Genomic DNA, 72,089 nt, shown 5'->3' on the forward strand with positions numbered 1-72,089 from the left:
AAAGGGCCCTTTAAATACATTAGGTATGTTATTTGCTAAACTTGGGTTTACTTTACTCATAAAAAGTAATATCCCAATTTACCCAAACGAGTGAGTACAAATATTGATTTGAAATATTAATTAATGTTAATATTAAAAATTAATTAATATTAATATTGAAATATTGATTTGAGTAAATCTTATAGGATAGTACTGTGACAGTGGGTAGACTATAGCTTTATTTATTTAAAATGTTTCTTAGAATTGGGTATAAAGTCAACCCAAAAAAGTGAGTGCAAATTGTTACATCATTCAATCTGAGTAAATTCTACAGTTTATTTTTTTCCAGTTCATGTACAGAATTACAGTACATTACAGTATTTTATCGACAAGGTTCTCATAAATATTGCCCAGAAAGCATTTTTTCTACAGTATTGTACTATTTTAAACAGTATGTTACTGTAAAAATGTCACTGTTTATTACAGCAGGGGTGCAGATTGAACCCATGACCCTGGAGGCGTGAGGCTATAGTAGGAGCAACGGACCACTATTCATACTGTGAGAAATGATGTATTTTTAATCATACATTGTAACTGATATGTCGTTACACTGCTTGTGTATGCTTTGCACCTTGCCTTTCTCCCTTACTTGTGTTTCTTGTTCTCCACACCTTGTGAGCTTCAACATGAATTGATTGATTGTTTTTTTTAATAAGGCCCCAGGTTAGTTAGGTCCAGTCTCCTGGAAAATCACTAGAATGTGTCCTTGCCTTTGGAAGCTAAGAGCGTCTTATTTTCAGGGAGAGCCCTGTAATATTTAGTTTAATAAATTATTTTTATTGATAAACCTTCATACTGATAATCCTCTTGTAGTGGTCCTAAAAGAAAACATGACTGAAGATATTATCCATTTTAGTACAGACACATTTCACGATTCAGTAACCTGACTTGTCCAATAGATGGCAGTGTAGTACTTCGACTAAGACGTGCTATGGAAATTGCCGGTAAAAACGGAAAGCTGGTTTTCCATTTTAAACGTTTGTCTGACTGAAATGACCACGTGTTGTACATATGTAATCGTACTATACATCTAACCTTCAGCATTGTATTACCTACCTTAATTATCTGCAGCAATAAAATATGTACGCGTAATTGGACAGCAGCAAGTTAAGCAATCTGTCTGATTTTACATTAAAGTAGGCATGGACGGACGGTAAGATGAATGCAGGAGAGACCTGTGAATAAGCTTAAAGTATACATAAAATATGATAAAATAATACATATTTTTAAACATTTAACTGGATAAGGGTGAGGGTAAAATGCGGACCGTTTACAAACAGCGGATTCAGTGTTTATAAACAGACGTGTCGCAAAAGACGCACGCCGCGTAGACAGATCACGTGGCATAGAAAGAAACCCATACGACGTTACCTAATCACGGGGTGCGTTCGAGGTGTGTCTGCAGCTGACGTGACGTGGAGCGTGATCTGCCGTCGGCTGCAGGGGTGGAGTATACGCTGGATGTAAACATAGGGGTATTCGAGGAGCTCAGCAAGGCGCAGCAGCTGCGCGTTCAGCCAGTGCAATTTTGTCATCCATATTACAGAGTACAATACGATTGTCCGAAATCCTTATTGTTGTTAATGTTTAACAATTATTTTATTGTTGGTTTTTTTGAAAAAAAAAAATTTGAAAATGTTCTATATATCATTTGTTGAGCGTTCTCTAGTCGCGTATAATTTGCATTTGGACGTCCAGCTACTGTACCATGAACGTCACAGTTTGTTGGTGCCTGTTCTGGATGAGTAAAATAAATTGTAATAAATCAATAAATAAAAATGTTTCTTTCACCAAAAAAGTGTATTCTTAAGTATTTTTGTAGATCTCATATCGAAACACTATCAAACTATATATTCATGTTGTCTGGTTTTATTTCTCGTATAAGTAAGGCTACTGTACACCTTGCAAACACTCATGTGAAATATCTACACAATTACAGAAACGTCACATTGGTTGACACTGTACAAGTCATTATATCAGAATTAATACAAGGAAGAAAAATAAAATTGCAAAGCAGATCTGTTACATTTAAACATGGAAGTAGCATGTAGAAATAAGTCCCTCAGGCTTGGCATATAGTAGTGGAAAAGGCTAAATTTGTATTTCACGAAAACATTTAAAAGAGTTTGGGGCAGCATTTGTAATTATCCATTTTGTCCTATACACTGTAACAATAGGGAAGCTGCCCTGCATAATCTATAAGTCCACAGAAGTGGCATGTAGAAATGAGGCCCCAGAACATGTGATATATTGCCAGGAAGGTCGGAATTTGTACTTTACAAAAATTTTAGATTGAAGATTCAAAAGGTTTATTCGTCATGTACACAGTTGTACACACACAACATGTAGTGGAATGTAACCCTGGTCACTCTGAGCAGCTGTGCATGATAAGAGAGTAACAAAATATAGAAAAAATAAGAAAAATAATAAGATAAAAAATATATGAAATGTTCAGCTGTACATAATCTATACATAAGTTATAGGTAAGAGGTATATAAGTGCAATGTGCAAGAGGCCTGAGGTATGTGCCAATGATTTGGACAGTGTGAAGCAGCACCTAGAGGCATTGAGTATTGTCCTGATTTAGGAGCATTATGACCTGGGGGAAAAAGCTCCTCTTTAACCTTTCCGTTCTAGGATGCATTTCCCAAGACCATAGTGGAGCAACACTGTTGCAAAATTGCGTAGTTCGAACTACAGTTCTTGAGCTGTAGTTAGAAGCTTAGTCCCAGGTAAATACATCAGCGATGGTGGAAAATGCAGTCTAATAAGGGTATAGTCACCGTGTAAGTAAGAAATTTAATAATCTTTCATAACTAATAAGGAATAATTTAGTTCTATGATCACATATAATGTGATGTTGTCTAAAAATGTAGTTTGAAATGTAATTGTTGTGTGGGTCTCTGGTCATAAGTACGGTAACTGTCGGTAGTGAGCAATAGGGACACCTTGCTGGGTGATGTGGGAAGAATCCTCTGTGTGACCCGTCTGTACGTTGACGTCAAACTTCAACTCACCAGTGGCACTTGCACTCTCATCTAGCACATATTGTATGTTCTAGTCACTCTTTGCCTTCTTCTCATGTTTAGAAACATGTGTGAACAGTTTTGAGTCATTGTGTTTAAATGATGACTGGTGGCTGTGCTGAACTTCTGCAGCCTGTGTTTTCTATTTTGCATCAAAGTTCACCACAGTGCAAAATGTGTTTTGATGAATGGGAATGTGTTTAGAGTTTTGCTCAAATCTGCAAATTGTGTTTAAAGTTTCACCAAAAGAGTGATTGATTCAATAAATGAGTTTTGGCAATTGGAAGTTTTGTTCCAAGAATGAGGTTTAGTCTTTTAGCAATTCAGAAAAACTGTAACAGAAACATAAGGCAAGGTAAACTTTAACTTACCAAAGCTCCTTGGGGCGGTCAAACCAGATGTGTCCAGTTTGTACAGATACTGCACAGTTAGGGGTAAAAGGCTGTTATGGGCAGGGTTAATCAATTGTACAGTTGTGCTTAAAATGGGGTATAAAATCCTTCAAATACTACAAAAGTTATGTAAGAGAACTTTTGTTTTTTGTTTTGTAAACAAGTACACCTACTCTTACAGTTTTAGACTTAACAGTTTTTAAAGAATTTTGTATTATATTATATTACATTATACTATATTATATTATATTATATTATATTAACATGACTATAGTGAATGTCTGTCAGCCCCTTTTGACAGAAGGGCCTTTTAGCTATGTTTTCACAGAATCTGAGCCGGAAAAGTCAGGGGTAGAACTAATTTGCGATAATGCAAAAAACAGTGTGAGAGGAATGGATGTGTGGTTGCAATGACATATAACATCACACGGTATGTGTAAAAGTCATTTGAAGACTGAATTGTGTTACAGTGAAAAAAAACCCACAACAGCACAATAAAGGGCAAGTGACTCAGGCAAAGTCAGTCAGAAGGGTGTGTGAACATGCTTGGCAAACTGGGTGATAAGTATAATGATGAATGCCTGCTCACCAATAAGTTCATGCTTATTTCCTTACAGTATCTCTTGAGGAGGCCTGCCAATGGTGTGGACAGTTTCAAAATAAAGATGGTGACTGGGTGAGGGAAATTACTGTAGTCATTTGATAGATGGGAAAATATGGCTACTTGTCCTATACTGTATGTTGTTAATCCCACTGTAGATACTCTGTAATGGATGCCAGAGGTGGCAACAACGTGTCTGTACTGGCATGACCAAGAGCCAATTCAAACACATAACAAATGTTAAATGGTATTGCACAGCTTGTGAAGAGGAGTCTTCTTTATAAAAACGCAGCCACACTACAGTGGTATGCAAAAGTCTGCAACCACTTGTTAATTTAGCATTTTTTCCAACTTTTGACCTTTTACTTTTAACTCCTTCATTGAGCCAATATATTTATTTGAAAACAGTGTTACAGGGGACACAGTAATAAAAATCAAGTTTTTATTCTAGCTTGGATTTACTAAACTGAGTTTGTTTGTTAAAGCTCCCATGTCAGTTGTCTTATTGAGTAATATGCGTAATGTACTTCTCTGGCCAAAGGTGCAAAATAAATGACTATACTTCATATATAGTAGAACAGACATGCGTCAAGCTTTCTTCATGTTCGTGTAGGTGGCCTTGAAAAAGGACTTTTTGTGTCTCAGTGATGGCTCAGTATCTGGTGGGCCACACTTTGTTCTTCATCACCTGCCTGCACCATGTTGGCATTGAGTGAACCAGTTTGATGAGGTGATCATGGCTGATAACATGATTCCAGGCTGCAATGAGTGACTCAGTCAACTCATGTTCTGATTTTGGATGTCTCTTGGATATCTCCAAAGCCACCTTGTGCCACAAGTTCTCAATTGGATTCAGATCGGGAGATTGGGCAAGCCACTCAATTGATCGATGTTGTTCTGATGCTTCCAGTTGATCACCTGTTTGGTGCAATGGCACGGTGCATTGTCAGCTTGGAACAGGAACCGGCCTTTAAACAGCTGCTGCACTGATGGCACCATACACTTTTGCAGTACTGTGATGTACTTGGTCCCACTGACCATGCCGTCAAAGATGTGCAGACGTCCGACGCCACTGGCAGCCATGCAGCCCCAGACCATGACCTTCAAAGGATGCTTCACAATGAGATTGAGTCACTCAGGCTTGAACTCCTCTCCAGGAAACCTCCTCACCTAGGTGTCTGCCTGGCTACCAAAGAGGCAGAAAGTGCTTTCATCGCTGAAAAGCACCTTTTCCCACCGTTTCACATGCCTAGCGTGAGTTCTTCCGTGTCCAGTCAATCCGGTTGCACCTTTGGACATCAGTCATCAGTGGCTTGTTGCGTGCCTTGCAACTCTGCAGACCAAACTGCGGGAACCGGCAACAAACTGTTGATGAGGTGACACTGACATGACAGCTGTCTGACCACTCACGCAGTAGCTGAGGTGAGGTGATTGCTCAATGGAATGCGTCAAAGTGCGTGATCCTAGCATGATTTTGATGCATGTGGATGACCAGACCGAGGCATGTCTGCCACCAAACTCGCTTTCTTCTCATGTACAATCTGTGACTGCAGCCGACTTTGCTAGTAATCTGGCAGCATGAAAATCCATGAAAATTTGTTGTTCCAAGGAATATTTCTTAAATAATAGTTTATTTTCATTTTTAATTCTTCATTCTGCAAATGCAGATTTGTTTGTTTAATAAATGGTGTTGTTCACAAATCTACTAAAAGTCATTTGAGAACATGGCAATTCACTACTTTTCATGGTTCAAGGGCCCATAAACATGCACTTATCTAGTTGAAGCTGGATTTGAACCAGCAACCTCTGGATTACAAACCCACATACTTAGACTACTGAGCTATACACTTACACTGAACTAGTCTAAGTTGTAACTTTTCAAGTGGAATGAATTGCAATGTACCTGACTATTATACTCATTAAGGTCAGTTCATTTACAGTTCCTACTTTCAAGAGCCAGCCACCAATCTAATTAATTTTTAAGTACACCTCCTGTAATATGTAATACACGTTTAAGTTCATTTCCAGGTAAGCATTTCAGGCAAGGCAGTGCTCATTGACACAGATTATAAAGTTTGTTTCACTCTGCAGCTCCTGGACCTGCCCACTCTCCTGAAGACCAATAGCTCTGATGTATATTTGCATAGCATGACAGGGTACTGCCTTTGTTTTAACCTTTCACCATGATGGTGTTGAATAGGGCAACAGTATAAATACCCAAGAAACTTTAAGTAGTGACTGCATTTCCAATAGTGGATCCTAGTAGGATCTATTGGTTTATGTTTTGTTGTGGGTATTTGGGTGGTATCTTGAAAGATGTATGTCCATGGAAAAATGAAAAAAAAAGGTGTTTGCTCAATGCTTGTTTTCCTGCTGCATCCTCATAACAAGCCATCTCAGGCACGAGAACTATGCACAGTTAATTTCTAGCAGCTGGAGTGATAATTTAGCCACTAACCACCCAATTTCCCTGTATATTAAACCTCCTTACCAGGCTAGATGAAAATTAACATCACACCCAAAATAAAGCAACTGCTCAAGTACCTAATAGAGTAGGACTTGTCATGGCATTCACATAATTAAAACCAGCAATAATTCCAATTGCTGACACAGATCCCTAGCTGAAAAGCTATTACTCTGGGCCAACAAATAAGTACTTCTACATGGAAGAGACTTATATCTGTGGCATTCCATTTTCAGTTGCGGTGGGTTTCTAAATTTGGGCTTCCAAAAATCAAGCCTAATAAAAAAATTTAAATATTAAATGAGCAAATTGATTTGATTTGTCCTTCTATCCCACCTTGTGATCTAAAAAGCAATGAGGCTGCCACACATAATATCAGCTCTATGGAAATACAGTCCCATAGCCACTACGGGAGCTCTCACCTTCTTTCACAATTGTGTTGTGCAGTCTAACAAATGGCCCTTAAGCCATGAACAGTAGTGAATGTAGTGAATTACTATGTTCTCACATTACTTTTTGTAGTTTTGTGAACAACACCATTTATTAAACAAATAAATATGCATTGGCAGAATGAAGAATTACAAATGAAAATAAACTATTATTTAAGAAATATTCCTTGGAACAACAAATTTTCATGGATTTTCATGCTGCCAGATTACTAACAAAGTCGGCTGCAGTCACAGAGCAGTTGTAAAGATTCTACAAAAGAAGAAAGCGAGTTTGGTGGCAGACACGCCTCGGTCTGGTCATCCACATGCATCAACATCATGCTAGGATCATGCACTTTGACGCATTCCATTGAGCAATCGCAAGTTGACCTCACCTCAGCTACTGCGTGAGTGGTCAGACAGCTGCCATGTCAGTGTCACCTCATCAACAGTTTTGTCTGCGGGGTTGCAAGGCACGCAACAAGCCACTGATGACTGATGTCCAAAGGTGCAACCGGATTGACTGGACACGGAAGAAGTCACGCTGGACATGTGAAACGTGGGAAAAGGTGCTTTCCGGCGATGAAAGCACTTTCTGCCTGTTTGGTAGCCAGGCAGACACCTATGTGAGGAGGTTTCCTGGAGAGGAGTTCAAGCCTGAGTGGCTGAACCTCACTGTGAAGCATCCTTTGAAGGTCATGGTCTGGGGCTGCATGGCTGCCAGTGGCATCGGACGTCTGCACATCGTTGACGGCATGGTCAGTGGGACCAAGTACATCACAGTACTGCAAAAGTGTATGGTGTCGTCAGTGCAGCAGCTGTTTACAAGCTGGTTCCTGTTCCAAGATGACAATGCACCGTGCCATTGCTCCAAACAGGTGATCAACTGGAAGCGTCAGAACAACATCGATCAATTGACTGGCTTGCCCAATCTCCCGATCTGAATCCGATTGAGAACTTGTGGCACAAGGTGGCTTTGGAGATATCCAAGAGACATCCAAAATCAAAACATGAGTTGATTGAGTCACACTGTAAAAAATGTCCGTAGATTTAACAGTAAAATACCGTATAAATGCTACCGGATAAAACCATATTCCACAAAACATGCGATAACCTTAGAATTTACAGTGAAAAACCGTAATAAGTTTTACAGAGTAAGACGTTACATTTCACAGTTAAAAACATATGAAAATATGGTTTATTGCAGTAAAATTAACAATATACTGCACTGTAATCCCGAATAAGTTGGCAAAACTCAAAAAATTTGAGGTAATCAGTTACATCAAATTTTTTAAGTTATGAAATTTCCAGTTTTAAGTAAACAGAAAAATCTAGTTTTGAGTTTGTTGTACTCATGCAAAATAATTTGTTCTTACTTAAAATACCCAAGTTACCCTGTTTATACATTTTGAGATCAATTAACATTTTTTTTAATATCTCCCAACATTCACTTGTTCACTTTTTTTAAGTGTACTTATATATTTAAGTTAACTCAACATGAAAATGTAACTTAAAGCTGTTTAACAATGTTCTTATATTTGACTGCAAGTCCCCATGGGGAAACTGCCTTTTAGGTCTCCCTCAACTTGCTCTTTGTAAGTAAGTTGTCCATGAAGGGCAGCCACTCATGGCTGTGCCCAGGAAGCTGGGGGTTAAGGGCCTTGCTCAAGGACCCACAGACATGCTGAAACTGGATTTGAACCGGTGACCTTGTGATTATTGGCACACAGGCTTAGCCCACTGAGCCATACAGAACACATGGACCCTGTTGCTTGAGTACAAGAACTTTTATAAATAAATTACAAATATCAACTCTAAACACAGAAAGCATACAATAGGTATTTTAGACATCCAGAAATTGTGCAAATGTTGCAAAAGTAGTCAAGTAGAAAACAATTTGAATAGTGGAATATAATCGTGTGCATTATATGTGTGTATGATCAGCAGGGTTTAAATATGAGTACAGTCAATCAATTTCAATACATCTATATTGTACAGCACAATACTATATACAGTACTATACGCTATATACAATATCTATACAGTATCTAAGTAGTATTGCATTTGTAAAATGCAACTAGAAAACCGCTTGTCTCATGCTGTCTTGCCATGCTTCCCCGAAGATAATACTTGTTACAGTTCGCATCAGTTAGCATAGCACTGCGCTAGCAGACCATAGCTGCTCTGGGTAAAGTTGTTCTAAAATACGTTACACAGCAAATGTGCAAGTGTTAAATTAACACTGCATACTGTTTATATTGGCCCACAGCATTCAGTGTTACCTATAATATTTTACAGTGTGCAGTAAGTTTTGTTTTTACAGTGTTAATATTTATTAATTCATATAGTGTTCAATTGACAACCTAGACTGTTAAGTCATCAGCTCCACATATTAGCCCCATTTCAATATGCACACAAGAAGTCATAAGGATCAGAAGAGCCACCCCAGATTCACCCACCATAATGAGAAAGACTCTGACCAAAAAAGACCAGCTTTTTCTTGTCTTATGTTAAAGTGTTGTTGGCTAAGTTCTGTCTGATCTTGAAGATTAAAGAGCTGTGGTTCTGGTGGTTTTCTCCTGATTTGTGGTTTTATATATGTTGGTGTCTGGTCAAAGAAAGTTTTGTGGAGACGTACAGGACATGTCTCTAGAGTGATATGTATTTTAATGGAGTGGGGGTGCATTTGATTGCTAGTCTGGCCCTTGGATGATTAATATATGCGGAAAGGTGGTAGGACAGTTGTGATACCCTTTTCTTTGTAGCTCCTGGTACCGCCCACTCCACTGTAGACCAATGGTACTGGATGTATATTTGCATAGCATGACACGGTACTGTTTTTGACTTAATAGATTTTTTTTTTCAATCCACCGCGATTGTGATGAATAGGGCAAGAGAATAAAAACCACAGAAATGCCACTTGTGTGCTTGCCAATGACTAAATGAGATTAATTAGCCTATAGGGTTTTACTAAAGGCAGCACTAGGTGGGAAAGAAAAGGCAATGGAAAATCAATATATATTTTTTTCCTCCTTTTCTAAGCCTGGGCTCTCTAGGTAAAGTATTCAGATCACATGCAACACTACACTTAAGATTGCAGCACAAATACACCGCTCAGACCAACTAGCATACACAAGTAGCAAAATGTGGTGAAGACTAATATCAGTGCCATACCATCCTCAGTCGTGGTGGGTTTCAAAAATTAAGCTTAATTAAAATCTGAATATTAAATGAGCAAAATGATTTTATTTGTTCTTCCATCACAAGTTGTGGTCTAAAAGCAATAAGGCCACCACCCATTCTGGCTGCTTTAGCTGAAACACACTCCAACCATTACCAGAGCTCTCACCTTTTCGCAGCCCTGTTAAATAATTGTTATGCAGTTGAACACAGGCAAGTTTTATAATCTGTGTTTGGTGGCTGGTGTTATACATTTCACACACATTAATACCACAAGCAGTTCATAGATGAACTTAACTGGTTCTTTCTTATACAAATACAAAAAACCTATTAGTCATGCTTAAATGAGAAAAGGCAATGTTGGTCTAAGTCTTTCTTATTATGGTGGGTTAGTAAAACACAGCAGCTGAATGCCCAAATGAGTTCAAATGAGTGCATATTAAAATGGGGCAGACATGGGCCACCCATTTTGTACTTGTGTGCCACCCATATTGGCTTGCAATCCAGGAAGAGGTGGCGACTTACTGACTTAACAGTCTATGTTGTCAACTGAACACTATAAGAGTTTTAAGAAATATTAACACTGTAAAAACAACACTCACTGCACACTGTAAAGTATTATAGGTAACACTGAATGCTGTGGGCCAATATAAACAGTATGCAGTGTTAATTTAACACTGGCACATTTGCTGTGTAACGTATTTTAGAACAATTTTACCCAGAGCAGCTATGGTCTGCTAGCGCAGTGCTATGCTAACTGATGTGAACTGTAACAAGTATTATCTTTGGGGAAGCATGGCAAGACAGCATGAGACAAGGGGTTTTCTAGTTGCATTTTACAAATGCAATACTACTTAGATACTGTATAGATATTGTATATAGTGTATAGTACTGTATATAGTATTGTGCTGTACAATATAGATGTATTGAAATTGATTGACTGTACTCATATTTAAACCCTGCTGATCATACACACATATAATGCACACGATTATATTCCACTATTCAAATTGTTTTCTACTTGACTACTTTTGCAACATTTGCACAATTTCTGGATGTCTAAAATACCTATTGTATGCTTTCTGTGTTTAGAGTTGATATTTGTAATTTATTTATAAAAGTTCTTGTACTCAAGCAACAGGGTCCATGTGTTCTGTATGGCTCAGTGGGCTAAGCCTGTGTGCCAATAATCACAAGGTCACCGGTTCAAATCCAGTTTCAGCATGTCTGTGGGTCCTTGAGCAAGGCCCTTAACCCCCAGCTTCCTGGGCACAGCCATGAGTGGCTGCCCTTCATGGACAACTTACTTACAAAGAGCAAGTTGAGGGAGACATAAAAGGCAGAATATTACAATGTAAACCCTGGAATTTGACAGGTATAAACTGTTTTTATAGCAACATAAATATGTTAATTAGACAGTTATAAACCGTAAAAAAAACAATTAAAATCTGTAAAATATACAGTACAGTGGGTGCAGACCTGTAAAACCAATAACGTTGCTACCGTATTTTTGACGGTAAAGTTCTGGCAACCACAGCTGCCAGTTTTTTACCGTAAAATTTACGGTTTATTTTTTACAGTGCACTCATTACAGCCTGGAATCATGTTATCACCCATGATCACCTTATCAAACTGGTTCACTCAATGCCAATATGGTGCAGGCAGGTGATCAAGAACAAAGTGTGGCCCACCAGATACTGAGCCATCACTGAGACACAAAAAGTCCTTTTTCAAGGCCACCTACACAAACATGAAGAAAGCTTGACGCATGTCTGTTCTACTATATATGAAGTATACACATTTATTTTGCACCTTTGGCCAGAGAAATACATTACGCATATTACTCAATAAGACAATTGACATGGGAGCTTTAACAAACAAACTCAGAAAAGTAAATCCAAGCTAGAATAAAAACTTGATTTTTATTACTGTGTCCCCTGTAACACTGTTTTCAAATAAATATATTGGCTCAACGAAGGAGTTAAAAGTAAAAGGTCAAAAGTTGGAAAAAATTCTAAATTAACAAGCGGTTGCAGACTTTTGCATACTACTGTAGTGTGGCTGCGTTTTTATAAAGAAGACTCCTCTTCACAAGCTGTGCAATACCATTTAACATTTGTTATGTGTTTGAATTGGCTCTTGGTCATGCCAGTACAGACACGGTGTTGCCACCTCTGGCATCCATCACAGAGTATCTACAGTGGGATTAACAACATACAGTATAGGACAAGTAGCCATATTTTCACATCTATCAAATGACTACAGTAATTTTCCTCACCCAGTCACCATCTTTATTTTGAAACTGTCCACACCATTGGCAGGCCTCCTCAAGAGATACTGTAAGGAAATAAGCATAAACTTACTGGTGAGCAGGCATTCATCATTATACTTATCACCCAGTTTGCCAATCATGTTCACACACCCTTCTGACTGACTTTGCCTGAGTCACTTGCCCTTTATTGTGCTGTTGTGTTTTTTTTCCACTGTAACACAATTCAGTCTTCAAATGACTTCACTAACACTGTTTTCAAATTAGTTGTACTCTTGGCATAGCAATCTGACTTTTCCGGCTCAGATTCTATGAAAACATAGCTATAAGGCCATTCTGTCAAAAGGGGCTGACAGACATTCGCTATAGTCATGTTATTTTAATATAATATAATATAATATAATACAAAATTCTTTAAAACCTGTTAAGTCTAAAACTGTAAGAGTAGGTGTACTTGTTTACAAAACAAAAAACAAAAGTTCTCTTACATAACTTTTGTAGTATTTGAAGGATTTTATACCCCCATTTTAAGCACAACTGTACAATTGATTAACCCTGCCCATAACAGCATTTTACCCCTAACTAGCACCGGATCCCCACAGGGCTGTGTGCTGAGCCCCCTCCTATACTGCCTCTACACCCACGACTGTAGTCCGACCCACAACAACAATCTCATCGTCAAGTTTGCCGACGACACTACGGTGGTCGGACTCATCTCTAAGGGAGACGAGGCAGCCTATAGGGATGAGGTCCTGAAGCTGGAGGCCTGGTGTTCAGAGAACAATCTGACTTTGAACACCAAGAAAACTAAAGAGATCGTTGTTGACCTCAGGAGGCACGGCACCGACCTAACCCCCCTATACATCAACGGTGAACGCGTGGAGAGGGTCCATACTTTCCGGTACCTAGGGGTCCTCATCTCGGACAATATCTCATGGACCGAGAACATCACAGAGGTCGTCAAGAAGGCACAGCAGCGGCTCCACTTCCTGAGAGTCCTCAGGAAGCTGAATCTCAACCAGGATCTGTTTCTGACCTTCTATCGCTCGTCCATTGAGAGCCTCCTGACGTATTGCATCACAGTGTGGTACGGCAGCTGCACCATGGCAGATAAGGAGAGGCTTCATAAAGTTGTCAAAGCTGCCCAGAAGATCATCGGCTGCCCTCTCCCCTCTCTTATGGACATATACACCTCCCGCTGCCTCAGCAGAGCAAGGAACATTATCAAGGACACATCCCACCCTGGCTCTGATCTATTCAACCTGTTGCCCTCAGGAAGACGCTACAGGTGCATCAGGACTAGGACAGACAGACTCCGGAACAGTTTTTTCCCTAGAGCCATACTCACACTGAACACACACTGAACACACACTGTACACACACTGAATACACACAGAAAACAATCACTCCCCCTACTATGGTCTTCCTCCCCTTTCCCCCTTTCTCCCTTTCACACACACACTAAAAAATCTTACCACATCTATTTATTATATATTATCACTGTGTAATAATCCGGTCAATGTGAAATTGTGCATTCGTTCACTTTATATACATATGCTAGTGCAATAAGATATATTACACTGTCACTTTAATACTTTCTATTTGTTTACATTGCTTATTTTTATACATATTTTATACATACTTTAGATACTACTTCTCTTTTTATATTTTATATGTATATGTTTGAGCACTGACCCAAGGAGATGCTTTTCATCTCATTGTATATGTAAAAAATGTATAATGACAATAAAAGGCATTCTATTCTATTCTATTCTAACTGTGCAGTATCTGTACAAACTGGACACATCTGGTTTGACCGCCCCAAAGAGCTTTGGTAAGTTAAAGTTTACCTTGCCTTATGTTTCTATTACAGTTTTTCTGAATTGCTAAAAGACTAAACCTCATTCTTGGAACAAAACTTCCAATTGCCAAAACTAATTTATTGAATCAATCACTCTTTTGGTGAAACTTTAAACACAATTTGCAGATTTGAGCAAAACTCTAAACACATTCCCATTCATCAAAACACATTTTGCACTGTGGTGAACTTTGATGCAAAATAGAAAACACAGGCTGCAGAAGTTCAGCACAGCCACCAGTCATCATTTAAACACAATGACTCAAAACTGTTCACACATGTTTCTAAACATGAGAAGAAGGCAAAGAGTGACTAGAACATACAATATGTGCTAGATGAGAGTGCAAGTGCCACTGGTGAGTTGAAGTTTGACGTCAACGTACAGATGGGTCACACAGAGGATTCTTCCCGCATCACCCAGCAAGGTGTCCCTATTGCTCACTACCGACAGTTACCGTACTTATGACCAGAGACCCACACAACAATTACGTTTCAAACATTTTCAGACAACTTCACATTATATGTGATCGTAGAGCTAAATTATTCCCTATTAGTTATGAAAGATTATACAATTTTTTACTTACACGGTGACTATACCCTTATTAGACTGCATTTTCCACCATCGCTGACGTATTTACCCGGGACTAAGCTTCTAACTACAGCTCGTGAGTTGTTTGAAATACGCAACTTAAGGACAGTGTTTGCGAACGTTCCTTCGAATTATGGTTTTGGGAAACGCACCACAGAACGGAAAGGTTAAGGAAGAGCTTTTTCCCCCAGGTCATAATGCTCCTAAATCAGGACAAATCATTGGCACATTCCTCAGGCCTCTTGCACATTTCACTTATGTATAGATTATGTACAGCTGAACATTTCATTTTTTATCTTATTATTTTTCTTATTTTTTCTATATTTTGTTACTCTCTTATCATGCACAGCTGCTCAGAGTGACCAGGGTTACATTCCACTGCATGTTGTATGTGTACAACTGTGTACGTGACGAATAAACCTTTTGAATCTTGAATCTTCAATCTTGAATTTTCGTAAAGTACAAATTCCGACCTTCCTGGCAATATATCACATGTGCTGGGGCCTCACTTCTACGTGCCACTTCCGTGGACTTTTAGTTTAAGATTATAGATAGCAGCTTTCACATGGTTACAGTGTACAGGGCGAAATGCACATTTAGAATTCCTGCCCCGGGCACTTTCATGCATTTCCGTATAGTACAAATTGCCAGCTTTCCGGCAATATATCACATGTCCCAGGGCAGGATTTCTACGTGCCACTTCCGTGGACTTTTAGTTGAAGATTATTTATGGCAGCTTCCCCATGGTTACAGTGTACAGGGCGAAATGCACATTTAGAAATCCTGCCCTGGGAAGTTCCATGCATTTCCGTATAGTACAAATTGCCAGCTTTCCGGCAGTATATCACATGTCCCAGGGCAGGATTTCTACGTGCCACTTCCGTGGACTTTTAGTTGAAGATTATTTATGCCAGCTTCCCCATGGTTACAGTGTACAGGGCGAAGTGCACATTTAGAAATCCTGCCCTGGGAAGTTCCATGCATTTCCGTATAGTACAAATTGCCAGCTTTCCGGCAATATATCACATGTCCCAGGGCAGGATTTCTACGTGCCACTTCCGTGGACTTTTAGTTTAAGATTATAGATAGCAGCTTTCACATGGTTACAGTGTACAGGGCGAAATGCACATTTAGAAATCCTGCCCTGGGAACTTCCATGCATTTCCGTATAGTACAAATTGCCAGCTTTCCGGCAATATATCACATGTCCCAGGGCAGGATTTCTACGTGCCACTTCCGTGGACTTTTAGTTGAAGATTATTTATGCAAGCTTCCCCATGGTTACAGTGTACAGGGCGAAGTGCACATTTAGAAATCCTGCCCTGGGAACTTCCATGCATTTCCGTATAGTACAAATTGCCAGCTTTCCGGCAGTATATCACATGTCCCAGGGCAGGATTTCTACGTGCCACTTCCGTGGACTTTTAGTTGAAGATTATTTATGCCAGCTTCCCCATGGTTACAGTGTACAGGGCGAAGTGCACATTTAGAAATCCTGCCCTGGGAAGTTCCATGCATTTCCGTATGGTACAAATTGCCAGCTTTCCGGCAGTATATCACATGTCCCAGGGCAGGATTTCTACGTGCCACTTCCGTGGACTTTTAGTTTAAGATTATGGATGGCAGCTTCCCCACGGTTACAGTGTACAGGGCGAAGTGCACATTTAGAAATCCTGCCCTGGGAACTTCCATGCATTTTCGTATAGTACAAATTGCCAGCTTTCTGGCAATATATCACATGTCTCAGGGCAGGATTTCTACGTGCCACTTCCGTGGACTTTTAGTTGAAGATTATTTATGGCAGCTTCCCCATTGTTACAGTGTACAGGGCGAAGTGCACATTTAGAAATCCTGCCCTGGGAACTTCCATGCATTTTCGTATAGTACAAATTGCCAGCTTTCCGGCAATATATCACATGTCCCAGGGCAGGATTTCTACGTGCCACTTCCATGTTTCAATATAACAGATGCTTTAATTGCAATATCCTTTTTATTTTATTTATTTCGTGTATTAATTCTGATAAAATGGCTTGTAGAGTGGCAACCACGTTTCTAGGTAGATATTTCACAGGAGTGCTTTCAAGCTGTACAGTATAGCTGTACTTATATGAGAAAATTTAATCAGATAACACCAAAACAGTTCAATAGTGCTTGGATGTGAGATCTACAGAAATACAGAATTACAATAAAATACTGACATGTTTGGTGAAAGACATATTTATTTACTATGATTTATTTTATTCGTCAGGAACAGGCATCCATGAACAGTGACGTTGGTAGCCATGGACATCCACATCTGTCTGACGGGACAAGAGAGGGGAAAAATGCAGATTATCCTCGACCAGAGAACGCTCAACAGATAATATATAGAACATTTTCACATGTTTAACAAATTAACAATGAAATTAATGTTAACATTAAGAACAATACGATTTCGGACATCCGTATTGTACTGACTGCGCAGTTGCACCGCAATGCTGAGCTCCTCCTTTTGTTTACGTTCGGCGGAATCCGGCGGAATCCGCATTTTACCCTCACCCGCATGAAAACAACAGCGAATCCGTGTACTAATCAGCGCGCGACAGGGGAAACTGAATTGCCCAGAACACCGGCGCTGGACCTTCTTCCCAGCACAGCTTCCAGGGGTGACCATGCCCAGCGACTCCCACAGCCAGGCTCCCTTCTCCGGGGACACACAGCGCATGGGGCTGCTGGAGACTTCCGGCAGTGCGGCCTCCTCCTAGCCCCGTAATGCCGCCTCCGCTGCCTCGGCTAGCCACCCCTGGCGGTCGCGCTACTTCTCCCAGTTGGTCAACTCACCGCTGAGCTGCTCCAGCTCCTGCTCCTCCGCAGGTTTCAGCAGCCGCTCACGGTCACGATGGTCCCGCTCCTGCTGCTTGTCAAGTCCGCGGCGCTCTGCAGCCAGCCGGGCCTCCCAGCTGCAGCACGTCTCCTCCCGCTCCAACAGAGCAGCCCCCGCCCGCTGCGGATTCTCCTCACTGACGAGCAGGGAGCTCTTGACGGCCGGTGAGTGGCAGGAGCGTCTTCAGGGCGCGCTGCGCGGGTCCGGTGCATCCTGGATCAGGGTTCCCACAATTCTGGCACAACCGACTGGCTAAGCAGTTTCTAGCGCCGAGGTGGTTAAAATGGTACGGTCCACATTAGCGGTGTCTGAAATTGTTTTACATAGAAATTTTCCTACAAGGTGAAGTTAGCTTTTGTTTTTTTCTTTACAGCAAAAGAAAAGTTTTAAGACCCCCCAAACTGCTATTTTTGTCTCTTTGGGGGAGTCTGGGTCTTGGCGGGGGTTACTGTACCCCCCAGTTCCCCCCGTAATTCGAACCATGTGTCTATGCTGCTGAAATGAGCCTTGCATATTGCGAGTTGGACCGAAATCATCTTAGTGAAGTTTAGTTTGGTATTTGTAAAGCTGGCCTATCCAGTCATGCAAAAGGTTAAACTTAATTAACTATATGCAGTGGTGTAAAATTCAGCTTTCTTACTTTTGACATGAATGAACTTACTTTAATTAATTAAGCTACATATCACCCATCCATGTTTCCTAGCATTTCCAGCACTGGAATGAAAATGATGCAGAGCTTAATTAAAGCACTGAACAGCTGTTGCCATCCCACCAGCAGGGGGCAGGGCTGCCCTTCATCATATCAAGCAACGCAGTGTGAGGCTTCCTATGCATCTTGCTCCCTCCCTCTCCGCCTTGGCTTTGTTCAGTCATCTTACTTTGTGTTTCTGTGCCTATGTGCTTTGCTTGTTTCAACTGGTTTTAGGATCTAAACTGGTTAAAGACCATGGAGTGGCTGGTTAAGGAGGCTCACCAAAGCCTACACTGTCTGTAGTCTACACTGCCTACCCCTCACCCAACACATCGTCAGTCTCATGACACCAGGCAGATAACATAAGAACATAAGAACTATACAAACGAGAGGAGGCCATTCGGCCCATCGAGCTCGCTTGGGGAGAACTTAACTAATAGCTCAGAGTTGTTAAAATCTTATCTAGCTCTGATTTAAAGGAACCCAAGGATTCAGCTTGCACTACGTTATCAGGAAGACTATTCCATACTCTGACTACACGCTGTGTAAAGAAGTGCTTCCTTAAATCCAGTTTGAAATGTTCTCCCGCTAATTTCCACCTATGGTACTGGAGTGTTAATACCAGAACATCCCGACTCCGGAACAGTCTGTACCCCCAGGCCAACAGAAGGATCAACTACTGCCACCCTCTGCCAGCTGTGCCCCCACCCCAGGCACTATGGTAATGGTCACCCAGCTCACTGCACTCTGCACCTTACATGCAGTTGCACCTGCTTTTTATACTGGACTGATAAGCACCAGTCACTTCATGCTGCAGTTTCTTCTTCCCTACGGTCCTCATATGCATGTATATTGTCATGTATAGGTTATGTAAGTTTTCTGGACTGATAAGCAGCAGCCACTTTGCACTGCACATTCCGATTCCATACCCATATCTATAGTTTACATTGTTATGTATAGTTCCTGTACTGTATGTATGCATGTCTGTTTTACATTGGTAACTACATATATTTCTTTATTCCATAAATTCTACAGATTAGTGGAATACCTGCATGGATTTAAATTCCCCGCTGCATTCCACTGTGCGTTTCTGTTTATCAGTGCCGTCCTTCCACGCACACGGACTCTGCCACGGGCATGTGCACACGTACGCCACACACTCACACACATCACGTACTTCACATACTCGCGTATCACATCTGCCATTTCCTACCTGCTTCACACCCCCATCAAGATTATCCATTGTTTGTTGCAGTTTCTGTTAAGCAAATAAATGCTTTTTTATTAAACCAATCGCTGTTTTGTGTTCATTTGGGTAGGACAGAAGCCAGCATACTATCCAAAGAAGCCCCACAGCCTTCAGGTATATTTATGTTCATTGTTGAACTACTTATCTGATGGGATTTGGTGGGATATGAGACTGATTAAATTACCAGTATCACCCAGCATCAACACATCCCAGTTTGCTGTTTTGACCACTTTAAATCATGCATAAGATGTTGCTTGTTGGCCATAACTGATTACAGAAGCATCATATACTTTGATGTGAACTAATGTGTAGCCAAACTGTTTTCCAGCAAGCTCACAGAATACTTTTTATTGCATAATTATTTTTATATTTGTTTTGAAGAATAAAATATAGTTATTAAGGAACTGTGTGTGGTTTATCTGTTAAACTGACCACTGAACTTTAACATAAACAGAGGAAACATCACATAATGCTATAATCACAATTAACACAAATGCTTCGTCAAGAACCCCTGGGTTACATCACAAGCGACTGTCTCTGTGAGTGAGTGGAGTCTTTGGCTCTGTAGCCCTTCGTGATGGTGTCTGTATCTCATGGCCTGCTGTTCCCTTGCACACTACTCTTCCAGTGTAGGTATTGAGGCACTGAGGTTGTCTGTCAGGTGGCTGAGGTGAGTAGAGTTGCACCACCTCTTCCAGTAGCTGCACCAGGACCCTCCCCGGTAGAGCTCAGCCTGGCAAATGGTCAGTATTAGGGTGTACTCACACTTGGCCCGGTTGCCTTATATAATGCCTGAGCATGATATAAGGCTTCAGGTGTTTCATTCAGACCCATTGCCAAAAGTGTATAAAATCAAGCACCTAGCCATGCAGTTGGGTTTACAATCATTTGTAAAAGAATGGGTCGTTCTGAAGATCTCAGTGAATTCTAGCCTGGTATTGTCATTGGATACCATCTTTGTAACATGTCAGTTTGTGAAATTCCTTTCCTGCTATATATTCCACAGCCAACTGTACGTGGTATTATTGCAAAGTGAAAGTGTTTAGGAACAGAATCCCAGCGACAAAGTGTCAGGCCACGTGAAGTAACAGAGTGCTAAGGTGCATAGTGCATACAAATTGCTAATGGTTTGTCGACTCAATAACTTTCTCTGGCATTAACTCCTGCACAAAAACTGTGTACTGGGAGATTCTTGGAATGGGCTTCCATGGCCTTGCAAGCTTCACATCACCAGACACAATGCCAAGCATCGGATGGTGTGGCGTAAAGCACACCACCACTGGCCTCTGGAGCAGTGGAAATGTGTTCTGCGGAGTGACCAAATCGTGCTTCTCTGTCTGGCAGTCAGATGGACAAGTCTGGGTTTGGCAGATGCCATGAGAACGTTACCTGCCTGATTGCATTGTGTCACCTGTAAAGTTTGGTGGACGAAGGATAATGGTATGGTTAGGGTACCATATTTGGTGAGATGAAAAAGAGGACGTGTCCGGGGATGTTTTTCACGTTCACTGGCCAATCAGACAACACTTCTTTTATAATAAGTGTTCCCTAATCATCTTGTAAAACGAAAATTCACGTCCGGTGAAGGCAGACTGTTGGGTTGAGATTGTGTATATATTATCACTCATGTGTATTCTTATGAATGTATAGCTTGTTTTATATGGCAACTGTGTAAGTGCTTAACAGTAATTTTCTATCACGTGCAGCAGACGAGCCCACCTCTGCTGTACGTTCTGTTGTTCCTATTTCCACTCCCACTTCCACATCCCATTCTATCCCACTCGAAATGTTGTTCACACCCACAATGTAACCTGATCACCTTAAAGTATAAATAAACCCTCTCATGGTGCCACACCCTTGTAGCTACACTGCGGTGTGCACCCTTGCAAGTAAAACAGCGCGTGTCTCATACTCTGTGGGCCAGCGGCCGGGGGGGGGGGCTGATCACTCTCTCCGACACAGACACAGAAAATATGAGTATATGTATATGGAAAGTATGTCTTTTTCAACAAAAGTTACAAAATGTTAAAAAAGCTAAACTTTTTTAAACCTAAAGCAAATAATGCAATTCACTATAATTTTTGGAAGTTGACTTCAGTCAATCATTCTTATGAGCCAAGTAGGCCTGTATACACTGAATTTGACATGATATATTCTATCCTAATAAATATTAAAACAAAGTCTTAAGGGAATAAGCAGAGGATTAGTTTTAAAGAAGCAAAAAAATATGTAATAATAAAATAAATTCAAATATAGATTGAAGTGCCCAGAATTTGGAAGAGTTTATGGCCGAGGTGGGAGGGGTCGGCGATGATCTCGCCAGGTCGCCTTTATGTTCTTGGGGCAGGTAGTGAATCACTGAGGTTGAGGCTGCAGCCAATGAGCTTCTCTGCTGCTTGGACGATGCCCTGCAGTCCTTATATAAAATATTTAATATTAATTGTTGTGTCTATCATTAGGAAAACAGCGATACTGAATGGGGAGTCTTAAGTTCACCACTACATTTTAACACCACGTTCCAGATCTACAATAACAGAACCTGAATGTATTATTTTACAAACGACCATTTCAACAGGGTGGTGCAGTGGTTCGTGCTGCTGCCTCACAGCAAGCAGGTCCTGGGTTTGGTCCTGGGTCCTATCTGTGTAGAGTTTGCACGCTGTTTGTGTGGGTTTTCACTGGGGGCTCCAATTTCCTCTCACGGTCAAAAAATGTGCAGGATAGGTTAATTGATTAGTCTAAATTGGCCCTGTAGTGTGTGGGCGACTGCCCAGGGTTGGTCCCTGTCTGTGCTCATTGTTCCTGGGATAGGCTCCCTATGACCCTGGTTGGGATTAAGTGGTTTCAGAAGATGGATGGATGGACAACCATTCTGTTGAATATATTTCATTATTCTAATTTCAGTTCCAAAAATGACTTGACCTTAAGAAGAAGTGTTCTTTACTTTTTAATCATTTTCCCACTTTTTGCTGCTGTTCTCTTTCAAGACGAAGGGAATAATGATAAACTGAGGTAAGCCTTCAGCAGCATTTACCTGGTCACACTGTAATGGTGTCACGTCGAGGGCAAGGACAGAGGCGAAGACAGGCATGGAGGAAAACCAAAAGGGGCTTTATTAAAGAAAACTACACTACAGGAAGGGCAAAGGAAACAGACCACAAGGGGTCCAAACAGGGTAGGGAGGATCAGGCAAGAACACTAGACACAGGACACACTGGGGAGCACATGCAGGCAGCAACATCAATGACTGGACTGAGGATCGCAGGACTGAAGGACACTTTTTACAGGGCATGTGAGGGAGCAGATGGGACAGCGGGGAAGACAGCAGGCTATACGTACACTAAGATGGGAGACAGAGTGGAAGAGGGCAGGACAAGACACCAGATGGGCACTGCTGCGGGACAAGGGCGCAGACACCGAACACCACTAGGGGACGAGACAGACAAGGGTAGGCAGGGGCAACACCAGGACAGGGCACTCTGGGGGCAAGACGGGACACCACTAGGAGAACTGGGGCCAGACTAGGGACAACCAGGATGATAGAACGTACATCACACACCAGGACAGGTCCACAGACGAGTGATAACACGGGACAAGAAACATTTCGTGTGGGTTACAGGAGCCGGGGAAGACAAGACAGGCCATTAACCATACAGAGGACAGAAGCGGAGCAAGGAACTATATGGAACCAAACACTAACAGGAACCAAACACGGGCAAGAAACCAGAAAAGACAGGGAACGCAGGGCACAACTGACACACAGACCAACACAGGGTGGACAGCTGAAGGGGACTGCAGGGCAGGAGGGCCCAGAGAAGCCGGAGCAGTGGCCACGGATGGTGGCTTTTCCCAAGGACAGTGGGCTGGAGACGTCTTGGACCTGGAGTGAAGACAGAAACAGAGGAAGGGAACAAGCAGAGGGTGTGGGGGGAACAAGACTGCAAGACAAGTTAAAGTTTATGGGAACACAGGTGACCTGTACAACATGCCCTTAATGAGGGATACGGTGCTTAATAAATAAACAATAAATAAAACACAAATACATAACAGGGCTAATCATCTTTATGTGTGTGCAGTTTAAACAATGAAATCAAATTAACTTACCTGGGGATTTTAGTAATTCTGGAATTATGAAAAATAATACTTTAAAGAGCAGTTTACAAATCTACTTAGAAATATACATTATTCTCTTAATAAACGTTAAACATTATTATGAAACATTCCACATATACATCTCAAAATTTATCACACTTAATTCATTATCTTTGATACTCTTTCAATTATTTTATGTTCCCCAAACAGCAGCAGCAGAACCACAACTTCATCTTCTTCATATTTTAGCTCTTCTCTATATAAAGAGCTGTACAAGCTCAACTTTAATATTAATTTCCCACCACTTCTACTTCTTCTATCTCTACCTGACCCACATCTATCTCTACACCGCCAGTTTCCTCCTGACCTCCTTCTCTATTTATAATCTCAACTAGTACATCACTTACTATTATTTCCAACATGGTTACATCACTCACCATGTCCGCACCCTCAATAATTACCTCCCCTACTTCTACCCCCACAATCTCAACATTTACATCCCCAGATTTTACTTCTGCAAGCCCAAACTCGCACACTTGGACTTGCACAGCCTCCACCTTCACATTTCCTTTCATATCCTCTGCCTTCAGGTAAATTTCCCCCCCCTTAACCACCTTTACATTCACCCCCACCTCACCTTGCTTCTCCTTGCTTCCATTTTGCATTTTATTAATGCCTACATTCAGGTCTGCGGCCTCCACCTGTACACTGGAGGTCACCCCCACATGTTTCTCCCTCTCTGCCACCTCCACCTTTTCCCCACTAATCGCACCCTTTACCTCACCTATCCCCTGAGTGCTCCTATTCTTCCTGACCTTCTTCTTTTTCTGAAGGTAGTACGTCTTATAAATTTCCCACTCTTCAGATGTCAGGCCATAATTGTTATGAAGAGTCTCAGAGCCTTTCATGCTCACACCCTCCCCTCCCTTACACCAGTCAGTCACACCTCCCAGTGCTCCCATAACCTCCCCAGCCTGGACAGTGGGGGTGTTGCTGGTGAGTACTCCTCCAAACCTTCCTTATCTCGCCAGTCAATCACCTCGTCCCACAGGTCCCAGGCTCCCCAGTGCTGGTCGTTGGTCCAGGAAACAGCTCTCGCAATTCTCATTCTGGTGAATAAACAAGACATATAATTAACTAGCCATATGTGATACTCGCAAAGCCAAATCTGCACTGTATTATTTCAACTTCATTCCTAAATGCTATTCATCAAGAATGCCTATGGAAAGAGATGGAGCCTTCATTAGCTGCTCGTGGCGTCAAGGCTACTCCGGCAGTAACGGCTGAATTGCTAAAACTGCTTCACAATACAGCAGGGGCGTTGCTAGAGATTTTGGGCCCCATGAAAGCATATCATATTAGGCCCTCCAGTCCAAACCAATCCAGTAATTTTCCTAATTTTTAGGGGCCCTGTCACTCAGGGGCCCTTGGAATCGTCCTAGCTTTCCTCCCCCTTACGGCGCCCCTGCAATACAGTAAAGCTTGTGAAATTATGACGCTGCTTCGATACGCTATAACATCGCCATGGTACCGAACCTAGCAAAAGGTTAATCTTACTTCAAGAACATGGGACATTTAAAAAGTAAACGTATAGGCGATCTTTGCAGAATAACATCTGAAGATGAAATGCATTATCACAGGCTGGATGAGTATAACCAATCATATCAACCATAAGTCTTATTGTTCTTAAGTTTAACACAAATATTTTCTCTTACCATTTAAATATAAACAATCATATTACAGTTTTTTTCAATTGCTAACAAGTGCTTACCTATACTTCAGATACTTTTTCCAAACACTTAACACAGACACACACCTACAAAACACAATTGGCCAAATGGCTAATTTTCCTCTCAAAAACACATTTTGTTAAACATATACTAGCACTTCATTTCAAAATACAATACACCTTTCTCTGCACACACTAACTTTACCAAAACACTGGAAATCTGACTCAAAATGAAATTATTCTGTCAAACAATAACGCATGTTTTCAGTTCACAAGGTACATGCAGTCAATCAAAGTGCACCAGGTTTCAAAATACTGGCAATCTTTGGCATTACAAAAACTACATAGACTCTGTTTCATTTTTACTGGTAACTGTATGCAAGACATGCAATCCACCGTTTTTACACTATATTTTTTGGTTGGGAACTGTATGTCCACATCTAATGTTCACATTCTAAATCATTCCAGGAAAAAGCAAATCAGTTTTTTTTTTCCTTTACTGTATACAAGTTTTACTGTATTGCTTACAGTGAACAAAATATTCATGAAACATACAAGAGCAAACACACAAAATACACTGAGCGAACACACAAAAAACAGCAACAAAAAAGCTCAGATGAAAGGGGGAAAGACTGGAAAAAAAAAAAGACTGGAAAAAAACCCCCACAAAATTATCTAATCTCAGCAATCTTCAGGGTTAGGCCACATGTTTTCGTCAACATCGCATCTGATGTCATCCAAGGCGATACACCTGGGATAAAACCGCTTGGTATGACGGATCCACCCTTGGCAGTCTTCAACTGCGATGTCCCTGCAGCCAGCATCCATGGCATCAAGGAGTGACATCTGGTCATGTGACTGATGGTCATAAACCTTTCACCTCCATGCAGAAAATAACTCCTCTATGGGATGGAGGAAAGGTGAATAGGGTGGAAGGAAGAGACCGACCAGTCTTGGGTGGACTTCAAACCATGTTGTGATTGCTTGAGAGTGATGGAAAGCCACATTGTCCCAGGTGATGACAAAGGTCCTCATGTGCTCTCCCTCTTGATCCTGGTCTGGAACCAGGTGCTGGTGAAGATCATTCAAAAAGGCAAGGAGGCGCTCGGTATTGTAGGGTCCAACCTGAGATCTATGAAGGACCAATCTAGTATTTGCAATTGCTGCACATATTGTGATGTTTGCCCCTCTCTGTCCTGGCACTTCAACTGTGGCCCTATTTCCTAAAATATTTCGTCCTCGCCGACGCCTTTTGGCCAGATTGAATCCTGCCTCATCTATGTAGATGAATTTGTGAGGGGCCTGATTGGCCTCCACCTCCATAACTCTCTGAAACAAAGTTTATGCAAATTCATGTCACCATATACTGTACTGTAACCTATTACGTATAGGTTACCTATATGTATACTTATAGCTTACAGTAAGCTTACTGTAGAACTAGACATTGAATATACACTATACTACCTGGACATATTGTCGCCGGAGCTCCTTGACTCTGTCATTGTTCCTTTCAAAGGGAACAGTGTAGAGCATCCGTACTCTGTGTTTGGACAATGTCCGAGTAATAGTTGTGAGGCTGATGCTATTGATATTGCGAATGTCAATTATTGAATTGTTTGTTAATTGTCAGCTTATTTTTGAGCTGATGTGTTGTTTTTGAGCTGATATTATTGCAGAAGTAGAGGTTTTATACTGTAGGTAAGGTTTGGAATATTGTTGTTTTTATTGTTGTATGTTGTGTATTAACATTTGTAAATAAGACAAAAACGATCCATAATTTTGTTGGGAGGTATAGCTTGTCTGTTAAGAAAATGTAAGCATTGTAGATATGTGTTCACTGACTGCATATTGGGTGAAAACGACATGAAATGTGTGAATGGTATGGCCACAAAAGACCGATGCTGTGCTAATTGTGTTTAGAGTTTTGAAAATGTGACAACTGTTTGGACAAACGCTTGTTAGCGACTGGAAAAAACTGTAATAATAATGGCCACAGCATCTACAGTTTAAATTACTAATTATAAATATATTTCAACGATATTGTGCCGCAATATTTGCATGTAGGACATAAAATCAAATATAAAATTGAATATGCTAACAAAACATAATTTGAAGAAATAGCAAGAAACATACAAAGAGATGCTGCTCACCTCTGCGCCATCTCTCTGTCAGAATGTTTGTGTTTAACCTGCAATGATTTTGTTTCTATGGAAACCACCGAGATATTTCATTGGTCGAAAAGTATGAAGATATGTACTGACATTATGTTCAACGAATGAAAACAGAATGAATTGTCAGGGAGGGACGAATTTGAAGCTGGTCCAATCAGAAGTAGTCTCTTTAGGTTGTGCTTACTGTAGCTGGGCGTGATTGGATATCTATCCGCCTTTCAAGCCCCCAAATCATGTATCTACTTGTCAATAAGTAACCACGCAGCTCTGTCTATAAAGTCTGTCTGTAATTTTCTTATGACATTATGTTTTTGCTAGGCAGCATTACGGTAATGCGTAATACCGCTGTATTGGGGGTGTACCGCCGCTGTATTTCCATAGCTGGTTGACGCAATTAGCATTTTAGCAACATTGGTAGGGCGACGTCAACTCTCAACGAATTTCATAGGCAACATCTATAATTCAGGAACTAGTAGGTCTTAAGATAGTTGTTTACGCTTTTGAGAAAGAAGACTATAGTTCTTGTTATTCAAATTCAGTATCCTGGTGTTTTTAATTTCGAAGATATGTCATATACAAGTTTTTTGAGAGACAAAATTTTGGTTTGATTTCTATTTTATTTTATGTTAAATAAAGTTCATTTAAAACCATTTTACAATTAGTGCAGTGTTTCCTTTAGAATTAGTGCAGTGTCCTTAAAAACTGCATGTTCAAACCTAAGGCCATGCCATAATAACTGCTTTGCAGATATTTCATTCAGGAATCTATAGAGGATATAGGTAAGCCAGTCTGTGTATGTGTGTTTGGGTGGATGGTAATGTATATATTATGTTGTGAGGACCAAATGTCCCCACAGTGTTATAAAAACATGTTATTTTGACTTTGTAAGGACATGTTTTTGGTGCCCAAATGAAAAAACTCAATTTTATAGAATTCTGTGAATGCAATCAAAGGAATTGTCAAAGTTTTGTATTTTGTTTGCTTACTTACTGTTACTTCTTGGTTACTACTGTAGGGATTAAGGATTAAGGTTGCCATAGTTAGGATTGGGGTTATGCCCATACAAATGAATGGAGAATCCACACAAATATTCAGATACCTAATCTCTCTCTCTCTCTCTCTCTCTCTCTCTCTCTGTGTGTGTGTGTGTGTGGTATGTCATGTTGGGATTACAGTTTTCTCCATGGAAATGAATGGAGAGTCCCCACAAATATATAATTACAAACATGTGTGTGTGTGTGTGTGTGTGTGTGTTGTGTGTGGTATCAGATCAGTCCCTGAGAGTTCAGTAGTCTGATGCCGTGTTTCTGAGTCTGGGTGTGAAGGCCTGAATGCTTTTCCAGACGCTAGGAGTGTGAAAAGATAATGTGAGGGGTGGGTGGGGTCATCCACAATGTTGGTGGCTTTGTGGATGGAGCGTGTTATGTGAATGTCCATGACGGAGGGGAGAGAGACTCTAATGATCTTCTCAGCTATCCTCACTATCTGTGGATCTTGTGATCTGAGGCTTGGAAAAACATGTTGTGCTGCTCAACCTTGGCACAATGATATGGGTGAATCATGGACACAATAGAATTTGGGGATGATTAGTCCATACAGGGACAGAATCATTCCATACCTCAATCACCTCGTACGTATGTCTGCTAGGTGGAGTTGCTCCTAACTGTGCGCAGTGGAGTTGAACAATCACAACTTCCCAGAATATTACAGTAACAGGACGACAGTGAACAAGTCTTATTAATTCTATGCTGTGTGGACGATGTAACCGTCCGCGTGTTCACCTTAATACACAGGACATTCAAGCCATTGCAGAATCCAAACCCAGAAATGCAGCTCCCTCCACCAGCAACGCCAATATAGAAACTGCCACAAAATCCATGCCCCCTGATAACCAGCCCCTTTTATTTCCACCACCGTCGTGGGGACCGTACTACAAAGAGTCAACGCAAGGTAAGCTGCAAAGTGCAAACAAATTTACAACCTACCCTACATAGTGCCCTACGTTTACTTTGTCTGTACTATGAGTACAGTCTTTGCACCTTATCTGTTTGGCACTATATGTCGGTCATTCCTGTTACTTTTCTGTCCTCATGGTTTACTTATATTTTCTCTAACATGAGTCACATATTTAAAGCAAATATATATTTAGGTCTTCGTTATCACGTAAACAGAGACAATACGTATTAAAATTTTAAAAACTTTTATTGATATATGCATTAAGGCTGCCATGATTAGTGGGCATAGTCGATGACATGTTCTTCTTCAATATCACTACGCAATTATTGGAGTAGCTATTCTCTAAAGTCCTGCAGTGACATGTAGTTTGTTATGCTGTGTTTTTATGAAATGCCTTTTTATATATCATTATTGTTTCAGTTTATGCTGTAGCCATTTGTGCATGAATCTCCTTGCGTCAGAGGAAGTTGGGAGTGGGGTGTGACCTTTATGAAGCAGAATGAGACGAGATGAGTTGTAAAATAAATGGTTACGCTAACTGCAGTGAGACCTTTCTCATGCGGCCCTGCTCAATCTGTGTAGTCATACCATGGCAGTCAGTTAAACAGGGAGGTTTATCTGCAGTGTTGGATTGTCTCCTGGGAACCTGTACAGCCAGTGCTTGGAGTGTGATGTAGGACACGAAATCAGGACCGCCCACTTTTTACTCATTTTAATCTTAAAATATGGACAGTGTGAACTGGAACTTTGCCATTTTGCTCATATCACTTCCTCTGCCAGCACTTGCAGGATGGGCTTCCCCTTTCATTCTGGTTCCTCCCAAGGTTTCTTCCTTCTAGGGAGTTTTTCCTTGCCACTGGTTTGCTCTCTGTGGGCTTTGGGCAGGGATAAGGTAAAGTGCTTTGAGACAATGTAATGTTGTGAAAATGCGCGACACAAGTAATATTGAATTGAAATGAATCACACCAGCTTGTCTCAGCTGACAGCAGCTCTTACTTATCTGATAAGGGGGGGGGGGGGGGGGGTATCACATACCTTCTGGTCAACGTCAAAAGGAATTTATATATAAAATAATATATTGCATATTGCTATAACACTCAGTAAATGGGACCTATTATGCTTTTCCCTTTCTATTAGTGTGTTACATGGCTTCAACTGCATGTAAACGGTCTGCAAAGTCTTTAGATGCAAAGTACATAGCAAAGGGAGTAACTCTCAGCACAGAAACCACTCATCTCTCATCTGCCTAAAACACCTCATTGGAATTCCAGCCCTTACTTCCGTGACATGATGAGGTCACCTCATAACACAATCCTTATTGTCTGCCTACCTGCAAGGATCTGTCTGCAGACTGAATGACAGGGGAATGAAGGGTAAACCGACCAATCAAACCACACTGGACTCATTGGGGGTGGGATTAGACAGAGGGTGAATAGACATGTGCATTATGAGAAAACAATATGTGCTTTTCGAACACTGAAGCATGCATACTCTATTCTAGTTGATCATAGATATAAAATTATAAACTGAAAGTGAGCATAATAATGCCCTTTAAGCAACAGTAGGCTGCTGTCCATGGTGCTGAAAACCTGGATTGGCAAATTTTACATGAAATTTTTTCACCTACTTTAACTGTAACCCTCTTATTTTGTTGGCAGTGATGCTCTGTGAAGTCATACAGAGGTGGGTATAGAAAGGATTACAGTGAGTAATAGGTGATTTAGATGAACTTTAGATGAACTACATTGTACAGTAGGAGATGTAAGGTGCAACACACATTAAAAGCTCTTTTTGTGTGAACATTATAAAACAGATTAATACATATTAAGCATGCAGTTTGAAACTTTACATTCAGACCTACATCAGTCAGAAAAAGCAGGCGATGACCAGCCCAACCAGCAGCTCCATCCCTGATTGTACAGAATCGCTTGTCAGGGTAACTTCTGAAGTCATGACTAAACTAATTTCCCTCTCTGCCTTCAGCTTCACCAGCTAGATTAAACTAATCATTGAGGAGGAAAAAACAGTCAAGCCTCACAGTGAAGCCATAAAACACACTTGGGTTAAATGTATTACACTTTTTTCCAATCATTTTGACTCGTGTCTCAATACCATGTCCACTTTTTCCAAACACTTAAAACATGCACCGTAAAATTGGACTATGTGAGCTAAACTATGTATGCTTTTGCATTGCCTTGACACAATATGCATTCAATCACCACTTCCCCCAAATTTTATGAATACTTCTCTCAGTCAGTGTTTGCCACCAGCAAAACTTTGTACAACTACAGCCGATTTTTCAGACGTTTAGATAATATGTTCAAAACAGTTAATTTTCAGTCAATTTAAATTAAATTTTATTGCACTGTAAATTGAAATATGCTCCATTTTGACAGACAAAGGACACTATGCACTTGCACTAACACAAATAATTATGCCTTTAGCAGAAATTTTATAATTTTGTTTTTGTTTGCTGCTTTGTTACCATTTATACAAATGAGGTCATAGAGTGTCTCTTTCCTTTTTGCATCGCAACACAATGTATTCTGTGCATAAATAGTGGGTATGGCAACACATATATTACAGTAAAACATTTACATTTATTCATTTAGCAGGTACTTTTTTCCAAAGCGACTTACAGTGAAGTACTGTATCTACAGGGACAGTCCTTCTGGAGCAAGTTGGGGTCAAGGGCCTTTGCTCAGGGGCACAATGGTGGCATCCCCTGGGAGTGAACTCACAAGCTTCCGGTGTTCCGAATGGGAGCCCAGCCAGATCCCTAACTACTAGACCACCACCATCCCCCTAGATCACCACCAAGCACTTTACAATGCTTGAAGCTGGAAAGCTGAATGAAAGCACATACCTGCCTGTAATTTCAGCTAAGCATCTATCTAGGAATTTGTGTGGTTAGTGCCAATTTGCCATATGTACAAATCTTTGGATCCGCATTTTCCATTGCCATTTTTCTTTAGCCAGTTAACAATGGATGCAGCAAGAGGCAGAGAAAGAGCAAGAAGACATCAACGGAGAGGAAGAGGAAGAACCATGGCTACTGATGAAATCAGAGCCACAGTATTTGACCATGTTGGAAATCATGGTCTGTCCCTGAGGAAAGCGGGACTAAGAGTTCAACCCCACCTGCCTAGATCCACAGAGGCATCAATTGTCAGGATTTTCAGACAAAGCAACAAATACTATACACTATTTAGAGCATTCTGACTGAAGGCATTTGATTGATGTGTATATTACTGTAGCGGTGTGATTTGAGAAAAGTCTCCAGGAAAAAACTGACGCATCGATGCACGTTTGTCTTTACTGTAACCCACTACTGTAGGATTTAGCATTTACCTCCCACAGGAGGGAGAGGAAGAATTTACCAGTATTTGTGATTGTGTGGGACAATGTGGCCTTTCATCACTCCCACCAAGTCACAGAGTGGTTTATAGCCCATCCCTGGATGATGTCATTATTCTTGCCACCATACTCTCCATTTCTCAACCCGATTGAAGGATTTTTTTCTGCATGGGGATGGAAGGTATATGACCATCGGCCACATGATCAGATGTCGCTTTTAGATGCAATGGCTGCTGGGTGTGTGGACATCCATGTGGAGGACATCCAGAGCTGGATAAGGCACTGAAAGAGATTTTTTTCCGTGGTGTATTGCAAGAGAAAATATTGTGATGTCGATGAAAATTTATGGCCAAATGCAAGGGACCGAATGAATTAGTCCAGGACAACAGTATACGCAACTGTATACAGTGAGACTTTGCTATTTGGCGATTTTTGTTTTGTTTTTTTTTCTTTTGTATTGAATGTAATGTACTTTCAGTAGGTGGTTGTAATGTATTTTTCTTTTCCAGTGTATCGCGCAGCTGAATTTATTTACTGTATTATTTGTTTGTATTATGATGTTTACTGTAAGATAACACTAGACATTTTGCAGCGCTTCAAGTTGTTTGTGTTTTTTCATGCATTGTACTTTGTGTGACAAAGTCGTCTTGTGAGAGAGTGCATGTGCTATAGGTTTGGCAGCATGTGTCACTTTTGGGTGAAGTGTGAAGTGTTCTGGTGGTTTTAGTGCATTTTGCACCGAAAGTTTACAGTGTGAAGTGTTTGGAAAAAGTCATGGTATTGAGACAAGTGTGAAAATGATTGGAAAAAACTGTAATATTGACTTATGTAGCTGAATTTTGTTTATCCACTAGAGGGCAGTCACACACAGGAGCTAAGATAAGATAAGATAAGATAAGATAAGATAAGATAAGATAAGATAAGATATCCTTTATTAGTCCCACAAGTGGGAAATTTGCATTGTCACGGGAGAAAGTGGACAGTACAAGAATAAAGCAGCAAAAATGAAAAACAATAGAATAAAATCTATATATGTACAGAGTGGATATAAAAATATAAACATAAATATATGTACAACACTGTGGAATTGCACTCAAAGAAATATTGCACATAAGAAAACCCCATGGTGTATTGGATGTGTGTGTTTTGTTAGTCTATGTGTGTGTGTGTGTGTGGTCAGCTGCAAGGACTTTGTTATAGAGTCTGACAGCAGTTGGAAGGAAAGACCTTCTGAATCTCTCCTTCCCACATCGTGGATGCAGCAGCCGGCCACTAAAGGAGCTGCTCAGTGCTGTCAGAGTCTCCTGCATGGGGTGATAGATGTTATCCAACAGGGATGGCAGCTTAGCCACCATTCTCCTGTCACTCACACCCTCCACTGGGTCCAGAGGGCATCCTAGAACAGAGCTGGCCCTCCGGATCAGCCTGTTTAGTCTCTTCCTGTCCCCAGCAGAGATGCTGCTGCCCCAGCAGACCACACCGTCTAAACTAAACACACCGTCTAAACCAGGGGTGTCGGACTCCAGTCCTGGAGGTTGTATAGCTTAGTTCTTTCCCTGTTCCACTACAAATGATTCAGCTCAAGAGCTGTGTGGTAATTAGCACATGGAGTTGAATCAGGTGTGTTAAATGAGGGGAAACCCAAAAATGTGCAGGGCTCTTGCTCTCCAGGACTGGAGTTTGACACCTGTGCTCTAAACCAACCATCTAAACCAAGGGATCTGATGCCTCAGGAAGTCAAGTCATTTATTTATAGAGCACATTTAAAAACAACAGGAGTTTATCCAAAGTGCTTCCCAGTCTAGAGAGAACTGATTAGCAAGTACTATATTGATGGTAAAATGTATAAATAAAATTACATGAAAGCATGCATACTTGCACACTGAAGGAGACTGAGGGGGGACATGATCCAGGTCTATAAGATTCTAACAGGTTTGGATGCTGTTCAACTGAATAGTTACTTCAGCATTAGTTCAAATACAAGAACTTGTGGCCATAGGTGGAAATTAGCGGGAGAACATTTCAAACTGGATTTAAGGAAGCACTTCTTTACACAGCGTGTAGTCAGAGTATGGAATAGTCTTCCTGATAACGTAGTGCAAGCTGAATCCTTGGGTTCCTTTAAATCAGAGCTAGATAAGATTTTAACAACTCTGAGCTATTAGTTAAGTTCTCCCCAAGCGAGCTCGATGGGCCGAATGGCCTCCTCTCGTTTGTATAGTTCTTATGTTCTTATGTATGTTCTTATATAAGAAATAAGAAAATAAAAATTTATGGAAATGTAGTACAATAAGTAACAGATGTAAAGAGTAAGAGGTTAATTAAAATTAAATGAAATGTGTCATTAAAAACTTCATGACAAAAACCATAGGAGAACCTGGAAAGCAAGAGAGAAGGTGGATCTTTAACTTAAGATTTATACTCTTCAATAGTAGTGTAGGGCTTAATGTGGAGACTATTCCAAAGTCAGGGGGCAGCTACAGAGAAAGACCGGGGGGGTTGAATATGGAAATAGCAGATCTGAAATGTATTGTGGGGCTAATCCACTGAGTGCTTTAAAAGCAAATAGCAAAGTTGTAAGGAAAGCACTGCAGAGAGAGACCCTGGTATTCCAGTGAGGAATGGATACAGATTAAATAAAACCAAAATATGACACAGAAGGTGAGACTGAACTCAGACCTCAAGCTGATGAAGGAGGGATGTCTGCCTCTGAGCTGCACACTCAGCCCACTGAGCCACACGGCGGCCTGACTAAGGCAACATCAGACAGGGAAAAGGCACAGAGTACAGGGCCAGACGGGCACCGACCCTGACAAGTAATATTACAGTGTCAAACTCATGATGATGAACCATGAAAACCTGGATATAACTGAGGAGGACCAGGGACCCCATTGTGTACGAAACATCATTGTTGTTGCATCACTTCCTGTGTGATGTGTAAAGTGACCCTTCCCTCTTTACTGTGACTGCTGTATGTGAGCATAGAGAAGACAGAGAAACAGTGAAGTTACGGAAAATTGGGACGTGAGTGTCAGTCTCCACAGATCTGAGGTCAGTGAGACACATAAAAAGGCTCCTCTGATGCTCCTCTTCATCCTCTGATGGGCCACCAGGTGAGAATCACTTACTTTAGGTTGGTTGTTATTTCACTTCCTGTTTATAATGACTAACAGCAGACATCCTAGGAAAATGTACAAATTCACTATAATTTGACAGCATGTAGTTCCGCCCTTAACTGTGTATGAGCCCTCTGATGGACGGGCATCTCCTATGGATTAATGTCAGGTAAGAGGTTATACTCAGAGTAAAGACGTCTGGGCTGACTGACTGATTTTAGAATTGACTGCAGTCTTTTCTGTGTCCACCATGTGGCAGCAGTGCACAGAAATGTTCTAATTCTATCCTGTCTGAGTTGGGTGAAGTAAGATCTGTTTCGCTTCTGCTTATGCTCCCACGCCCCCACAAAGCTCATTCTTCCTGGACCTCTCTAGCCATATCCTTAAACTCCATGATTATGAGTTCATTACAGGAACAGATGCTAATGTTGTCCATGACCCAGTCCTGGATAAATCCGATTCTCTCTTAGGAAGTCAGGTATCCCCTCTAGTCACCAGTATTGATCAATGAAGTATCTATTGTTAGAAGCTCCTTTTCTATTTGAGCATATCCTTTGCATGAGTGCTCTGCTCCCAAAAGCCACGGGTTTTCTGCATTGTATCACAGCTGCACCCAAACTGGTGTCTGAAGCATCACACTGGAGAATCAAGTCTTCCTTGGGATCATAATATTTCAGTACCGGTGCATTCACAATGGACTCTCTGATTTTGGAGAATGCAGCATCCTGAATGTCTGTCCACTCCCACAAACTGCCTTTATGGGTCGGCTGTCGCAGAGGCTCACACTGGTCTGAACGGTGGCTGCAAAACTTGGCTAAGAAATTTACCATTTTTAGGAGTCTTTGCCCCCCTTAACATGTGTTGGGCATCTGCTGGATTGCTTTGCCTTTTTCTGGATCAATTTGAAGTCCATCCACTGTCAGTAAATATCCTATGAATGGAACAGCGTCTGTCTCACTCTTACTTTGCATTTAGCCTGATGTTTTACTCAGTACATCTGTCCATAAATTACGTCAGTCTTCTGTCAAGATCTTTCTCTGCCAGTTCCATTGTGTCTCCCTCACCTGTGATCGAAATGCCGTCTGTAATCACATGACCTCCCTCCAAGCCGTTCCAGGGCTCAGTCATCTTTGGAAAATCTCTGGAGCAGTGCTGATGCCCATAGGTATGCACAGCCGCCTGTACCTGCCACAAGGGGGCGAGAAAGTGGTCGGGTAGCTGAAGTTTTCCTCCAGCTTGACAGGCCAACAGGCATTTCTGATGTCACACACTGAAAAGCTTCTTTAGATCTAGCAAGATGTCATCAATGGTAGGGAGAGGAAAATGGTTCCTCTTCAGTGCTTTATTCAGTGGTTTAGGGTCTGTACACACGCTGAGCTCACCGTTTGGCTTCTTTGTGAGGACTAGGCTGCTCCACTCCATGCTTTTGTCCACAGGTGTTACTATTCCCCTCCTCTTTAGGTGAAGCAGCTCTTCCTTTAAAGCAGACATGATGGAAAGCAGAACCTGTCTCTCTGATAGCTTGACTGGTGTTGCCCTCCTGTCTACTTCTATCTCATATTCTCCATCCAAGCAGCCATCGCCTTTGAAAACATCAGGATATGTAGCTTTAATGTGCTCCACTGTCCATGGCCCTTCTGTGGAATCTTCTGTCACAGCACTGTCTAGTGCCAGTATATTCTCTTACTGCACCTTCAACAGATTCATAGTCCATGAAGACTACAGTACATGATACCTTTTCATATTTTTAGGTTCTTCAGTACTTGTTTACATCAGACGAAGGGCTACAGTGTACTTTTGTTATACATTGCTAGTAACTGATTTGTCTTTTCAGTCAGAATGTCAGGAATTACTATGTGTACAGAAACAATATTGCAACTGGCCCCACAGTCTACACTAGTGGCCAAAACTGTGGAAACACGTAACATTTTTGGAATTCCGCTCTAAAATAGCTGTTAATTACTACAGGAATTTTGGTGGTAATGTCTATTAAAGAATGTTTACAAATATCATACATTGGATTAAATTAGTAACTGGAGCAGTTGAATAGTTCTGCAATCTAAGCAGGATGATCCCCAGACTCTGTGACACCCCTTGTGCTGGGATTCGTGTCCTTTGCTCCTGCAGGTGATCCAGTGGTGATGGGGTCAGAGCCCCAGTCCTTGGTATCTGTTTTGGCCCCAACACCCAGCCTCCTGCCTTGGCCCAAGCCACTGGCCTGCACACTTCAGTGGATCGTCAACAGTCCACTAATTGATCCATGGAGCGATAGCGACTGGAGGAGCCCAAGGAAGAGGAAGACCTTTCTGGGCTTCTAGTACTGACGCAGACAACCTGCCCTTACTGCTCCCTCTTGTTGCCGAGAAGGTCCGGCTCCCTGGAACTCAGCCATGGAAGGCCACTCAACACATCACTTCTCTGCGACATGGTGCCTCGAAACTCTCCACAAATTCTTCCATTGACTCCCCAAAGCACACAGCTGCTTTGCTCGCTTTCACTGGACATTGAAAGAGGAGATGGCGGAAGGCAGCTGACCTGATATCACTGAACCCAGTTCAGGTAGTGCCCAGTCCCAGTGAAATTGCTGCAGCTTCGCCCTGTGGATGAATGATTAGTTAAAATTTGTCTATTACTATTACTAATAAACTGGTGTTTGTTCATTACTGAACAGGTAATCAAAGTTCCCTTCAAATGACTCAATTTTTCTTGTACGTGATTGTGTAATCACCTGGGTTACCCCCTTAGATACTCCATACCATAATTATCGTCATCCTGACCTTCTGTAGGCATTAATCCCATGTCAGATGTCTGCACAGCTATTCCCTTCCATTCTCTCACACAAAGTGCATCACAGAGCCTCTTTTATTCAAACCATGGCTCCCTTGTTTAATACTACAAATTCTATTGTCATCATAAGCAAATATATATGCCTTGTGCATAGTAAATCTTTTAGTGTCCTAGCAGCATAAAGAAAAATTATGATGCATTTTATTATAAGTTTTACGCTGTATATAGTAATAATAATAGAATGACTTGCTAAAGTATTTGGTGCTAAATATTCAGCCTTGTGGTTTTCTCACTTCCTGTTTAAAGTGTTCACTCCCCTTTCACTCTGCCTGCTGTGTGTGAGAATAGAAACGACAGAGTCAGTGAAGGTCCAGAGGATAAGGAAGTGAGGGTCAGTTTTCCTCAGATCTGGGCTCAGTGACACACACACGTATGGATCCTCTGATGCTCCTGTTTCTTCTCATTGCTGGGCTCACAGGTGAGTGTCTCTCATTACAGTGGTACTGAGTAGAGATCTCTCTCCTGCTCCTCACACACTGTCAGCTGCAGTTTGGAGATCATGATGGAGATCTGCTGCTACATCAGAAGAAATTGCCCCGGCTAGATTCTGGAAACATTTGCAGAGGCTGCATTGAGTATCATACTCTATGAAGTTGTAGATAGTATTTAGATTCTCACAGGTTTTTATATCACTTATATTATTATGTAATATTTAAAAAGCTTTAACAAAAATATTTTACCAATAAACTGGCAATTACTTCATACATGTACAGTATTTTGTGTTTTGTGTCAAGACCAGCGCATAAGTCTCCAAAGCTTGCGTTTCCTGTATCCAATAAGATGGCAGAATTTTTCTCAGTGTGCAATACTGACTGCCAAGTGTGATATCTGTGATGTATGTGATGTAGTTTTGTTGTAGCAGATACTGAACTAGCGGCTCAGCAGCTACAGCGGGATCTTAATTTAATTAGTGACTGGGCTGACACCTGGCAGATGAAATTTAACATAGACAAATGTAAGGTACTCCATGTAGGGAGCAGAAATATAAAGTACAGGTATTTTATGGGACCTACTGAAATAAAGGTAGCTGATTATGAGAAAGACCTTGGTGTGTATGTTGATGCTTCCATGTCTCATTCTCGCCAGTGCGGGGAAGCAATAAAAAAGGCCAATAGGATGTTGGGGTATATCTCCAGGTGTGTGGAGTTTAAGTCAAGGGAGGTAATGCTAAGATTATACAATTCCTTGGTGAGACCTCACCTAGAATATTGTGTACAGGTTTGGTCACCATATCTTAAAAAGGACATAGCGGCCTTAGAAAAGGTGCAGCGTAGGGCCACAAGAATGATTCCTGGTCTTAGAGGAATGTCATACGAGGAAAGGTTATTTGAGCTAAATCTGTTCAGCCTCAAGCAAAGGAGACTGAGGGGGGACATGATCCAGGTCTATAAGATTCTAACAGGTTTGGATGCTGTTCAACCGAATAGTTACTTCAGCATTAGTTCAAATACAAGAACTCGTGGCCATAGGTGGAAATTAGCGGGAGAACATTTCAAACTGGATTTAAGGAAGCACTTCTTTACACAGCGTGTAGTCAGAGTATGGAATAGTCTTCCTGATAACGTAGTGCAAGCTGAATCCTTGGGTTCCTTTCAATCAGAGCTAGATAAGATTTTAACAACTCTGAGCTATTAGTTAAGTTCTCCCCAAGCGAGCTCGATGGGCCGAATGGCCTCCTCTCGTTTGTATATTTCTTATGTTCTTATGTTCTTATGTAGAGTGACATAAGGATTCACTTTAATTAAATGTGCTGTCCCCAGTCTTTTTAACCCCAAAGGACGAACCAGCACCAGTTGTGGCCATGGTTCATCCCACCCCTCCGTATCAGGTTCCAGCGCAGGCTGCAGCTCCCTCATCTCAGCTGGTTACGGGTCCGACACCCCCATTTATGTCCCCTTCTGTTGTTTTTGAAAAAATGGAAAGATTCAATAAGTTGCACAACTATTATCTTAGCACCGGTGTGTGAATGTGAGTGTGGATGGGTGAATGTGAGGCATAATTGTAAAGCGCTTTGGTACTCGTAAGAGTAGTAAAAAGCGCTATATACTGTAAATGCAGTCCATTTACCATTTACCATTTACTGTAGGGAAACTGAATAAGAAGCCTTTACACTGGGCAGAAAATGCTTTGTTTGTGTAGTACGTCTTAGTGACAGAGCACCAATTTCAGAGGCCATTAAGCTGAAAAATATGCAGTGAAATATCTAATGATATCTGAACATTTAAACACAGCATACAATTCAGTTTGCAAATTTAAACAATTCTATTTAAAAGAACAGTTTAATTTCAGAGCCAATGGCCGTGTGACCATGAAATGAAATGAAATGCCGACAACATTCCTGGAGCCTTCAATTCAAGCATTCTGTCGAAACCGCATCCCCTTCAGTCAGGTTCACAAAACGTGTGAGTTGTTTTCAGCATACGTTTTTCTTTATAAATCCCAAAATCCTCTTACAAATGTGCCTATGAATGTTTGGCATCTTTTTCGGTCACACAAAGCCTTTATAAATGAATTCCCCGATTAATGCCTCTACATGGCTAGTGTTGTAATTGTATCATTAGAAACACATGAAAACATCTTAATTGCGTTAAGGTATGTAACGGTATAGTCACATGACAAAAGATAACTTTGTGACTTAGCAAACTGCATGTTCTTCATCTCCTCTGTATGGACCATAGAGCTGTGTATCGGAGAGTCTGGCAACACGTCACGTTTCAAGATACAGGGATTGCAATTCAATATGTTGGTATATTTTGCAATTTTTAAATCTGATGTTAGGAAAACTTGTCATAGTATAAAAAGCACACCACGTACAAATGGAAGAAATCTGAGTAAAAATGTTAACTTTTTTAACGCAACCATAATGGGGGGCTCGATTTGCATTTATCACAGTCCCTGTAACAATCTAACGTCATATATATAGCACCACAACTATTTCGAGTTCAGCCAACGGTGGTAACGTTACTAGTCTGCAGCGTACGTTGTGCAGGTTACCAAAAATGACTAGTTATCAATTACTGCATATAAAAGTAATTATAATGAGGGTGGGACTGGACCGTGTGTCCGTGAGGATTTTCGACGTGTGGTGCACGGGTGCGGCGAAACGCGCTGCATCGATCAGCGCATGCTCCACCAGCCTGACCTAACCTGTATATATAGCCTAATAAAGGAAAATAATAGTGGTCTAAATGTTGTATATTGATCGCTTTAACATCGGGGGAATATGGGCTCAAATGTTCGGTGGTGATGTTTCTGCAACACAGAGATGTTTGCCGATGGATTTTCAAGTACCGCGGAGACATAGTGCCAATGCATGTGTGCTCTCTGGATAGTTATATTACTTTAGTGTTGCTGCTGTGACAGTGCCAGACAATACAACTGTCTAATTGTACCTATCAGCGTACCTATAAAATCACCCATTCATTGCGCCACGGTAAGGTCGGATGGCGTTACATCATAAACAGGAAATTAGGAGAACATGCTGCCTTTATCCATTAATATTTTCACGCAAGACAAAGGTAACGAGTCCGTTGAAATTTCAGTACTTTGCGTTTTTTAATTTGAAATGGTAATTAGTTACATTACTCCTTACAGACAAAAGTAGTGGAATTACAGTAACGCGTTACTACCAACATTGCTAGGTAGTGTGGGATTCAATAGAATTATAAAGAACATACAATGAATAGAGGAAAAGGAGAATATAGCTTAAAGCAGGGCATGATGAAAGGGGGGGGGGGGGGTTGATTCTAGAAAATGCAGTTAACTGAAACGAGAACTGACTGGCGCCGGCAGGGCAGGGGGACCTAATCAGAACAGATAGAGGGAGCGACAGAAAACGTCAGCGGCCCCTTTATCTTTTAGCCTTCCAGAAGGACAAGTACTAACCGACTAACTAGAGCAAATGTCAAACATGTGGTTGTCACGTAGACGGAAGGTACCGAGAGAGGGGGGAGATGCCCAAAGGGCTTTAAAGGGGACACAGCTGATACATATGGCAGAGCTTCCTCTTGTACATGCCGAATGTATGTCAGATGGTCGCTCCCGGATTGCAATCTGTCAGAGAATAAACTGGTGACCTGCAACTTCTCCACGTGTCAGCTGTGAATCTCTTGACCCGGTGGAGACGGCGTACTCCAACACTCCCCAGCCACTCTGAAGCACTGTGCAGATCAACAGTCACCTGTCTTCACAGATATTTTCAACCAGTCACTGGATCTTTGTGTCTTAAATCATCCACAATAACACCTATTCCAAAGAAACCCAGAGTCTCTTGCCTCAGTGACTACAGACCAGTGGCTCTCACATCGGTGGTAATGAAGGCTTTTGAGAGACTTGTGCTGTCATACCTTAAAATCATCACAGACCCATCGCTTGACCCCAGGCTACAGTCAGCCTACAGAACCAACAGACCTGTGGACGATGCAGTTAACACTGGACTCCATTTCTTGCTCTGACACTTGGAGTGCCCTGAGACATATGTTAGAATTTTGTTTGTGGACTTTAGCTTTGCATTTAATACTATTCTATCGGAGCTAATGCAGACTGAACTCTCACAACTGTCCGTGCCTGATCCAAAATAACATGTTATAACCACAATGGCCCAGATTTACGACAAGGCCAGACTGCAATACATCATCCGCTCAGCAGAGCGAATAATTGGCAGTAACCTGCCTACCCTCCAGACACTGTACATCACCAGAACCAGGAAACGGGCATACAAAATCTTTGAGGACCCATCTCACCCTGCTCACCACATCTTTCAAGCCTTACCCTCCAGGAGAAGACTCATGGCAATCAGAACCAAGACCACAAGACCGACGCCAAGAGCTTCTCCCCTCAGGTAGTCTCTCTCATTAACCAAGCCAGTCTCTGACTGGACGTTCAATTAATCGTCAGCTGCAGTGAAATATCCACCAGCATAACCAGTGAACAACTGATAAACTTCCTCTATGATTATATTCTGCACTCTTGCACATTATGCACACATACTGCAAACTCTGTATACATATTGCACTCTTGCACATATAGTTGACTTGGCTGCTACTTAATAACGGCACCATTTAAGAGCCCTTTAAATTATTATACCATTTATATAGTTTATATTCATACTACAATGATTACTATGTACACACACATATATAAATATCATAATACCATCATTACTGCCATTAATAAACTTAATTATCATATAATTATCATATTACCCAATTGCCAGTCTATTGTTTATTACCTTTCTGCATATGTCTTTGCTAAATGTGGTATGTTCTTTGTAATGTCATATAAAAGCACCACCAAGGCAAATTCCTTGTATGGAAACATATCTGGATTCTGATTCTACATCCTTCATCAGGACTAGAAAACTTCCATCCAGCGTTGCATTTCATTTTGACGCTGTCGTTTTTGAAACACTTTTCTGTGATCTAGTTCTTGTTTTGGTCGCCGACTATCATCCAACAAAAGGTTAATTTCAGCTCTCCTAATCTGACATAAACCACACTCACAAACACTTTCGGGTTACTGTGTCACCGGGAAGGGATGGACTCCGGTTGGGATGGGTTTCCAGCATTTCCTATCCTGGCTGTTCTCTTTAGGGACAAACACAAGAATGGAGTCTAGTGATCACACCGGAAGCTGACTTACCTGAACGGAGATGTATGGAGCAGACTCTCATATGCGCGGGGATGCTCTGGAATGCAAGGTCTTTACGCCCCACCGCTGGAAGCTACGCCATCCGACGCCATTTCGTCAACTCTTCCACTTTTGCTCCTTCCTGTCTTTTCCAATCTGGAAAGGAGAAGAAACGTATACCGGTCCTGAAGACCGAAGAGAGACCCGAGTCGATATGGGGCCGCCACTTAGCGGGTCGCCGTTAGCCGGGCCTCCGTGCCCCCCCCACTCGGAGTAGAATGCCCAGGGATGTCGCAGCCGCCAGCCTCGGGGCCCAGACTCCTCCCTGTCCTCCTGTCCTCTCAAAAAACAGCAATCATTTAAACAAACATGAGGGAAAATTCAAAAGGCAAAGATGACGTCATTCCTTACCTCAGCACAGCTGCCCACCGCACAAACGACAGCGTGTCACCTTCCTTTAAAAAAAAAAAAAAAGAGAAAAACAGCAGGAAACGGGGGCTGTGCACGGACAGGGCCCCTCCCTCACAGCACATGCAGCTAATTAGCTGGCCATCCAGACCCACTCAGTCAGTTCTGCCTTTCAACAACAGGGGGCAGTAGAGGTGCACCATTCCCGGAAGCACTGCAATACCGGGTCGATGCGTGGAGCGGACGGGACAAGCCCCACTTCCGGCTCCCTGTTCCAAAAATCCATCTAATAAAAGGCTTCTCGGCCTTTTGGCTAAGATCAAGTGTAGTATCAGTTTAATATCTGATACGTCCCCCATGGAGGGGACCACATATTAAACGGACTGACTCAGACTGACTGACTGAGTGGGTGACTGAGTGAGACAGGGTCTGCTTATCGAACCGGAGCACCTGAAGTAAAATGGTGAAAAACAGAAATTATTCATATTAATTTTCGGGGCGTGAGATACCCCCTTGCTGATGAGGTGATTACAGAAACGTATCATGACTGTGCAAAAGGGAATAAGGCACCTTTCATCCTGATTTTTTTTAAGTTTAAACACATGTGTGCTTCATATGTAACCGTGATACACGCGGAGCCCAGAGAAATTTGGTTTCCTACACACATGCAATAAGGTCTTTAATTGGGCAGAGTCCATGCCTTCTTCCTTTTTATTGGTTCCCCAGCATGTTGGGGAGCAAGGGACCCCACAATGACGATTGTCTGTACTTGTATCGACACTGATGTCTCCTAGCACCTTGCCCTGACCTCACCTGCATCATCTTATATATTTCCAGGGCCGGACTCTCAGCAGTTGGAGGGTAACACAAATACAAGCAAACATAACAAGTACACATCAGCTATAGGTTTGTGAGGTTAACCGCTATTGCTTCGATGTGTCATGATGATGGACATTCCTGTAGGCTGTAAACTCCTTGGTGATAGATGAGGTACCAGGGCAGGAAGGAGCCAGGGAGAGACTGAGGGCTAAAAGACAGTGAAGGAGAATTAAGAGTTCTTTGATGCTGAAAATTTTGGGTATGGGTTTGATTGGGTATTGGCCAAGTTGACTTCTGAGTAAGGAGTGGATCCTTTGCATGGCTTCTTGGGGTATTTCCTGCATTCTGCAGGCCATCCTGCACCTGGTGGTCGTCCTCTTTTTCCCTTCCGGTGTTTCGTGTCTGTTTCTCATCCCAAACCTGGGGCTCCTCTTCAAGTTCATACCCATACGTATCAGTGGTTCTCTGCATGACGTCTTCTACAATCTACCTGTCTCTTCCTCTCTTCTCTTCCACATGATTAACTCTTCTTTCATTTCATGGGTCGATAAATTTGGTGCATGAGTACAAATATCAATGCGCTATTTTGCCGTCCTCTGCAGAGCCAGGATCAGCATATAATCTTGCCTGTGTGGTTTTATGAAGCTTTGAGTATAAATAAACATATATTTTTATTATTAACAACTGAACATCCATAATTGCCATGGAATTGCCATTTTGAGGTAAATTTGTAGTTTATTTGTAGTTCATTTTTGCTGGAAGGACCTTAAAACATTTAAATTCTATATGGTCACTGCACACATCCAGTTGAAGCCCTTTCTGAAATTAGTCTGTTGCTGCCTTTCAGGTCCCCAAGCTGACGACAATGTCCCTAGGCGCCCTGGCCACCGCATAGTGGCGCCCCCCGGTGGCCGTTCCAACATCACCAGCCTTGGCTGAGCTATTGTCCTGTGTGTGTGTGTGTGTGTGTGTGTGTGTGTGGGGGGGGGGGGGGGGGGGGGGGGTTGACCTTTGAGTGACAGATCAGTGAGGAGAGTTGTGGGGTTCTTTTCTGTCTGTGCCCAGTTTTGTTTCACCGGCCAACTTTCCCAGTGTTTGAAAAAAAAAAAGTATCCTTCCATCCAGCTGACAGGATGTGGTGACTGTAGTGTTGTTATTTTTGTGTTTTGGGGATTTAACACGATCACATGTCTGTCCTATAACTAATGCAAGCATGGTGCTTCAATGGCCTCGCCCCCCCCTTTAGTGAACACAAACTAAAGTATATGAGTATTGTTTTGTAAATGGGCATGGTATTGTTGCACATCCTGAGTCTGATTGAATAGTTGGTTAGTTGCATGTAGATACACATATTTGACATCGATAAGTATTATTCGAATTTTACGTTGTCAGTACACGCCAGAGTTGATCACTTGCTTCCCACTGTGCAGCAGTGAACTTAAACGGGTTTACATTCACAAAATATAATGGGGGTCAGGAGATGGACCATGGCTGAGATCACCGTCGAGTCAGGTAGCAAAAATCACCAACTGTGACAGCAGCCCAGCAGCAGTGGCCAACATCATGCTGGGTCCTCGTTTAGGGTGGCCAGCAACATGCCTATCTGCCATATATGACAAACCACAAGATGGCACTGCTTGTGCATGCCTTTTGAAATGAACTGGAATGCCGCTAGCAGGCACGCAAGTTACTTCACAAGTTCTAGAGCACAGCAATGCGTTTTGACTTTCTGTTAGCTATGTACGCAGTGATGGACATAACTGGTTCACAAGTACGCATTAACCTTTAAAAGCGATACATGCAGCAATCGGTTGTACATTTTTTATGTGCATTTGCGCCAATACGACAACAAATTACCGTGCATTTTAACCTCTATTTTCCTTACTTCTTTATTTTACGTTTTCTCTGTTTCATTTCAGTCAGTCTAACATATTGGTACATGTTTATATCACTCTCTACGTGTAAAGGGAGCAGACACAGGAAAAATGTACTGAAGACCCTTGAAATGATATTTATTCCTGATGTGAAATTGCTGTTTTTGTTTTAGATTCCAAATTTAACCTTTTATTTAATTTATCCCTTTTTCCCAAATAAAACGATGCATTTAGTTATAATCTATATTATTTTGATTTGGGGTCAGAAGTTCCAAAATCACCAGGTAAGTTAATTGATTTTATGTGTTTTAACTCCTAGACAGATATAAATGAAAACTCTATTTTTAAATAATTTATTGTCTTTTTTTTTTTATTATTATTAAAAATTGGATCCCTCATGGACCAAGACTTCAAGGGCATTTGTACAATTCACCTGTAACTGGATCTGCAGTCTTTTTCTCCCCACACCCTCTGCTTGTTCCCTTCTTCTCTTTCTGTCTTCACTCCAGGAGAGCTCCTCAGACATCTCCAGCCTGTAATTCCTGGGAAATGCCACCTGCCACTCACCCTTGGAGGCGTAGCCCATTCTCAGGATCTCATACGTCACCATTCATCACAGAGTCACAACGCCTGCAAACATCTGAATAAAAGCAAGAGCCCGTTTTTTGAAACTTACACATTAAATTTTCCTCTCTTTACCATTTTATTCTTTTAAGCTTCATTCTGTTTAATTACATTTAGTATGGATTAAGGCACAGGCGGCCCGGAGGACATGGAGTGGGACCCTCCAGTTCTTGCCCTGAGTCCCAGTCCGTGGTGTCAGCCCCGTGACCAGAGTTTCCCCAGCCGAGGAGGTTATCGCCGTGACAACGGCAGGGTCAACGGAAAACTGGTCGGGGGTTCGGCTCCAGGAGGAAAGATCTGGGGTATGCTACCCAGACTTACCGCCTGGCCCCAGCTCGGTCCAAGGGGGTCTTTTCGGGGGACCCCATCCATTGGTTCCCAAAAGGAACCACCTGCGGTTTCCTCCGGCACTGGTACTGGCCTGTGCTTTTGTTCTGCAGGGTCCACGGTGTGGTCCAGTTCCTGTCCTGCCTGCTCCTCGATGCCCTCCGGCTCTGCCGACCCCTCGCCGTCTACCGATGCTGTTCTTCCCTCGGCTGGCGCAGACGAGAGGAGCTCGTCCTTCTACAGGCCCAGACAGGACTCCGAAGGCCCCCCTGGCCGCGACCCTTCTGCGGTACCTCGGAGCTTGATCTGTAGTCTTGCTTCCCCGTGGCTCTCCCTGGTTTCACCTCTTAGCCCGATTTCACTCTTCCAGCCCCCACTCCAGTCACTCTTGCTTCCCACTTTAGGTTCCCCCTGGCTCCCTCTCCTGGCCCTATTCTTGTTGCACATTGTTTGTCTGGTTGTGTCCTGCCCTGTCTCACCTTTGGTCCTTTTGGTGCCCAATCCCTCCCTTTGTCTCCTTCTTCTGTTTCCTTTGTTGCCACTGACACCCGCTGTTTGTCTTTTGGTCCCTAGTCTGCATCCCTGTCGGGTTACCTGGCCTGTCATGAGTTGTGTCCTGGTGGTTTGTCTCCCCTGCTGTCCTTGGTTTTGCCCTGGTCTGTGTGTCCCCTTAATGATACCTTTGCACCAGGAGGGCACAGGATTGGGGGGTGGGGGGGTGTTACTGTCATGGCCTGCCCGTCCTGTCAACCTTACTCTCCAGTTCTCCTCCCTGACGTGGCCCTAATGAGCCACACTTGGTCTTTATTAGTCTTACCTCATGTTCCTGTCCTTCTGTCAGTCACTACCAGCTGCCTTGTGTTTTCCCATTCCTTAGTTTGGTAAAGTGCCCAGGCCAATGTTCTCCAGTTCTGTCCTTGTCTGTTTGCGTCTCTGTGCCCAAGCCTGCCTGCCAGAAAAGCTCCCCGCAAAGGGGGTTCTGCCCTACAGCTTGCATTCGGGTCCTACTTCCCACCGGTCATGTGACAGAGGAATACAAGGTTAGTGCCAGGCAGAAATTAATAGCCTATCTTTGATTTTGCATTCATTTGGTAACTTGTTGAAGTTATCTGATAGTTCTCTCGATTCCAAAGACATATGATTCTTGTGTGCGCATTATGCATATCCAAAGTTAACGCATGTTGTGTTTATCTTACGCCGTACATGACTCATTGTCGTTATGGACAGTAAGCACTTTATGTCAGTTATCCATTGCTCCTTTTTGTTATGCTATACAGCCGCTTTATACATGTGGAGACTTATATGCACACACATTTTTCACATTCCACTAGTTTCACACATTTTACTGTCATCGTACTTCTCTTCTGATGCCATTTTATTTATTTGTTTGTTTATTTGTAACCTGGTAACTGCACACTGAATCTTCTTATATTTGTACAATGACACCAAATCTTATTTGGTAATCATGAATTACCAAAACCTTAAATACACAAGGATAGACTCAATTATTGCTGAAAAAATCTACGCAGAGATATAAAAATGTAATATTCTCATCAAAATCACATGCACAGCAAAAAATGTAGGCAGTAACTATATACTGCTCTTCCAAAAAAACAACCTTTAGGTTCAAAACAACATCCATCGAGAAAAGAAATATATCCTCCTTGTATCGACAGGAATACTTTATCTGCATTGTAAAATAGCATAAATAATTTATGACAAAACAAAAAGCTTTTAAATTTACTGTACATGATTGTTAGCAAAATCAGAAATGTCAGTGTGGTAAGATCATGTACTTTATATAGTCAGTCAGTCAGTCAGTTCTGCCTTTCAACAACAGGGGGCAGTAGAGGTGCACCGTTCCCGGAAGCACAGCAATACCGGGTCCATGCGTAGAGCGGACGGGGCAAGCCCCACTTCCGGCTCCCTGTTCCAAAAATCCGTTTAATATGTGGTCCCCTCCATGGGGGACGTATCAGATATTTAACTGATAAAACAGATTTTTTTTTTTCAGATCCAAATACTTTATTAAAAAGTTCTGCACAATTATTTACATCGACACAAACACATTAAAACATATAATAGAAACTGCACTTAAAAAATTGGCACTGTCAACAAGGGAATTAAAAACATTTTCCTACTAAAACAATGATATTCAGAAATAGTCATAATATAACAGGCTGAAATTTTCCCACATCATACAAGTGAATGCCAATACAATAAGACATTACTGAAAATATTTTAAAATAGTATTAAACAAACTATCTGCAGAACCATTCACCATAAAATAAGCAAAAAAAAAAGCAATAAAAGCAACCAATATATTTACACACCATTAAAATCTAAGTAAACACATATGGCCATTTATACAATTAAAATGTCATCTCAAATGCATGCTTTTGATGCAAGATGAGCATCCTGGTTTCTTTTTATGAGCCCAAGTTATTTATGGAAAAATTAGGTTTTACAGGGGATCGGTAAATAACATGTTCGTGCAGTCTAGTAACATTCGGGGTGAATCATGGACGATTGATCTGAATTTCAGGACGATCAGTCCACATACGATCAGAATTAATCCACAATTACAACTTCCCAGAATATTATAGTAAAAGGATTAATTCCATGCCATGTGGGTGACGTAATCGTCCGTGAATTCATCCTAATACATGCCCCCATTGTTGTAAGTGGCATATTCATCCCGCAACCTTCTCTCCAGCTGCAGAATGGAGAATTTCTTCTCCATCCTGCGCTGCTTGCTATACTGCATGGAGAAGGTTCGGATCCCGTCCTTCACACTCTCCCACCATTCGGCCACAGAGGGGAAGGTAGGCTTCTCCTTCTGCCACTCGGAGAAGTGATCTAAGAAAAGGTGTCTAAAATCGCTCTCCTCCAGGATCTGCAGGTTCATTTTCCAATAGACGCCCCCATATACAGCGGCGTCTATGGAGGCAGTGGCCTCCACTGCCAAGTGGTCAGTGGGCCACTGTGGGGAGAAGGACACCTTTTCAAAAACAACGGGGGGTGAAGCTAAAATGTAGTCGATGCGACTGCTGGCTCCGCGACTATTATGCCAGGTGAAGCCCAGCATGCTGGGGTTGCATGTTTTAAAACCATCCACAAGTTTAAAGGAACGAATAAAATGGCGAAAATGCCCTGAGCTGACATCCTCTCTACCCTCCAACGCGATGTGAAATTCCCCTCCTAAAATCAAGTGTCGATCTGTGACACAGAACGGGGACAACTCTTCAGAGAGAGTTATACGGGACGAGGCCTCCACTGGAGCGTAGATGCATATGGCCCGGAGGCGCTGTCCCCTCCATGTGGCGTCCACTCCCAAAACCCTGCCTTGAAGAGCGGTAAATTAACTTACTTCCTCAAAGGCGCGGTCGCCAAAAAGAATCCCGACGCCTGAGGAGTGGACACCACCTACGCTCCAGTAGGATCTACCCCTCTTCCATTGTCGTGAAAAGAGAGCCTCGTCCCGCTGGTCCCGGAGGTGGACTTCCTGCAGAAAACAAATGCTGAAGGGGAAGATGCCAGCTGATTAAAAACCAACGTACGTTTTAAAACGTTCCTCAAACCCCTGACATTCAAAGTGACAATATTAAAATTGGCCATGAAATATTAAAATGATCAAATACAATTAAAAACAACAAACTAATTAGACAAAATGTAGATATTAAAGGAATTCAAACAGAAAAAACAGACCATAAGATAAGCCTTTATGCAGATGACGTATTACATTTTCTTAGGAATTCTCCAACCTCTCTTCTGAAGACAATATCACTTATAGATAAGTTCTCATCTATATCAGACTACTCCGTCAACTGGAGCAAATCAACAGTTTTGCCTTTGAATTGTAGTTTCCAAAACACAACTACTACTCCTTTACAGTCAGGTAACCTTAGATACTTAGGCATAAATTTTTCCACCAGACTCTCAGATCTAGTACAGATGAATCATATTCCTTTGTTAAAAAAGGTGGAAGAGGATCTTGTGCAGTGGAAATCTCTACCTATATCACTCATTGGAAGAGTTGCCACCATTAAAATGATGGTCCTGCCTAAAATCAATTACTTGTTCTCAATGATCAATAATAAACCCTCTATGGCTTGGTTTAAAGCAAGCATCTTGTCATTTTTATTGAAGAACAAACCATCACGAATCAGCTTGAAAACTCTGCAAAAAGCCAAAGGTAATGGTGGTCTAGAACTACCAAGTTTCTATCACTACTTCTTAGCCAACAGACTGCAGTATATAACAAATTGGATCAAATCAAGCCCGGTAGATAGTCCATGGCTGGACTTAGAACAAGCAATCTGCGGAGAAGTAAAATTGTCTGATCTGCCTTTTATAAGTGTTTTAAGAGCCTTAGTATTAACACCTCATTAACAGCCTGGTGGGAATTTTTAAAAATAACTAGGTCTCCACTTATCCCCTGCAAATTAACACCCATTTGGAACAATCCAGATATTTGCCGAAAAAAGATAAAATTGAGCTTTCCCTTATGGCATGATAAAGGGATTAGAAATCTTGAACATGTTATGCAAAACGGAAAATTTATTTCATTCGAGGAACTAGTCTCAAAATACGGAAGTAAATTTCTTGAGTACCAGCAATTCAGGCAAGGTTCAATCTTAATCAGTTTAACTTAGAAATACCTCCATGGGTGCTAGAATTTTTAAATCTTTCTAGCCCCAAATTATTGCAAAAAATGTATAAGTTATTGTCAAAAATGGATGACTCAATTTCCCTCCCAACCTCAAAATGGGAGCAAGATCTATCCATCGATCCAGATCAAAACTTTTGGAAAGAAATATGTTTAAACACCTTCAAAATGACTAAAAACCCCAACTTACAGCTTATACCATACAAAACTCTGCATAGAGCTCATTATACAGGACAAAGGATGTTCCAAATGGGCCTTATACACTCAAACCTATGCACCCACTGCTCAGGTAACTTTGTAGAGAACTACATGCATGCCATATGGTCCTGCACACCGGTGCAGAAGTTCTGGCAAAGGATATGTGAAGATCTATGAATTTGGTTTAATTGCTATATCCCAACCTCACCTACATTGTGCATTTTAGGTGATGCAAGTGTATTAGATATGGAAGAAAATAAAGTGCACATGATCCTTACTGCCTTAGGCATTGCAAAGAAAACTATCTTCATGAACTGGAAATCAAAAAATAATTTATGTGTTACTCAGTATAGAAATTTAATTCTAGACCACATAAGTTTGGAGAGAATGTCTAATTCCCTCCAAAAAAAACAATTGGGCGAATTGGATTCTCTCTGGTCCATTCTGGCCAATTCCATTATGTAGGAGGGGGTGGTCGGCTGTGGTCTCGTCTCCTCATGATTCTGGCGGGTGGTGGGGTTGGGCCCCCGGGCTATGGGCGGCTAGTGGCTTCTTGGAGCTGGGGGGGCTGTGGCTGCCATCCTGTGATGTCTGGGTGTCTGCCCTGGCTGGTGGTGGGGGGGGGGGTATTTGTCGTCGAATGAGTGGGTGACTGAGTACGGGCTGCCCTTCGGGGTGGGGGGGGGCTAGCTCTTGGCGTCGGCACTGCTCCGGGATGTTGTCGCCGGGGGTCTGTAAGCAGGCATTAGCATGACAGTAATGTGGTTTGAGGCACCGAGCTGGGGGAGGGGGAAAGCCTTGTAAGCTCCTCTTTGGGTGGTGCAAACAAGGTCCAGTGTGTTATTTCCCCGTGTAGGAAAGTCTATGTGTTGCTGTATTTTGGGAAACACACTCTTTAAGTCTGCATGATTGAAATCCCCAGCCAAGATGAGAAAAGCATCTGGGTGGGCTGTCTGCTGCTCACTGATGTGCTGGTACAGTTCATTCCGTGCCTCCCTCCTGTTGCTACCATTGGAGGTGGGAGGGATATACACAGTAAACAACAGTATAGCTGTATATTCCCTCGGTAGATAGAACGGCCGGCACTTAATAACCATAAACTCCAACACTGGTGAGCAGTATTTGCAGACCGCAACAGCATCGCAGCACCAGGCGTCATTGATGTAAACACAAAGCCCGCCACCGCGGGTCTTACCTCCCACGACGACAACTCTGTCAGCACGGTAGCATGTTAGCTGGTCAAGCTGAATGCCGCGGTCCGGGACACAGTCACTGAGCCATGTTTCCGTGAACACAAAAACACAACAGTCCTTTACATTCCTCTGAGATGAACATAGTAGTCGGATGTAGTCCAGTTTCTTATCCAATGAGCGTACGTTGGCCAGAACGATGGAGGGGATAGCGGGTTTGTGTGGGCAAGCCACCAGCCTAGCTCGGATATCTCCGCTCTTATCCCTCTTCTGCTTTCTCTCACGCCGCTTGAGGCACCTCCATTTTGGGCGAGGTGCAGGAGTGGGGGTCGGTGATTGAGTAGGCCTGCGGAGCAGACCCAGATCATTCAGCTCTTCGGCGTCCACAGAGTCTAACTTAAAAAGTTTGTTTCTGCCGATGTTGAGCAAAAATGTTCGGCTATATATGGGCTTAAGAACAGATAAACGCGACAAAGGTGTACAGAAACACTGCAACGTCCAGGACGAAAAACACAAAAACACTGTTTAGTCGGGAGAGAGAGAAGCCGCAGCGTGTGCACGCGCCGCCATTTTGGGAGAGAAAAAAAAAATTAAAAAATTAAATTTGACTTCTGAGGTACCACTGTATCCTGTAAATTTTAGAACGTGAAACGGTCGGCTAAGTTGACCTCGAATGGTTCTGCGTGCTCATTGGTTATTGCTACGTATATCTGGAAGCAGAAGCTGTAATTTTTATTTCTCTTGGTCTTGATTTGGGCGATCTTCATTTACTGTTTGTGTTCCATTGCTTTAAATAACGTCTGCAAAGGGTCCTTTCAGTCGCTTGCGTGGTTTTCTACACACCTGTCTGGGATGCTTTAAGTGTTCCAGCTTTCGTGTGCGCAAGCCCACTGCACCATCCTTGACTGTTGCAACGGGGGTTGCTAAAAATGACAAAACCCCTGCAAAGGTCGGGAGTGGCATCCACCTCCCCAGTGGACACGGGGATCACCAGCATGCTCCTGTTGCAGCAGAGGCAGGGTCCGAGTGGGCGGCAGTTTGGAAGAAGATTGCAGCCCTCGAAGACAAGGTGGGCCGTTTACGGTCTGAGATCTCCGTGCTTGCTGGTGCCCTGACTGACCCACATATATCCCGGAGCAGTTCGGAGACCACTGGGACTCCTGTTGTAGTCTCCACTTCAGCTCCAAGCTGTTTCCCACCCCCTCCTCCTCCACTGCCACCTCCTCCTCCTCCACCTGCTAGTATCCAGGGCCCCAAGCAGAAGACGAGTCATCGTCAGGGAAGTGGCGCAGGACCCACCAAAGGCCCCAACATGGTGGATGTCCTGGCGGAGCTGCCCTGCGTTAAACTGCGCCCGGTGCTGAGGTCGCCAGGTGGGACGCCAGTGCCGAGGAGGGGACTGACGCAGGGGACGCCCATGGCCTCAGAGGACATTGCTGCCATTTTAGCAGAGGCTCTGAAGAAGAAATTCAAGCAACAGAACCACTCTGATGAGTAGGAGCAGCAGGCCTCTGAGCCCTTAAACTTTTTTTACTTAAATTTTTTATACTTATATAATTTTTATACTTAAGATTTTTATACTTATATACTTTATATACTTAAACTTTATATACTTATACTTTATGTACTTATATACTTTATATGCTTATATTTATATACTTATACTTTGTGTACTGATTCTATATACTTATTAATAAATAATATATTTATATCACTATTATTTTTAAAAGAGTTGCTGATTTTGTAATACTGCTGCAGCATTCTCCACATGCTAATCACTGCCCCACATCGAATTGGCACTTTGATCTGCCACATATCACTTCACTACCCCCTGTTGAATGTTGCATCGTATGTTGTTAGATATCTTCATTAAGGACATTAAGTACTTCATTATTAGGCTGCACAATATTGGAAAAGATGTATTTCTCCAATTAGTATTGCAGTATTTAATTAAATTTAAAATGCTTAAAACAAACATCTATTCATGAGTGATTAAAACGGCAAGGATGAAAATGATTAGGATTAGCTCTTGCCAAAATAGGGCTTGTAAACTTTTGTGGTAGTCAGAATTAACCCAAACAACTATGACTATACCCAACGGAAATCTTTAGTAAAAAGCGAAAGATTTATACGGGATGAAGAGAGACCCGAGTCGATATGGGGCTGCCGCTTAGCAGGTCCCCGTTAGCCGGGTCTCCGTGACGCCCCCGCTCTGAGTAGAATGCCCAGGGGCGTCGCAGCTGTCGCTGTCGGGGCCCCGACTCCTCCCTGTCCTCCTGTCCTCTCAAGAAACAGCAATCATTTAAACAAACATGAGGGAAAATTCAAAAGGCAAAGATGACGTCATGCCTTACCTCAGCACAGCTGTCCACCACACAAACAGCGTGTCACCTTACTTCAAAATAAAAAAAAATAAGAAAACCGGAAGGAAACGGGGGCCACGCACGGACAGGGCCCCTCCCTCACAGCACATGCAGCTAATTAGCTGGCCATCCAGAGGCACTCAGTCTATTAGTCACCCACTCAGTCAGTTAGTCAGTCAGTCAGTTCTGCCTTTCAACAACAAGGGGCAGTAGAGGTGCACCGTTCCTGGAAGCACTGCAATACTGGGCCGATGCCTGGAGCGGACGGGGCAAGCCCCACTTCCGGCTCCCTGTTCCAAAAATCTGTTTAATATGTGGTCCCCTCAATGGGGGACGTATCAAAATAACCTTTTCATACCAAAACAAAATGTAAATCAGCTCAAATACATGAATAATAAATATTATGCTTGTACTACTTACATTAACACATAATCACAATGTATGAGGCTGAATCATTCCTACACTATGCAAATCATGCCAACACAGTACAATAAGACTTTCAAAGATAATATTAAACAAATAGAACTACACACAGAAAAATAATGGTTCTTTAGAAGTCTGTGTGGTTCCATAAAGAACCATAACCTACTAAAGAACCATTTTATGTAGTGGATGGTTCTACGTGTTAGTCATATGGTTCTTTGGGATATTGAAGGGTTCTTAATTCTTATTCGAGTTATTGGATGGTGGTGGTGGGTATAAATTTGCAAAATAATTGTCCCTCTCCATAAGCTGCACTGAAAAGGAGAAGATGAAGGTTTTTCTGAATTTGTAAATACAACGAAGATCATGAAAGTACATTTTACAAGAAAATACTATTGTAGTCTTGCTACTTGAGAATCCCATGTATAATTCAGTATGATACTTTTAGTGTCGTTGTAATTGTTTTCTTAAAATACATTTTTAATTTTTGTCCGAAATATCAGAGTAAAATCCCTATGGTTTTGTGGCTTCCACAACCTGCGCATGCGGCTGACGAGTCCTGGTAGAGTGCGGCTCGTGCGAGGGGGTTACGAGGTTTTTTTCTCAGAAGACGATCGGGAGCAGTTACAGTACAAGAGCAGTAAGGTAATTTTTTAAATGGGGAAAAATGTTTTGGAATAATTTAACCATCAGAAGGCAATTTAAAATGAACTATGAGGATCGGATTAAAAAAAAGTCCCACGAGTAATTTTTTGACATTCCGAACGATTTTACTAATTTGACGATAGGGAGTTTTTTTTCCCGTATGACTACCAATAAGAACTTCAAAGTAGTTGAAGTTTTTTTTTTATTTTATGTGAGGGTCTGTGGCCAATCGTATGTAGGAAATTTATTTCTGCTTTAAACGCTCAATTGCTGTGTTTACTGAAGGATTTTTATTTAAAATAAATACTATTAGGGTGATAATCCATATCATCCCGGACACTTAGAGCTACTTTGGGTTATCCATCCATCCATCATCTGAAACCGCTTATCCTATACAGGGTCGCGTGGGGTCCAGAGCCTATCCTGGACGCAAACTTCGGGTTTTTCCGAACTGCTTTAAAACCGAAAAGCTCCTGTGCTCGACTAATTAGTTAATTTCTTCTTGTGCTTAACTGGTTTGTTTCCTTGATTGAAAGACTTATCCAGCATGTTTCACATTAACATTAAGTAACACATGCATGGTTACAGGAGACTCAGCAAGAATTCAGCGCTCAAGTGAAATCCAGGTCCTTTTAATTGAAATAGTAGTTTACAAATCCTGTTCAAGCTCAAAGTGTCTGGGATGACATGGATTATTTGGTCACCCGAAATACCATCGTTAGCAAACGGTTAAGATCTGCAAATTAGTAAGTTAGTGCAATACGTCCCCAGGACGGAACAGACAAACCTTGGCTATAAATAAGAATTAAATTGATTAGGTGAGAACGATCTGTTGTGACTATAGTTTGCAATGTAACCAATTAGGTTTTGTTTAGAGCCCTACCACTGAGTTTGATGGGTGACTATAACTGATAATTTTAATGGTTGTTGGTATCATTTAAATTATAATTTTAGAAATATATATAAAGGACCAAATATATATAAAGGACCAAAGGAGTTGTAACCACCATATTGCAGCAATAAAGCAGGAGTGCCAAAAGATGAGGCCAGTGCCTCCACAGAGTACAAAGGTACAGAAGATACTATATTCAACAGCACACCACTGCAGAGGTCTTACAAGAATTCCCCTTCTTTTCTATTCCAGTCTTGGTGAGTTAAGATGTTAATGTGCATCAGTTTAGTACATATGTAATTCTGCACTTTGCATTGAATAGAATAAATAATTTGTCCCATATTTGCTTCAAAACACCAATAGAATTAATTCATTTAAACTACATGTTTTGCTTCAGCTGTGTGAAGAAGCATCAGCACTTCTTAAGATTGATGTGGACAAGCAGGTCATCAAAGGGTTCAATAAGCTGGCAAGCCAGCTTGTGTCCATGGCACCTGAAAGCAACCTGAAGAGGCTTTGCCTGCAGTCTGTTGATGAGAGCCAGACTGATACTGAACGAAATGGTAAGCTACACAAGTCTCTTATAATACACTGAAAGACTAAATCAGATAGGAGGATAGTTAAATCTACCAGAGTACAATATTTCTCATTGTATCTGAAAGAACTGTTGCTAGTCTAAGGTAGTCTGTTTAACCCTATTAATTAGGTCATCAGCCCTCCTTCCACTGTTACTTTTGTTGTCTAAGTGCCAAGTCAAGTTAATCAAATTCATGGTGTTACGATCAAGTACACCTTAAATTAGATAGTGAAGAACATGTGTGGGTTAACTGTACAGATGCTGTGGTTGTTAACGGGGCTTCATGTTAAATAATAAGCAACAGCAGCAGAATAAATAATGCAATTTTTTCCCATTGCACCTCACTTTTAGGTCATTAAGCCTCATGAAGCTATTATAATTAATTGTTTTAGGTAATTCTACCACATTGTATTACAAGTATTTGTGGTTTATATCCAGTGTTTTCCTTTTGATGGTAGCATGTAATTAGGATAAGAAGTTCCCCTTATTTATTTCAGATTTCACTTAATCTGTTTTAGGTCTTTAAGCCACATTCATTTCAGATTGGTATGAGTGTTTCAAAACTTTGCCGAATCAAATTTGTGAGTTTTGTTAAATTATTTGTGATTTACAGGCCAATTGGTGAATGCAGTTATACTCCTCCTACCATCCATCTTCATAGAAAATACACCCCAGCTGTTTGTAATAGATAAGGTTAGTCATTTTGTGCTTGTGGTGGACAGTCTTGAATTTGTTCTTTTGAAAATGCGAAATGTGTACTTCAATGTTTTGCCTGATATTAGATTTTTATATATGCTGTAGGTTTGGGCAACACGGGAAAGGTTTCATCACATTTTTTTTTTTCATGCAGGATCACAACCTATGATCTTATCATGATTCTTTTTTATGTCAGTTAAGACTTTTGCAAGTTACTGAACAGTACAACCAAACAAATTCCCCAATAAAAAAATTGGCCATCTAAGGTAACAAAATCTAAAAAGAAAAAAACACATTACTTAGGTGAACCTTATTTTTGTAAATTTCTGTTTGCATTGTGTCGGTTTTGGAAAATCCAAACAAGTTCCATATTACCAAAGTCAAATTCTTTTTAGAGACCATTGTTGCCCATACCGCTATTTTGCGAGATAGGAAATGTGAATTTAGAAATAATTAGATATTAAGTGCATTTTCAATTACAGGACAAATACCACTGCTATGTCCCACAAAAAAATACATCTAATGTATTAAGTAATTTTGTTGTTAACAAACTGGGATTTTGTATGCAACTAAACATAGGAGAAAGCTGTGATTTGTAATTATGATTTGTAAACATGACAGGTTTACAGAATACAGATTTAAGACCCAAATGTTTTGTTTCAGGAACCGATAAGCCCAACACCTACGATCATCTTGAGCAGCATTGATGGCAAGCCCCTGAGTGACAGCACAGATGTTACTGTCATGATGGATGGTCACAAAATGACAGCGGACAATGGAGAGACAGACATTTCTTTGGCCATGGCTGTTTTGTTGGCCCTCTATCATGTCTACAACATTGCATATCCCTGTCAGCTTTAAACTTTAAAAGTTTTTTTTAATTTTTAGAGATGTTTATTCTGAAGCTTGACACTTTAACAACACGTGTACCAATAGCTGTGCAGAGAGTTGCCAATGCCCTGAATATTTCTTAAAAAGCACATTGTATGATATTAGGATTTTAGTTCAGTTTCTAAATAAATAAAATGGAAAACCAACTTCTATTTGCATTTCTCTCTCGGCTTTACACAATATTGCAATGTTAAATAATAACATTATTAGAAGAACCATTTTTAACTAAAGAACCATTTGAAAAGGGTTCTTTATTTAACCCTTAGGAGTCTGAAGGTGTTTTGGAGCCCTGAAGAGATTCTGACATGTCCTGACATTTGTGTATTTTTCAGTTACTTATAAACATATAAATGTCTAAAGTCTGATAACATTGTATTCAGCAGAAACTGGGCTACAATAATATATGAGCAGCATGTATGTACAAGTCTTTATATTGGAGAAAAAAATAGTTATGCGTGATTATTGAAAACAACAAAAAAATAAGTCACTGAAATTAGACCACAAAACACATTCATGACATTTGTGTACAAGATTTTTGTGACCTGGATCTTGTAGTGTAGAGGTTTTACTTCAAAATGATGTGACAATCATCTCACTCACTCATTTACAGAAAACAATACATTCATTTAAATTTTCTAAGACACTTTTTGTTTAGAAAGGCCATATGCGAGGAGGTGGGAATGCTCATGAATAATGCTGTTCACACCAGAGAAGACAAAGACCTGCATAATGAGCTGTATAATTACCCCTTTCAGTCAGGTATGGGACAGAGGAAAGTGCTACAAGAAAATAATTTGAGGACAGAAACATATTTCTTGGTTTGTGGTTTATTTAGCATGCATGTCCCGATGTGAGGTGCTGGTGAAGGCAAGGGTGATGCAGACACATTCCTAAAAACAAATAAATAAAAAAATGTTAGCATCTCAAACATTTACACCCGAAATGTTTGTGCTAAACAACATTACCGATAGCAGTATTATAGGCTAAACAAAAGGGAGCCAAATATATATTAGCAACCATAATCTAAAGCTATCCAAAACGAGGTGAAATACATTAGAACATTTACAAACATCTGTAAACTCCATAAGGCATTATCTTAGCCACCAGGAAACAACATGTTTGCTACATAAGGCAGCATGTTAGCAGAGTTATCTACATGCTACACTAACCTATGTAAATGGCATTGAAAGCCAATGTTTCACATAAGCTGACAAAAGCTAGCTGAAGTGAGGAAAATATTTACTAATATTAGTTTAATATTATCAGAATAAGAGTTATATAAGACTTAATAACCCCAGGGCTGTCAAGTTTTGAAGACAGGCAAGAGTGACATTCCACAGGAAGCCTTTTCATTGGTTGTTGTGTTGTATTTTACCCAGATACAATAGTACTATTTTCTGATTGGCTATTGTGTAGGCCCTTTCTTTTTTTTTGATTGGCTGGTAAGTGACAGGCTCTTGGGGCAAATCTTGTCCGACTTCAACGTCATGAAAGAGGCGTGTTTCCGACGGGAAGCGACGTTTTTCTTGACGTTTCGTGACGTTTTCATCCGAGTTCCGACTTGGAGAGAAATAGTCGAACGCACTATTAGACTATGTGTTTTTAAGCCGGGGGGCGTGGCCTTGTACGCATGCTGCCCGGACTGTTTTCCGTGTGAATGGCTGTGGGCGTGCCCTGCCTCGGGTCATTAGCAGATAATGAAGTGTGACAGAAATTCTGTGCCTCTCCTTGGTTTCACATGGATTACATAAACTGAAAATATTTATTTTTCATTTAAATTGCTTTATTTAAAAGTAGACACTTTAAGCTTTCTATGGATATATTTCTCATGTCTGTCTGTGCAGTATTCGCGGAGTTTCAGTTCATTTTAGTGACGTGTTTCAAAAAGATTTTCGCGGAGACTGAGACGGCTGAAAGCGCACCCTGTTTCTTTTCTTTATTTTACAAAAGCACAATGTTTTGTGGATATTGTGAGTATACATGAATAAAAGTAGACCCTTTACAGATTCAAATGATGTACTACACTTACGTGTATGATCAAACATGACGACGCATTTTAAGTTCTTTTCACGGTTACCAGAAAAAAATGCAAGTGTCCCCGCTGGCGGGTCCGCCGACTGCTAAGGGTTAACCATCTGGGCCCACAAAGAACGTTTTTGAGAAGGGTTCTATAAAGAACCTTTTTCCCTGTAAGTTCTTCAAAGAACCAGAAAAGGTACCTCGAAGAACCATTTTTGATGGTTCTTCGTGGCACTTTTGTGGGTTCCTTAAAGAACATTTAAGGAAATGGTTCTTTAAAGAACCTTGGTTTGAAAGGTTCTTTATGGAACCAAAAATGGTTCTTCTATGGCATCACTCTAAAGAACCATTTTCGGTTCCAGTTAGCACCTTTATTTTTCTGTGTGTACCTGCAGAACTATTACCCATAAAACAGGAAAAGGGCAATAAGACCAGCAAATACAATTATACACCATTTAAACCTAATTACAATTATATGGTCAATAAAACAATTAAAATGTCACCTTATATGCATGCTATTAAAAAGTTAAGACCTCTAATCCTCTAGAGTCGACGGCATCGTTGGCAATGCAGCGATCTCTCTTGTGTATTTCAGTTCATAACTCACTGAAATCTTATTATAGAAACATGAAAAAAAAATGCTGACTAAATCAGTAATCTGCATTCTTTTCAAAACGTCCATTGTTGGAAGTATTAAACTTTTTTAAATTAGGTTAAATCGGCAAAAAAGTAAACCATGTCACCTTACTTTGTTTTATCTGCATCGGGGGTGTGTAGTACCACTGTCACCCGAAGATCGCTATTCACATTCTAAATAGCCGCATTAGCGCGTATTCAGATTGCATTCGCATGGTAATTTGATGAACAGCGCAACGGTGAAACGCGATCCAGATACATCCCCTTCAGCGCCATAAAAGGGGGGAGGGATGTGGCCAGGTGACAATGGCTCATTCATACACATGAAAGTTGCTACATATTCAATGAAAGGAGCCTGAAATAGTTACATGAGTTAGGTTTTTCTTGTTTATTTATCCAAATAAATATTGCAACTACACCATTTAGTCATCTTCGTGTAGCCAAGACTTTGGTGATCAGATATCTGGGATCAAAACAAACTGCCAGCATTGCTTAAAATGTAGTTTTATAATGTTTCTGCAAGTGTTCCAAACTGCATTTTGCCATGTCTATACTTTGAATGTCAAATTACAAACTTCACATAAATCTAACATATTTACAAAGTACACTAAGATTAAGATGAGTTTGTTGCCAAACCAAATATATAAGAAATAATTTATTTGCCAGGAATTAAGTTTTTGATATTGAATGAAATGTGTGAGCACGCCCCAGTTAGTGAAAGTGTGTCCCCTACCCCAAGACTACAGAGGGTTAAAAAGGAACACATCCGCATGACTTCCAAGCTCTGCACAAGGGTTGGGCTAAAACGGCATCATACACCTTCCCAAAATACATAAAATCAGTAACCTTGGGAATAAAATAGGCTAATCGCACAATAAACAGCACAACAGATCAAAATGTTAATAAATATTAATAATGTTAATTAGGGGTGTCAACAATAATCAATTCGGCGAGGCATCGCGATGCGGGGCATGAACGATTCAGCATCGATGCGGCAAAGTGCCATAATCGATTATGTCACTGTTGATTTTCTGGCGGAAAATAAAGTTGTGAAGTTTCAAATACTTCCGGTTCCGGCGGAATAACAACAACAACGAGCAAGATGGCTGAGGCGGAGGGAGATGACCGCGATAGACGGGTTATTAAAAACGCGCCCAAAGCTTGGAAAGCGGACATTCCTCACTCTGAAACGGATTGTTGATGGTGATGTTGAACTCAGACGGAAGAAGATGTTTGTTTGCACAAATTTGGTAGTAGGCTAAGCCTACACACTTTATTTTTGGTTTACATTACTGTATTTCACATCTTGATATTTTGTTGTATGCAGTTGATGTGATGTAGGATCAGGGCAGGCATATAATTGCCATTGTCTTAAAGCTGCTAAGCTGCTGTTTTGTTGAGAATAGTTTGCACTTTACTTTACTACTTGAAAAAAGTTTCACAGCAATAAGTGGTTACTGTGTGTTGTTGCACTGAATATTTTTATTCCTGGGTGGTTGTTGTTAAAATAGTGCTACTTATTATTTTAATATTTGCACAGGACTTCAGGAAGTGGCCTGTCTTAGAGCTGCTATTTTACTGTGTGTAAAAAAAAAATATTTATGTTCACTGCTGAAAAAAGTTGGCTGTTATTTTATTGCTCTATTTATTTAATTTCAAATGGTTCTTAAGCAGAGAGAAGAGAAACATTTCTCATTCAAAGCACTGAAAGCACTGATTTTGATTTTCTTTTTCAGGTTTGAAAATGCCATATCCAATACCCTGTACCATTTTATTTAATTACATTTTATTTAATCGCATTTTATTTAATTTAATAACTTTTATGTCAAAGATACAGGAGAGACATAGCAGCCAATAAAATCTGTTGTTTAATATCTGCTTGTATTGCCTCACAACTGATAAAAAATTTGCCTTGTGCGCAGTAGAATTTTGATGGATCGCAATGCATCATAGAATCGAATTGAATCGAATCGTTACCTGGTGAATCATAATCGAATCGAACCGTGAGGGCAGTGCCAATGCACACCCCTAATGTTAATATTGATGAATAAGTGCTAACAGTGATCAACCAAAACAGTGCTCAGTAAAATCTTTACATGCCAATAAATAAAATCCATACCAAATAAAACACACACACAGAAAAACAAAGCACACTTACCTAAAACCCGACGTGTCCTCTGTGTGCTTCAGGAAAATGCATCATGTCAACCCTGTAGGATGGAGTGTCACCACCTAGACGTACCGGGGCAGCTTTCGCCTAGGATCAAGGCAGTTGGATGGATGTCAACTTACCTCTGGGGGTATTAACACTAACTCAATTGTTCAAGTTGCTGCCAAAGCAAAACATCTGTGTGCAACCACTGTCCACTATTGAATTAAGTAAATCCAACATGTTCTTTTTTTCAGTGTATATGGAGCCCATCAAGGGCTCATCATTAGCCCATGTGGCTAACCCATGTGGGGCCACCATGGAAACTGTGGACAAAATTGACTGGGCCCCACTTGGGTTTCCCATGTCAGCCCAAGTGCATCCCATGCGGGCCCCACATGGATGTGTTGGCTGGGATGTTGTGGATAACGCAGTTTTAAAAATAAGTGCGGCATAAATGTTTTAATTTCAATTTTACCTGAATTTACAAACATTGTGCCGGTCAGTAACAGCTCCCAACACTGAACTAACGTTAAAAGTTTATCTTATTGACCCACAAGCTACAGCGTACTCTATAATCCAACACATCTAAATTACTTTTAAATATTACTGTGATTATATGGATTAAAACACTTGCTTAAGATTCATTGGATTTGTATATTTGGATATTTTACTTACTGTAGTGTGAAGCGAGGCCGATCCGCCATCTTGAAAGAAACGAACGAGGAATAAGCGCGGGCAAGACAGTTTACGTGAACCTGGATGACGTCATACGCAAAATCACAAGGCTGAAAGATTTTCAGTTAATAAAACTTTAAAGAGACATTTTGTTTAAATTAAACCAGCAAAATTTTACATCTTACTTGAAAGGTTTAATTTTTACAAACTCATAAATAAGAAAAAAGTTCTAAATACTCATAAATTTTAATTAATATAAACTAATTGTAATTATTTAAGTTAATACAACTCAGTTCAATCAATTAGTTACAGCATTAGGGTTTACAGTGTAGCTAACCAGGTAAAAATTCGCAATTAACTTCTAAATTATCGAAATTCAGCTACATCAATAAGTACATAAGTTACCACGAAACATACATGTATTAGTTTAATAAAGTCTAAGCAGAAATTATCAAAATAAATCCGGCTTTGGTTTTATTTGCCGGAGCTCAAACGTCGGACATCTCCCTTATTAAAAGGGCGCGGACTCTGGCCGTCGACGATCACGTGCCGCTCGCGCCACACAACGTCGTTGACCGCAGTCTGTCATACTCTCGCGTGTTTACGTCTGAGTGACAGGCGCCGCAATGAGATTTAGGCAGTACTAACGTTAAAAAAAGCTCTTACTGACCTCATTTTACTGTATCATATGCGCAGTAATTTATCTTGCTTTCTTAAAATAACCAATACATTTTTGTGCTAGTGCTCTGTTTGAGTCCATGAATTATGTCCTGCATAGAAATGTGTAGTGGCATAACATTTAAACAACTGGATCGCATTTTAAAACATAATCTTATGTAGACATCACACCTCTCCCGGAAGACTCCCGCAAATGCACTACAGCTCCCTCACGCCCCCGAATGATGTGCAGCATCCCGGAAATCTGTCCACACAGAAATAAAAGCAATCAAACGCAGGGAAGTGGCCACGTGCCTACGGATTGTATGTTGGGCGTGGCTACGGATAGTCTGCCGCCGCCCCACAACTTTCACAGCCAGCACCCCCTTCCATCCCTAAGGTGGGATAATTCAGACATCCCAACCTGCAAAAACTCAATTCAGGGAGGTGCCCCCAACCAGGAGGGAGATAACTTCAACAAACTTGATTTCACAGTTTAATTTGTTCATTAATTTTCTCTAGTCAGCGCACTCACGAATGTCAATATTATGTATTTTGACAATAATATAAGTAGATTATTCTACCATTTATGCAAATTCCTTAATTATATTCCATTGCTACTTTACAAAAGTCTTCAAGGAATCTTTCATGACAGCATTAGCAACTAACCAAGTGTTTAACTAGTGTGGACTTGAATAATACAGCACATGAAATGACACTTGTTAAAAACTCACCTCAACATGCCTTTTACAATCGTTTAAACCGTTGTAACCCCCCCCCTTTCAGCCACCAAAGGGGGTACACGCGACTACAAGCTGACCACGTTAACTAGATCCTGGGTTCTAAGTTCACTAGAGGTGGCTGTGACTCCCTGTTTACCCGCGAGGTGTTATGCGACGAGATTTTGTTCCCTTAGACCGAACATTTAAAACACAAATAATAGATTTAGCAGCGCGGTGCCTCCACTGTGGGAATATTGAACTGAGATGAAGCTAATCAGTTCATAACATATTCCCCCAGAATATAAAACAAAACCACCACATCCTCAATAAAGACATTCAACACTACTTAAACATAACCGGGCTATTTATTGAGCCCTATTCAGCAAGGAAGAAAACAACAGCTCCAATATGACCACTAAAGTAAAGAGGAAAAAAAAACAGAGCAGCGTACCCTTAAACGGTAAACCTACATTTACATTTCGCTGCAATGCAATTAAAGTATAAGCATAAGAAAAACCTGTTGCACAGCGTGGTGCGTTGGGGCCCAGTCGTTGGTGCACTTTTTATTCCACAACTTTGTTCGGGATCAAAAGAAAAGAAAACTCAATGCCGAGCAGTGGGCGCAGGCGAGTTCCGGCGAGCAGGGCTTCCTTCGGCGTTGTGCCAATCCACACGGCGTCGCGTTGCCTACCTCCCTTGCAGCCGTATACCTCCTGGTCTCCGGCACCGGGGCAAAACAGCAAAACACTCCGGGCGACACTTTTTTTCCTTTTCCCGAAGGGCGAAACCGAAACCTGCTCCGTCTCCTCTCAAATCCTGCTCCGACCCTCTTCACGTCCTGCCCCGACGATTCTCCAACGTGTTCTCCCGCTCTCTCTTAGCCGCGCAGTTCCTTAACACGTCTTTCCTATTGGTCCATGTACATCCTATTTGCAACCCATCAACATGGATGAGCAGGATTGGCCACTGTTATGTGTCCAAAACGCGGCAACTCTTGCCCTGGCATTCTGGGAAATGTAGTCCGTACAGAACACTAACAAAAACATGCAATTTCCTGTCTAACATTGTCACAGGTGCTTACACCGTCATGGGCAATGCTGAAATCACTGTTGCAAATAGTACAGCGCGCGCAACATTGTCATTATTTTCATCCATATTAGACAAGGATACACTTTTGTGTAGTCTGAAGTGAAATGCGTTTTATATTTTCGTTTTTTGGGGCACTCTCCCTCTGTCATGATGCTCCACTGAACCAATAACTTCGGTCCTCGAGAAGTTAAATAAAAGCCCGCCCGCATTGAAATCTGATTGGCTTATTTTGCTAAGTAAACTAATCAGGATGCTGTCTGTCTAGCACGGGCTATAGGCACACACGCAGGGATCCACACATATGCACGTTCTATCTTTCTCTCTCTCGCTCATTCCGTCGTACGCGCGCCTCTCTCAAGTGCGCGATGCTCACGCTACTGTCTCGCATGCATTCTCTTGTTTACTTGCTCTTCTTTCCGGGATATTTTATTCAATTTGCGGGTATCAGGGAGTCGCTGTCAATATGTGGGAGACTCCCGAAACTTCCGGGAGACTCGGGATGTCTGGATAACTGCTTATTGGTACTATAATGATAGCTGTTAATTTTCAGGGAGCTGTGATGATATTCGAAATTGTGCAGGGTTATATAAGTACTGTGAAGCTGTCGTTATCCAGTTAAATGTTTAAAAATATTTATTATTTTATCATATTTTATGTATACTTTCAGTTTATTCACGGGTCTTTCCTGCATTCATCTTACCATCCATCCATGCCTACTTTAAAATCAGACAGATTGCTTAACTTGCACATGTCCAATTACGCGTACATATTTTATTGCTGCAGATAATTAAGGTAGGTAATACAACGCTGAAGGTTAGATGTATAGTACGATTACATACGTACAACATGTGGTCATTTCAGTCAGACAAACGTTTAAAATGGAAAACGAGCTTTCCGTTTTTACCGGCAATTTCCATAGCATGTCTTAGTCGAAGTACTACACTACCATCTATTGGACAAGTCAGGTTACTGAATCGTGAAATGCGTCTGTACTAAAATGGATAATATCTTTAGTCATGTTTTCTTTTGGGACCACTACAAGAGGATTATCAGTATGAAGGTTTATCAATAAAGATAATTTATTAAAATAAATATTACAGGGCTCTCCCTGAAAATAAGATGCTCTTAGCTTCCAAAGCCAAGGACACATTCTAGTGATTTTCCAGGAGACTGGACCTAACTAACCTGGGGTCTTATGAAAAACAATGAATCAGTTCATGTTGAAGCTCACAAGGTGTGGAGAACAAGAAACACAAGTAAGGGAGAAAGGCAAGGTGCAAAGCATACACAAGCAGTGTAACGACATATCAGTTACAATGTATGATTAAACATACATCATTTCTCACAGTATGAATAGTGGCCCGTTGCTCCTACTATAGCCTCACGCCTCCAGGGTCATGGGTTCAATCTGCACCCCTGCTGTAATAAACAGTGAAGTTATTACAGTAACATGATGTTTATCAGTAAAATAGTACAATACTGTAGAAAAAATGCTTTCTGGGCAATATTTATGAGAACCTTGCCGATAAAATACTGTAATGTACTGTAATTCTGTACATGAACTTCAAAAAAATAAACTGTAGAATTTACTCAGATTGAATGATGTAACAATTTGCACTCACTTTTTTGGGTTGACTTTAAACTTTAAAGTATACCCAATTCTAGGAAACATTTTAAATAAATAAAGCTATAATCTACCTACTGTCACAGTACCATCCTGTAAGATTTACTCAAATCAATTAATATTTCAATATTAATATTAATTAATTTGAATATTAACATTAATTAATATTTCAAATCAATATTTGTACTCACTCATTTGGGTAAATTGGGGCATTATATTTTATGAGTAAAGTAAACCCAAGTTTATCAAATAACATACCTAATGTATTTAAATACAGAAGATACAGAAGGCTTCTTAATGAATTGCTGACGAGATATGCACTAACAGTTGAGGAAAAGACCAGAGTAGAAATTCTTCAACAAGAACAAGCCACAACATCCCGAATGGGAACACAAGCCAACCTTGACCGGAAGGCACGAATCTCTGTGCTCTTTACAGAGTTTGACCGATTCAAAGTCAGGGTCGACATGTTCAGAGGTATCTTGTAGCAGGCTAACTTGTGTAGGCAAAAACTTTAGGCTAAATGTAATGAAAGTTAATAACAGTTGTTGTTTTTTACAAAGGGAACAGCCAGGTCTCTACTACAGCAATCATAACCAGCTTTAGAAGTTATGCAGAGTTATATAGAAGTGTTCAAATAAATAGCAGTTTATTGTTAAAAAAAAGTGAATAAAGTGAAATTATTTTTAATCAGTATGTTATTTCCATATTTCAAATGTAATGGAAAGATTAGACATTCAATTCCAAGGCAAAAAATGTAAAATACTTTATTAAGTGTGCATTTTTTTTACAGGAAATGAAGAGAAGGAATATTTATCTTAAGAAAAAAATATAGCAGTGTTGTGAATTTTTTCTTTTCTCTTCAGCCACAAACATTGACATACACTTAAAACATTTTAAAGATTTAACTGATGATAACATCTGATTATGATCTGATTAACATCTGACAAAAACAATGATTATGCACCAAAATATTACTTCAGTAATTTAAAGTTAAGTTAAATCTTGAAAAATGTCTTAAGTTTATGTCAAGTGTTTGAAAAATCTCAACATTTCAATTTTTTTATTTTTTTTTTGGGAACAGATTCATATTCCATTTCCTTTGCTTCCAGTAAAAAAAACTGCAGACCTGGTCAAATTCGTTAATAATTTGATTTGGAGTAATTTTTCCATTACATCTGATATATGGAAATAAAAGCTATTAAAAGTATTTATACTTTATTCACTTTTTTAAAACGCACTGCTATTTATTTGAACTGTATGCAACTTGTCTTTAATTCTGTTTTCTTGTTGGGTTTTTTTTACGCATGTGAAAATGTCAAATAAAAATATATTTTTTTTAATGTTTGCAGGCATACTTTCAACATTTCAGGG

At 41.0% G+C, this 72,089-nt stretch overlaps 3 long non-coding RNA genes, 2 other non-coding genes and 3 pseudogenes across 8 annotated transcripts; 2 read left to right on the plus strand and 6 right to left on the minus strand.

Annotated features, from left to right (window-relative positions):
* Window positions 1-17,047: 17,047 nt before the first annotated feature.
* LOC140582434 (uncharacterized) lies at window positions 17,048-17,805 on the minus strand. The gene is made up of 2 exons (XR_011985404.1): window positions 17,667-17,805; window positions 17,048-17,146 (listed from the first exon to the last, which is right to left on the minus strand). It is a non-coding gene; the product is annotated as an uncharacterized lncRNA (long non-coding RNA).
* Window positions 17,747-19,693, plus strand: LOC140582433 (uncharacterized). The gene is made up of 2 exons (XR_011985403.1): window positions 17,747-17,873; window positions 18,413-19,693. It is a non-coding gene; the product is annotated as an uncharacterized lncRNA (long non-coding RNA).
* A 3,046-nt stretch (window positions 19,694-22,739) lies between these two features.
* Window positions 22,740-27,665, minus strand: LOC140582393 (uncharacterized). 4 transcript variants are annotated; one of them, XR_011985343.1, is made up of 3 exons: window positions 27,621-27,665; window positions 25,513-26,799; window positions 22,740-24,850 (listed from the first exon to the last, which is right to left on the minus strand). It is a non-coding gene; the product is annotated as an uncharacterized lncRNA (long non-coding RNA). The 4 variants fall into 4 exon arrangements; XR_011985340.1 differs by having other exon boundaries at window positions 22,740-26,799; XR_011985341.1 differs by having other exon boundaries at window positions 22,740-26,799; window positions 27,604-27,658.
* Window positions 27,666-45,142: 17,477 nt separating this feature from the next.
* LOC140582502 (U2 spliceosomal RNA) lies at window positions 45,143-45,280 on the minus strand (annotated as a pseudogene).
* On the plus strand, window positions 45,247-45,352 carry LOC140582490 (U2 spliceosomal RNA; annotated as a pseudogene).
* A 5,092-nt stretch (window positions 45,353-50,444) lies between these two features.
* On the minus strand, window positions 50,445-50,637 carry LOC140582626 (U2 spliceosomal RNA). Its single transcript, XR_011985471.1, has one exon. It is a non-coding gene; the product is annotated as a U2 spliceosomal RNA (small nuclear RNA).
* A 6,041-nt stretch (window positions 50,638-56,678) lies between these two features.
* LOC140582603 (U5 spliceosomal RNA) lies at window positions 56,679-56,809 on the minus strand (annotated as a pseudogene).
* A 418-nt stretch (window positions 56,810-57,227) lies between these two features.
* On the minus strand, window positions 57,228-57,419 carry LOC140582563 (U2 spliceosomal RNA). Its single transcript, XR_011985465.1, has one exon. It is a non-coding gene; the product is annotated as a U2 spliceosomal RNA (small nuclear RNA).
* Window positions 57,420-72,089: the final 14,670 nt, after the last annotated feature.

Source organism: Paramormyrops kingsleyae, chromosome 24, assembly GCF_048594095.1.
Source record: "Paramormyrops kingsleyae isolate MSU_618 chromosome 24, PKINGS_0.4, whole genome shotgun sequence".
Lineage (NCBI taxonomy): Eukaryota > Metazoa > Chordata > Actinopteri > Osteoglossiformes > Mormyridae > Paramormyrops > Paramormyrops kingsleyae.